Source organism: Triticum aestivum, chromosome 4B (genome assembly GCF_018294505.1).
Source record: "Triticum aestivum cultivar Chinese Spring chromosome 4B, IWGSC CS RefSeq v2.1, whole genome shotgun sequence".
Taxonomy (NCBI): Eukaryota; Viridiplantae; Streptophyta; class Magnoliopsida; order Poales; family Poaceae; genus Triticum; species Triticum aestivum.
Window position 1 is genome coordinate 99838197 of NC_057804.1, and position 72089 is coordinate 99910285.

Here is a 72089-nt window from a genome sequence, read left to right on the forward strand (position 1 = left end):
TCTTGGCCCAATAAGGCCCATATATCTGCTGGGGTTGCCCGGAACCCCTTTCCGGTGACCCGATATGTCCCTGGTACCCCCGGAACACTTCCGGTGTTTGAATACTATCGTCCTATATATCAATATTTACCTCTCGACCATTTCAAGACTCCTCATCATGTATGTGATATCATCCGGGACTCCGAACAACATTCGGTCACCAAATCACATAACTCATATAATACAAATCGTCACGTGCGGACCCTACGGGTTAGAGAACTATGTAGACATGACCGAGACACCTCTCCGGTCAATAACTAATACCGGAACCTATATGTTCATATTGTCTCCCACATATTCTACGAAGATATTTATCAGTCGAATGTTATGACAACATATGTTATTCCCTTTGTCATCGGTATGTTACTTGCCCGAGATTCGATCGTCGCCATCTTCATACCTAGTTCAATCTCGTTATCGGCAAGTCTCTTTACTCATTCCGTAATGCATCATCCTGCAACTAACTCATTAGTTACTTTTCTTGCAAGGCTTCTTATGATGTGCATTACCGAGAGGGCCCAGAGATACATCTCTGTGAAGGAAATATGCCCTAGAGGCAATAATAAAGTTATTATTTATTTCCTTATATCATGATAAATGTTTATTATTCATGCTAGAATTGTATTAACCGGAAACATAATACATGTGTGAATACATAGACAAACATAGTGTCACTAGTATGCCTCTACTTGACTAGCTCGTTTATCAAAGATAGTTATGTTTCCTAGCCATGGACAACAAGTTGTCATTTGATTAATGGGATCACATCATTAGTAGAATGATGTGATTGACTTGACCCATTTTGTTAGCTTAGCACTTGATCGTTTAGTATGTTGCTATTGCTTTCTTCATGACTTATACATGTTCCTATGACTATGAGATTATGCAACTCCCGTTTACCGGAGGAACACTTTGTGTGCTACCAAACGTCACAATGTAACTGGGTGATTATAAAGGACCTCTATAGGTGTCTCCGAAGGTACATGTTGGGTTGGCGTATTTCGAGATTAGGATTTGTCACTCCGATTGTCGGAGAGGTATCTCTAGGCCCTCTCGGTAATGCGCATCACTATAAGCCTTGCAAGCAATATGACTAATGAGTTAGTTGCGAGATGATGTATTACGTAACGAGTAAAGAGACTTGCCGGTAACGAGATTGAACTAGCTATTGGATACCGATGATCGAATCTCGGGCAAGTAACATGCCGATGACAAAGGGAACAACGTATGTTGTTATGCGGTTTGACCGATAAAGATCTTCGTAGAATATGTGGGAGCCAATATGAGCATCCAGGCTCCGCTATTGGTTATTGACCGAGAATAGTTCTAGGTCATGTCTACATAGTTCTCGAACCCGTAGGGTCCGCCTGCTTAACGTTACGATGATGGTTTTATTATGAGTTTATATGTTTGATGTACCGAAGGAGTTCGGAGTCCCGGATGAGATCGGGGACATGACGAGGAGTCTCGAAATGGTCGAGACATAAAGATCAATATATTGGACGACTATATTCGGACTTCGGAAAGGTTCCGAATGATTCGGGTATTTATCGGAGTACCGGAGAGTTACGGGAATTCGCCGGGGAGAAGTATTGGGCCTTATTGGGCCATACGGGAAAGAGAGAGGGGCTGCCTAGGGCAGGCCGCCCCCCCCCCCCAAGGCCTAGTCCGAATTGGACTAGGGGGAGGGGCCGCACCCCCTCCTTCCTTCCCTTCTCTCTTCCCCTTCCTTCTCTCCTACTCCTACTAGGAAAGGTGGAGTCCTACTCCCGGTGGGAGTAGGACTCCCCCCTTGGGCGTGCCTCCTCCTCCTTGGCCGGCCCTCCTCCCCTTGCTCCTTTATATACGGGGGCAGGGGGACACCCCATGACACACAAGTTGATCTACGTGATCGTTCCTTGGCCGTGTGCGGTGCCCCCCTCCACCATATTCCACCTCGGTCATATCATCGCGGAGTTTAGGTGAAGCCCTGCGCCGGTAGAACATCATCATCGTCACCACGCCGTCGTGCTGACGGAACTTATCCCCGACACTTTGCTGGATCGGAGTCCGGGGATCGTCATCGAGCTGAACATGTGCTGAACTCGAAGGTGCCGTACGTTCGGTACTTGGATCGGTCGGATCGTGAAAACGTACGACTACATCAACCGTGTTGTCATAATGCTTCCGCTTACGGTCTACGAGGGTACGTGGACATTACTCTCCCCTCTCATTGCTATGCGTCACCATGATCTTGCGTGTGCGTAGGAATTTTTTTGAAATTACTACGTACACCAATAGTGGCATCCGAGCCTGGTTTTATGCGTAGATGTCATATGCACGAGTAGAACACAAGTGAGTTGTGGGCGATACAAGTCATACTGCTTACCAGCATGTCATACTTTGGCTCAGCGGTATTGTGAGATGAAGCGGCCCGGAGCGACATTACGCGTACGCTTACGCGAGACTGGTTTCACCGTTACGAGCACTCGTGCTTAAAGGTGACTGGTGGCCGTCTGTCTCTCTCACTTTAGTTGAACCGAGTGTGGCTACGCCCGGTCCTTGCGAAGGTTAAAACAGCACCAACTTGACAAACTATCGTTGTGGTTTTGATGCGTAGGTAAGAACGGTTCTTGCTCAGCCCATAGCAGCCACGTAAAACTTGCAACAACAAAGTAGAGGACGTCTAACTTGTTTTTGCAGGGCATGTTGTGATGTGATATGGTCAAGACATGATGATAAATTTTATTGTATGAGATGATCATGTTTTGTAACAGAGTTATCGGCAACTGGCAGGAGCCATATGGTTGTCGCTTTATTGTATGCAATGCAATCGCCCTGTAATGCTTTACTTTATCACTAAGCGGTAGCGATAGTTGTAGAAGCATAAGATTGGCGAGACGACAATGATGCTACGATGAAGATCAAGGTGTCACGCCGATGACAATGGTGATCATGACGGTGCTTCGAAGATGGAGATCACAAGCACAAGATGACGATGGCCATATCATATCACTTATATTGATTGCACGTGATGTTTATCTTTTATGCATCTTATCTTGCTTTGATTGACGGTAGCATTATAAGATGATCCCTCACTAAAATTATCAAGAAGTGTTCTCCTTGAGTATGCACCGTTGCGAAAGTTCTTCGTGCTGAGACACCACGTGATGATCGGGTGTGATAGGCTCTATGTTCAAATACAACGGGTGCAAAACAGTTGCACACGCAGAATACTCAGGTTAAAATTGACGAGCCTAGCATATAACAAATATGGCCTGGAACACAGAGACCGAAAGGTCGAGCGTGAATCATATAGTAGATATGATCAACATATTGATGTTCACTGTTGAAACTACTCCATCTCACGTGACGATCGGACATGGTGTAGTTGATATGGATCACGTAATCACTTAGAGGATTAGAGGGATGTCTATCTAAGTGGGAGTTCTTAAGTAATATGATTAATTGAACTTTAATTTATCATGAACTTAGTCCTGGTAGTATTTTGCAAATTATGCTGTAGATCAATAGCTTGCGTTGTTGCTTTCATATGTTTATTTTGATATGTTCCTAGAGAAAATTGTGTTGAAAGATGTTAGTAGCAATGATGCGGATTGGATCCGTGATCTGAGGTTTATCCTCATTGCTGCATAGAAGAATTATGTCCTTAATGCACTGCTAGGTGACAGACCTATTGCAGGAGCAGATGCAGACGTTATGAACGTTTGGCTAGCTCAATATGATGACTACTTGATAGTTTTGTGCACCATGCTTTATGGCTTAGAACCGGGACTACAAAAACGTTTTTGAAACGTCATGGAACATATAAGATGTTTCAAGAGATGAAATTGGTATTTCAGACTCATGCCCGTGTCAAGAGGTGTGAGACCTCTGACAAATACTTTGCTTAAAAGATGGAGGAGAATTGCTCAACTAGTGAGCATGTGCTCAGATTGTCTGGGTACTACAATCGCTTGAATCAAGTGGGAGTTAATCTTCCAGATAAGATAGTGACTGATAGAGTTCTCTAGTCACCATCACCAAGTTAGTAGAACTTTGTGATGAACTACAGTATGCAACGGATGACGAAAACGATTCCCGAGCTCTTCGTGATGTTGAAATCAATGAAGGTAGAAATCAAGAAAGAGCATCAAGTGTTGATGGTTGACAAGATCACTAGTTTCAAGAAAAGGGCAAAGGGAAAGAAAGGAAACTTCAAGCAAAATGGCAAGCAAGTTGTCACTACCGCAAAGAAGCCCAAAGCTGGACCAAAGCCTGAAACTGAGTGCTTACACTGCAAAGAAAATGGTCACTGGAAGCGGAAATGCCCTGAATTTTTGGTGGATAAGAAGGATGCAAAGTGAACAAGGGTATATTTGATATACATGTTATTGATATGTACTTTACTAGTGTTTATAGTAGCCCCTGAGTATTTGATACTTGTTCGGTTGCTAAATATTAGTAACTCGAAACAGGAGTTACGGAATAAACAGAGACTAGTTGAGGGTGAAGTGACGATGTGTGTTGGAAGTAGTTCCAAGATTGATATGATCATCATCACACTCTCCCTACACTTTTGAGATTTGTGTAGAACCTAAATAAATGTTATTTGGCATTTGCGTTGAGCATGAATATGATTTGATCATGTTTATTGCAATACGGTTATTCATTTAAAGCCAGAGAATAATTGTTGTTCTATTTACATGAATAAAACCTTCTATGGTCATACACCCAATGAAAATAGTTTATTGGATCTCGATCGTAGTGATACACATATTCATAATATTGATGCCAAAAGATGCAAAGTTAATAATGATAGTGCAAGTTATTTGTGGCACTGCCGTTTGGGTCATATCGGTGTAAAGCGCATGAAGAAACTCCATAAAGATAGATTTTTTGAATCACTTGGTTATGAATCATTTGATGCTTGCGAACCGTGCCTTATGGGAAAGATGACTAAAACTCCGTTCTCTGGAACAATGGAACGAGCTACTGACTTATTGGAAATAATACATACCGATGTATGCGATCCGATGAGTGTTAAGGCTCGTGGCAAGTATCGTTATTTTCTAACCTTCACAGATGATTTGAGCAGATATGGGTATATCTACTTAATGAAACATAAAGTCTGAAATAGTTGAAAAATTCAAAGAATTTCAGAGTGAAGTGGAAAAATCATCGTAACAAGAAAAATAAAGTTTCTACGATCTGATCGTGGAGACGAATATTTGAGTTATGAGTTTGGTCTTCATTTGAAACAATGTGAAATAGTTTCGCAACTCACGCCATCTGGAACACCACAATGTAATGGTGTGTCCGAACGTCGTAATCGTACTTTACTAGATATGGTGCGATCTATGATGTCTCTTATCGGTTTACCACTATCGTTTTGGGGTTATGCATTAGAGACAACTGCATTCACGTTTAATAGGGCAACATCTAAATCCGTTGAGACGACACCGTATGAACTATGGTTTAGCAGTAAACCTAAGCTGTCGTTTCTTAAAACTTGGAGTTGCGATGCTTATATGAAAAAGGTTTTCAACCTGATGAGCTCGAACCCAAATCGGAGAAATGCGTCTTCATAGAATACCCAAAGGTAACTATTGGGTACACCTTCTATCACAGATCCGAAGGCAAGTTATTCGTTGCTAAGATGGATTCTTTCTAGAGAAGAAGTTTCTCTCGAAAGAAGTGAGTGGGAGGAAAGTAGAACTTGATGAGGTAATTGTACATTATCCCTTATTGGAAAGTAGTTCATCACAGAAATCAGTTCCAGTGATTCCTACACCAATTAGTGAGGAAGTTAATGATGATGATCATGAAACTTCAGATCAAGTTGCTACCAAACCTCGTAGGTCTTCCAGAGTAAGATCCGCACCAGAGTGGTACGGTAATCATGTTCTAGAAGTCATGTTACTAGACCATGATGAACCTACGAACTATGAGGAAGCGATGATGAGCCCAGATTCCGCGAAATGGTTTGAGGCCATGAAATCTGAGATGGGATCCATATATGAGAACAAAGTGTGGACTTTGGTTGTCTTGCCCGATGATCGGCAAGCCATAGAAAATAAATGGATCCTCAAGAGGAAGACGGACACTGATAGTAGTGTTACTATCTACTAAGCTCGACTTGTTGCGAAAGGTTTTCAACAAGTTCAAGGTATTGAATACGATGAGATTTTCTCACTCGTATCGAAGCTTAAGTCTGTCTGAATCATGTTAGCAATTGCCACATTTTATGAAATCTGGCAAATGGATGTTAAAACTGCATCCCTTAATGGATTTATTAAAGAAGAGTTGTATATGATGCAACCAGAAAGTTTTTGTCAATCCTAAAGATGCTAACAAAGTGTGCAAGCTCCAGCAATCCATCAATGGACTGGTGCAAGCATCTCGGAGTTGGAATATACACTTTGATGAGTTGATCAAAGCATATAGTTTATACGGACTTTTGGAAAGACCTGTATTTACAAAAAAGTGAGTGGGAGCACTACAACATTTCTGATAAGTATATGTGAATGACATATTATTAATTGGAAATGGTGTAGAATTTTCTGGAAAGCATAAAGGAGTGTTTGAAAGAAGTTTTTCAAAGAAAGACCTCGGTGAAGCTGCTTACACATTGAGCATCAAGATCTATATAGATAGATCAAGACGCTTGATAAGTTTTTCAATGAGTACATACCTTGATAATTTTTTTGAAGTAGTTCAAAATGGAACAGTCAAAGAAAGAGTTCTTGCCTGTGTTGTAAGGTGTGAAGTTGAGTAAGACTCAAAACCCGACTATGGCAGAAAATAGAAAGAGAATGAAAAGTCATTCCCTATGCCTCAGTCATAGGTTCTATAAAGTATGCTATGCTGTGAACCAGACCTATTGTATACCTTGCTCTGTGTTTGGCAAAGGAATACAATTTTGATCTAATAGTAGATCACTGGAGAGCGGTCAAGAATATCCTTAGTGAGGACCAAGGAAATACTTCTCGATTATGGAGGTGATAAAAGAGCCCGTCGTAAAAAGTTACATCGGTGCAAGCTTTTACACCGATCCAGATGACTCTAAGTCTCAATCTGGATACATATTGAAAGTGGGAGCAATTAGCTAGAGTAGCTCTGTGCAAAGCATTGTAGACATAGAGTATTTGCAAAATACATACGACTCTGTAATATGACAGACCCGTTGACTAAACTTCTCTCACAAGCAAAACATGATCATACCTTAGTATTGGGTGTTAATCACATAGCAATGTGAACTAGATTATTGACTCTAGTAAACCCTTTGGGTGTTGATCACATGACGATGTGAACTATGGGTATTAATCACATACATATGTGAATATTGGTGTTGAATCACATGCTGATGTGAACTAGATTATTGACTCTAGTGCAAGTGGGAGACTGAAGGAAATATGCCCTAGAGGCAATAATAAAGTTATTATTTATTTCCTTATATCATGATAAATGTTTATTATTCATGCTAGAATTGTATTAACCGGAAACATAATACATGTGTGAATACATAGACAAACATACTGTCACTAGTATGCCTCTACTTGACTAGCTCGTTTATCAAAGATAGTTATGTTTCCTAGCCATGGACAAAAGAGTTGTCATTTGATTAACGGGATCACATCATTAGGAGAATGATGTGATTGACTTGACCCATTCCGTTAGCTTAGCACTTGATCGTTTAGTATGTTGCTATTGCTTTCTTCATGACTTATACATGTTCCTATGACTATGAGATTATGCAACTCCCGTTTATCGGAGGAACGCTTTGTGTGCTACCAAACGTCACAACATAACTGGGTGATTATAAAGGAGCTCTACAGGTGTCTCCGAAGGTACATGTTGGGTTAGCGTATTTCGAGATTAGGATTTGTCACTCCGATTGTCGGAGAGGTATCTCTAGGCCCTCTCGGTAATGCACATCACTATAAGCCTTGCAAGCAATGTGACTAATGAGTTAGTTGCGAGATGATGTATTACGTAACGAGTAAAGAGACTTGCCGGTAATGAGATTGAACTAGCTATTGGATATCGACGATCGAATCTCGGGCAAGTAACATGCTGATGACAAAGGGAACACCGTATGTTGTTATGCGGCTTGACCGATAAAGATCTTCGTAGAATATGTGGGAGCCAATATGAGCATCCAGGTTCCGCTATTGGTTATTGACCGAGAATAGTTCTAGGTCATGTCTACATAGTTCTCGAACCCGTAGGGTCCGCACGCTTAACGTTACGATGACAGTTTTATTATGAGTTTATATGTTTGATGTACCGAAGGAGTTCGGAGTCCCGGATGAGATCGGGGACATGACGAGGAGTCTCGAAATGGTCGAGACGTAAAGATTGATATATTGGACGACTATATTCGGACTTCGGAAAGGTTCTGAGTGATTCGGGTATTTATCGGAGTACCGGAGAGTTACGGGAATTCGCCGGGGAGAAGTATTGGGCCTTATTGGGCCATACGGGAAAGAGAGAGGGGCTGCCTAGGGCAGGCCGCGTGCCCCCCCCCCAAGGCCTAGTCCGAATTGGACTAGGGGAAGGGGCCGCACCCCCTCCTTCCTTCCCTTCTCTCTTCCCCTTCCTTCTCTCCTACTCCTACTAGGAAAGGTGGAGTCCTACTCCCGGTGGGAGTAGGACTCCCCCCTTGGGCGCGCCTCCTCCTCCTTGGCCGGCCCTCCTCCCCTTGCTCCTTTATATACGGGGGCAGGGGGGCACCCCATGACACACAAGTTGATCTACATGATCGTTCCTTAGCCGTGTGCGGTGCCCCCCTCCACCATATTCCACCTCAGTCATATCGTCACGGAGTTTAGGCGAAGCCCTGCGCCGGTAGAACATCATCATCATCACCACGTCCTCGTGCTGACGGAACTTATCCCCGACACTTTGCTGGATCGGAGTCCGGGGATCGTCATCGAGCTGAATGTGTGCTGAACTCGGAGGTGCCGTACGTTCGGTACTTGGATCGGTCGGATCGTGAAGACGTACGACTACATCAACCGCGTTGTCATAACGCTTCCGCTTACAGTCTACGAGGGTACGTGGACATTACTCTCCCCTCTCGTTGCTATGCATCACCATGATCTTGCGTGTGCGTAGGAATTTTTTTGAAATTACTACGTTCCCCAACACTCTGATCGGAGTGACAAATCCTAATCTCGATCTATGCCAACCCAACAAACGCCTTCGGAGATACCTGTAGAGCATCTTTATAATCACCCAATTATGTTGTGATGTTTGATAGCACACAAGGTATTCCTCCGGTATCCGGGAGTTGCATAATCTCATAGTCGGAGGTATATGTATTTGCCATGAAGAAAGCAGTAGCAATAGAACTGAATGATCATAATGCTAAGCTAACGAATGGGTCTTATCTATCACATCATTCTCCTAATGATGTGATCTCGTTCATCAAATGACAACACATGTCTATGGCTAGGAAACTTAACCATCTTTGATTAACGAGCTAGTCAAGTAGAGGCATACTAGGGACACGGTGTTTTGTCCATGTATCCACACATGTATCAAGTTTCCGGTTAATACAATTCTAGCATGAATAATAAAAATTTATCATGAATAAGGAAATATAAAATAACAACTTTATTATTGCCTCTAGGGCACATTTCCTTCATTGTCGTCGGGCGGGTGAGTAGTGAACTTGCACCAAGCAAGGGTGGGGTGCCAGATTGTCCTAGAGAAGACACATCCAACTAGGAGAAGGTGGGTGTCTTCGGGGTCCTGATCATAGAGGACACAACACGATGGGTGGGCCAACCCTCTCTTCGCGAGTCTTTCGACTGTCCGGCATCTTCTTGCTTTGCAAGCCAAAGGGAGATTTTGATCTTCAAGGGTGCCCACCCCTCCCACTTAAGCCACCAATCGGAGTCGGGGGATGGACCCATGGAACAACGTACAGTAGCATGAGGCGGCAGAGTATGCTACGTTGTCCGTCCAGCGCTAAGGGATGGTGTCTGGGGCGGAGGAGAGGGTGACCAGACAAAGGCATCTCCAAAGGTCGACGTATTCAACCGTGGCGAGGACACCAAGAGCTCCTCGGATGTCGCGGATCCAATCCCGGTTGAGGATGCTGTCATGAACCAGAAGCTTGTTCTGAATGCGTCGGGGGACGAGCTTGTAGAGGGTGGGGGCGATCTCGCCGATCGATTTGCCATCTAGCCAATGAACTGACCAGAAGTGGCATGTCTTCCCATTGCCCAACATGCAAACGGTGGAAGCGCGGAAGATGTCCCGAGTAGCAACGTCCTCCAGCAAAGGCAAATGGTGCCATGGTCGGGAAGGATCGGTACCCGAAGCCATAGCCAGCGAACCCTGAGAGATATGCTAGTGCAGTGGATGTCGCCGATGCCGAGCCCTCTGAGATCAAGTGGGTAACAGACCTTGGGACAATTGACCGGCCAGTTACCTAAACGTGCCTTCTTACGACCATGCCAGATGAAGTCCCGGATTAAGCGGGTGACGAGCTTTAGGATGTAGGTGCAATCGCCATGGCCAAGAGCAAGTGGAACAGTATGGCAGATAGAACGTGTCACATGAGGGAAAGACGCTCGCTGTCGGTGTCAAAACCGGCGGATCTCGGGTAGGGGGTCCCGAACCGTGCGTCTAGGCGGATGGTAACAAGAGACAAGGGACACGGTGTTTTTACCCAGGTTCGGGCCCTCTCGATGGAGGTAAAACCCTACTCCTGCTTGATTAATATTGATGATATGGGTAGTACAAGAGTGGATCTACCACGAGATCAGAGAGGCTAAACCCTAGAGGATAGCCTATGGTATGATTGTTGTTCGTCCTACGGACGAAAACTCTCTGGTTTATATAGACACCGGAGAGGTCTAGGGTTACACAGAGTCGGTTACAATGGGAGGAGATCTTCATATCGAATCGCCAAGCTTGCCTTCCACGCCAAGGAAAGTCCTATCCGGACACAGGACGAAGTCTTCAATCTTGTATCTTCATAGTCCGGGAGTCCGGCCAAAGGTCATAGTCCGGCCATCCGGACACCCCCTAATCCAGGACTCCCTCAATAGCCCCTGAACCAGGCTTCAATGACGACGAGTCCGGCACGCAAATTGTCTTCGGCATTGCAAGGCGGGTTCCTCCTCCAAATATTCCATAGAAGATGTTGAACACAAGGATAGTGTCCGGCTCTGCAAAATAAGTTCCACATGCCACCGTAGAGAGAATAATATTTGCGCAAATCTAATCTGCTGACGTACTCCGCAGCGTGACATCACGCCACGGCCAGGCCTTTATTTGTTTCACTGTTCCACCTCCGCGCGTTTAGCGAGGCGGTTTCCTTGGCACGTCTTGTCAAAGCAGAGATCGTGTCCCCTTATTCCGGGATTCTCATCAATACGGGCGTGGGTAACCCAACCACGCCATTAACCGCGACGCTTGGGAGATAAGCGAGTTTTATTAGACTGGTGGGGGCTCATAGTCTCGGCCGCCCATATAAGGGGATAAGGATCCACCCTTTCCATTCACGCCTTCTTCCTCCCTTGCTTGTCCATCCGCGCACTCGAGCTCCAGTGCCCAGGTCCGCACTTCCCACCTCGACCTTTCTCCAATCATGTCCGGAGCGGGAGGTAGATGGATGGCCTCCTCCGTCACGGAGGGGCAAATCAAAAAGTTGAGGAAGGTCGGATACTTGTCCGACGACATCGCACACCGGCTTCCCGAGGAGGGGCAACTCGTCCCCACCCCTAGGCCCCATGAGAGGGTCGTGTTTCTTCCCCATTTCCTCCACGGACTGGGCTTTCCCCTTCACCCGTTCGTCCGGGGGTTCATGTTCTACTATGGCCAGGACTTACACGATCTGGCCCCGAACTTCATCCTCAACATTTCGGCGTTCATCGTCGTATGCGAGGCCTTCCTCTGCATCCAACCTCACTTTGGCCTATGGCTGAAGATCTTCAGCGTCAAGCCGAAGGTCGTGGGCGGACGTCAAGCGGAGTGCGGAGGCGCCATGGTGGGCAAAATAGCCAACGTCACATGGCTCGAGGGCGCCTTCGTAGAGACCATCAAAGGATGGCAATCGGGGTGGTTCTACATCACCGAGCCACGTGACCCTGAATGGGCAGCGGTCCCCGAATTTCGATCCGGCATCCCCACCCGGCTCACATCTTGGAAGGAGACGGGCCCATCATGGGGTAGTCCGGGAGAGGTGACCGGACTCCAAACCTGCGTCCGAGACCTGGTGAACAAGAAGGTTAAGCTTGTCAACGTAGTCCAGGTCATGCTCTTCCGCCGGATTCTTCCGTGTGAACGACGGGCCTTCACCTTGTGGGAGTTCGACCCGACCCAGCACCAGACCATGTCCCGACTTTTCAACACAAAGCACGAGGACGCCTGGAAGGTGCTATTCAAGAGCTCCGAGGCCTCCCCACCCATCACCGAGGATCACAGATTCTGCGCCAAGTGCCAAGCCACCGAAGTAAGCTCGTCCTTAGTCTTTCTCGGGACACTTGATTTTCATGGTTTGATTTCATGCGGGATCTAAACTCCTGCTCCTTTGACAGGACTGGAAGAGGACATCCGGGCAGTTTGACTGTCCGGCCCCTTTGCCCGAAGGCCCAGCAGACGCGCGCTTGACGAAGCTGCTGGTTCCGGCACCTCACGTGGTGCCGGAGAAGAAGGCCAAGAAGAAGGCCACGGGGACCCGAAAGAGTTCCCGGTGCATGGTGGTGTCGGATTCATCGCCCGACAACCCCGAAGCACCCTCCGCCTCTGAGGACGAGGAGGAGGAAGAAGAAGAAGAAGCCTCTCCCCCTCCAGCGAGGGGAGGAAAGAAAAGGGAGGCCGCCCCAACTGGGGGGCGGAGGGTCCAAGAAGGGGAGGACCCTTCTGCCGGACTACGCCTCCGATGCCGAAGACGGCGGGGAGGAATGGCCATCCAGGGTCAAGCCCCTAGCAAAATCGTAAGTATCCGGATACCAGAATAACTTATGGCGCTCCTCTGATGTATGGCACCTTCTGACGCTGAATTCAATTATGTAGTCCGCCCCGGGCTCAGCTCGGCTATTCGTCGAGCGGCTCCCTGGACTCGTCGGATGTGAACAACGCTTCACTTCCGACGGCCTCCTTCCCTCTCCCTATAAACGACACTGAGGTGGAGTCCCAAAAGGGGCTAAACCAGGAGGAGGTGGTTCTGGAGGCGCCACAAGGAGACCTCCTGGACTCCAGGCCCAAAGGGGGCAAAACCCCAGAGGGATCTAAGTCCGGCCCTGGGCCGGACACCGCTCCAGAACCAACATCGATTCCAGAGACTGGCAGGCGGCGCCTTCGCAAGAAAGGCGTGTCTTCGACGCCGGCGGTCTCCGTCCAACCGGAGACGCCGGACAACTTGCTGGAGGCGCTTAACGGCGCCTCCATCGACGAGGAGCACCACACTGTTATGAGTGCGGTGATTCAGAAGGTTCAGTCCGCCAAGAGCGGAATGACAGAAGCTTGTACCAGCCTGCTAACAGGCTTCGAGGTATGTAAAACATATAAAAATGTTACCGCATAGACAGTAGCCCCTGATGCTCAGTTCGGCGTTGGAAAAGAAAAGCCGAGCTGAGGATCTAAAAAGATATACGCAGGAGTCTAACATAAATGTGTCAATATGGGAATGCAGGCTGCGCTGCTGACCTCTGCCGCACTGACTACGGAGGTCGATACATTGAAGAAAAGTTTCGAGCGGTTCGAGAACGAGCTCGGCCGTGCCAAGAAGCGGCTCGAGGACAAGGAGGGTACGTAATACCTTATGTAAATGTATATAGAAATACCTGGTTGCAAATAATGACAGGACCAACATGAATGTTGCAGGGACCACAATAGAGGTGGCGACCCTGAAGGAGGCGGTGTCCAAGGCCGAAAACAGTGCGGCCTTGGAGCGCACTGAGCGAGAGAAACAGGAGGCGCGGGTGGCGGAGGTACGGCTAGAGCTCCAGGCCCTTGTGGAGAAACACGAGAGTTTGGAGTGTGACTCGAAGACTCGAGAGTCCGAGCTTGCCTTGGCTCTTGAGAGTGCCAAAACTGCTAAGGCCGAAGCCCAGAAGGCCCTCCAGGAGATCGAGGCGATAAAGAAGATAGCGGCGAGTAAGGCATTCTTTATGTAAAGCAAGCATATAAAAGTGAATTATCTGTTACTTACCCGAATCCGGAGCTCTCCAGGAGCGTTCGCCGATCTGCCTCGTAGTGTGTCTGATGCTGCCGCGTTCTACCGCGCCGAGGAGGGGAGCTCGACGGAAAAGGTGTTCTAGTCTCAATATGCTGAGGCCGGACATCCGGTACCCCTGAGCGACTAGCTGAAGCAGCTGGTCGAGCTCCACAAGGTGGCCGAACAGGCCATGAAGGGCCTCATAGTTCGGCTGTGGCCAGGAGAAGCCATGCCTGGGAGCTACTTCGGTCTGGTGCGGCGGCTGGTGGACGCTTGTCCCTGGATTGAAGTCATCAAGCGCTCCGTCTGTATTGAAGGTGCCCGTCGGGCCCTTGCCCGTGCTAAAGTGCACTGGGGGAAGATGGACGCTGAGAAGCTTGTGACGGACCCGCCACCGCTGGGCAAGGAGTATCGCATGCCCGAGATGTATTATGAGGGCGTCCTGAAGGGTGCCCGCATTATAGCGGGTGAATGCTCCAAAGATGTAATTTTGAGTAGACTCGCATCTGTGATCCTATGCGCTGAAAACTTTGTTCATATGCGCTAAGCAACGCTTGTTAATTTAAAATATTACCTTATGTGCGACCGCTTATTAAATCTGAGAGATGTAATTCGTCGGCTTCTGCCCCCATGCCACGAGTGCTGGGGTGTTCGGGATAAATCTGAGCGCTCTTGTTCCCATTCTTGGGTCCATCTAGGGAGGCGCTCAGCACAATGAACAAGGCCATCGGGCTTATAGTGCTTTATCACTCTCACTTAGCCATAGAATTCTATAATTTTAAATTTCGGCGAAGCCCCTAGTATTCGGAAGACCGAGTTCGGGGCGCTATCCACGCCTGGGCCGGATAAATCCGGCTCCTCGCTCAAAGCGGCATAAGTCTTTAAGGACTCGAAAAACCTCGCGAACAGCGACCGGTCTCTCGCATTATCATGATAGTCAGTTTTAGCTTTCTCTACTGAGGTGTTAACCCAGCTCAACTGGGGCACAATCGCAGTAGTTCTCCCAGCGCTACCTTGGCCAACATTGCGGAACATAAGGTACCAAAACATGGGAGCCGGGCAAACCCAACTATTGACCCAAGACATGATTCGGAGCCGATGCATATAGTGCTATAAGTTCGGGGTGCCGCACTCATGAGAGTGTTCGGTCTTCTCACACCGTATTATGGGGTGCTAAAGCCCCTGGTGTATTGGCCGTACCAGAGTGTACGGTTGCAAAATGTCATGACTGAACATATTTGTATAAAAATAGATGAATACAATAATAGATAATAGCTATATATTGTTTATTAAAGGGGGTTGCTATGAAAGCAGAATGATACAAGTAGTGCGGTAAGCAAGGGGTGGGATTATTTGACATATCCCCCTCCAGGGGCAAGCTGTCAGACCTTTAAGTAAAACGAGTACTTAGCTCGTTATAGAGACCACCTGGACATTTGACGTGGCTTGTGCTCTCCCTGGCTGTTGCATCGTGTGTTCGGCGAGTATATTGCCGGACAGGCCTTCCGGATAGTTGGGTCCTGAAATAAATAAAAAAAGAAACAGCAGAATAGGGAGCCCATAGTGCGGTTAAGCCGTATTCTGGGAGTGCCGTAGTTGTGCCCCTCCCCTTATGCCCATGGTATTTCCAAAGCATAGTTATGTACGCGTGGTACCGCTATCGCCATCTGGCAAGGGCTGGGGTTGGGGCCGCACTGCTATGCTTGCTCGGAGCGTGCCAGCCGGCTTTGTTGTAGGTTACTTCGGGCGCGCTTGACGTTGTCCGGACGCTTAACACCCGGATTGGGGAATTGCCTTGAAAGGCTACTTTGAACTTCCGCCGCCAGGGCCGCTGTGTGCTCCTCCGTTCGGAGGGAGCGTTCGGTGTTTCCATTTACCATAATGACTCCGCGAGGGCCTGGCATCTTGAGCTTGAGATATGCGTAGTGCGGCACCGCATTGAATTTTGCGAATGCGGTTCGTCCGAGCAGGGCATGATAGCCACTGCGGAATGAGACTATGTCGAAGATTAACTCTTCGCTTCAAAAATTATCCAGGGATCCGAAGACCACTTCGAGTGTAATCGAGCCTATACAGCTGGCTTCTACACCTGGTATGAATCCTTTAAAGGTTGTCTTTGTGGGTTTAATCCTTGAGGGATCTATGCCCATTTTCCGCACTGTATCCTGATACAGCAGGTTCAGGCTGCTGCCGCCGTCCATGAGGACTCTAGTGAGGTGAAATCCGTCAATGATTGGGTCTAGGACCAATGCGGCGAATCCGCCGTGATGGATGCTAGTGGGGTGGTCCCTTCGATCAAAAGTGATCGGGCAGGAGGACCATGGGTTGAACTTCGGAGCGACCGGCTCCAACGCATAGACGTCCTTGAGAGCACGCTTCCGCTCCCTTTTGGGGATATGGGTTGCGTATATCATGTTCACCGTCCGCACTTGCGGGGGGAAACCCTTCTGTCCTCTGTTGTTCGGCGGCCGGGGCCCCTCCTCGTCATCGCTATGCAGCCCCTTGTCTCTGATTTCGGCACTTAACTTGCCTGTCTGCTTGAACACCCAACAATCCCTGTTGGTGTGGTTGGCTGGTTGTTCGGGGGTGCCGTGTATCTGGCATGAGCGATCGAGTATCCGGTCTAAACTGGATGGGCCCGGAGGGTTTCTTTTGAATGGCTTCTTCCGCTGACCGGGTTTAGAGCCTCTGAATCCGGCATTAACTGCCGTATCCTCAGTGTTGTCGCTGTTAATGCGGCGCTTGTGTTTGTTGCGACGTGACCTGCCGTTGTTGTCCTTGGTATCCGAATTGCCAGGGCTCTTGGTTATGTTATTGCTACGAGCTAGCCAGCTGTCTTCTCCTGCGCAAAAGCGGGTCATGAGTGTCGTTAGGGCTGCCATAGATTTCGGCTTTTCCTGTCCTAGATGCCGGGCGAGCCATTCGTCTCGGATGTTGTGCCTGAAGGCTGCAAGGGCCTCGGCGTCCGGACAGTCGACTATTTGATTCTTCTTGGTTAGGAACCATGTCCAGAATTGTCTGGCCGATTCCTCTGGCTGCTGGATTATGTGGCTGAGGTCATTGGCGTCTGGTGGTCGCACATAAATACCCTGGAAGTTGTCCAGGAACGCGGATTCCAGGTCCTCCCAACAACTAATTGACTCTGCTGGTAGGCTGTTAAGCCAATGCCGAGCTGGTCCTTTGATGGCGGGAGGTATTTGATGGCGTGTAGATCATCACCACGAGCCATGTGAATATGAAGGAGATAATCCTCGATCCATACCGCGGGATCTGTTGTGTCATCATATGATTCAATGTTTATGGGTTTAAAACCCTCGGGGATTTGATGATCCATTACTTCGTCTGTGAATCATAGTGGGGGTGCGGCGCCCCTATACTGGGCTATATCGCGACGCAGCTCGGATGAGCTTTGTCTTCTGTGTTCGGCCTGGCCGTATTTATCATATCCGGCGTGAAGGTGATCGTCACGTGAAGTAGGGCGCCCACGCGATCCGTAGATAGATCTTGTTTGCCTTGCCTTATTCTCTAATATGTCTCGCAGGTCTGTTGCGTCTCCCCGCACTCTGGTATTTTTTGAGCGGTGCCGGGGTGCGGCTTGGGTCAAGGGCCTGAAGGCCTCTCTGTCGCGGCCACGGGGTGGCCGATCGGGCGCATCGTACGCTGGTGATGTAGGTTTAGTTGCTTCCTCCTCAAGTTGGGGTAGCAGCCTGCGCTTTGGGTAGCTCTTGGAGGGGCGTTCAAGTTTATACTCTTCGGCCGCCAGGACTTCGGTCCATCTGTCGGCTAGCAAGTCTTGGTCAGCTCTAAGCTGCTGCTGTTTTTTCTTGAGGCTGCTTGCCGTGGCCATAAGCCTGCGTTTGAAACGCTCTTGTTCGACGGGATCCTCTGGCACGACGAATTCGTCGTCGTCGAGGCTTGCCTCATCTTCGGAGGGAGGCATATAATTGTCGTCCTCGACCTCCCTGTCCGCAGCTCTCTCCTGAGGGCTGGCTCCTTCATTTTCCTGCGTTGAATCCTGCTGGAGGGGGTTGTCTTCAGCACTGTCCGGCATGTTGTTATCTCCGGTGCCGGACTCGCCATTTTTGCTTTGGCGGGATTTAGAGCGGCGCCGCTGACGTCGGCGCTTGGGTTGCTTCTTGGAGGGGTCGTCCTCCGTTTTTTCATCGCCATCCCCTGCTTTGGGGGTGTCCATCATGTATATGTTATATGACGAGGTGGCTTTCTAGTTCCCTATAGGTGCTGGTTCTTAGTCGTATCCTTCATCGGCGTCCATACCATCGATGTCTTCGGAGTCGAAGTCGAGCATGTCGGTTAAATCGTCGACAGTGGCTACAAAGTGGGTGGTGGGTGGGCTTCGAATTTCTTCGTCGTCCGCATCCCAACCATGCTGACCATAGTCCGGCCAGGGCTCTCCTGACAAAGAGAGAGACTTTAGTGAATTCAGAATATCACCGAAGGGCGAGTGCTGAAAGACGTCCGTGGCGGTGAACTCCATGATCGAAGCCCAATCGGGTTCGATCGGAAGAGGTGCGGGAGGTTCGGAATTCGGAACGGAGTCCGGCATCCTGGAGTCATAGGCCTCGCAAAGGACTAGGCTGGTGTTCGGCTCTATCGCCGTAGAGATTGCGGCTCCTAGGGTGGCGTCCAGCCGTCCGGCCCCAACTGGCGCAGTCGGCTCCGAGCTAATGGTCGGAGCGGGCACCTGAGCGACGCTCTGGGCGTTGTCCAGCGGCAGAACTAAATCATGCCCCTCGTGACAGTGCGGCGTGCCCGGCCGTGGCTCGAATCCGTCGAAGATCAAGTCCCCGCGTATGTCGGCCGTGTAGTTCAAACTTCCAAACCTGGCCTGGTGGCCAGGGGCGTAGCTTTCGATCTGCTCCAGATGGCCAAGTGAGTTGGCCCGTAGTGCGAAGCCGCCGAATACGAAGATCTGTCCGGGGATAAAAGTCTCACCCTGGACCGCGTCGTGGTTGATGATCGAAGAAGTCATCGGGCCTAAAGGTGACGACACAGAGGAACTCTCAATGAAAGCACCAATGTCGGTGTCAAAACCGGCGGATCTCGGGTAGGGGGTCCCGAACTGTGCGTCTAGGCGGATGGTAACAGGAGACAAGGGACACGATGTTTTTACCCAGGTTCGGGCCCTCTCGATGGAGGTAAAACCCTACTCCTGCTTGATTAATATTGATGATATGGGTAGTACAAGAGTGGATCTACCATGAGATCAGAGAGGCTAAACCCTAGAAGCTAGCCTATGGTATGATTGTTGTTCGTCCTACGGACTAAAACTCTTCGGTTTATATAGACACCGGAGAGGGCTAGGGTTACACAGAGTCGGTTACAATGGAAGGAGATCTTCATATCGAATCGCCAAGCTTGCCTTTCACGCCAAGGAAAGTCCTATCCGGACACGGGACGAAGTCTTCAATCTTGTATCTTCATAGTCCGGGAGTCCAACCAAAGGTCATAGTCCGGCATCCGGACACCCCCTAATCCAGGACTCCCTCACTCGCCACGGGTGATGAGGGATGCTTGCCAGGTGCCCAGCCGCTCTGCAATCTTGTCGACTAGGGGCATGAGCACCGAGGAGGGGACTTTGCACACCGATAGTGGAAGCCCAATATAGGTTATGGGGAAGGCAGCAACAAGGCAGGTTAGGGACTCGCCAACACGCAGGGACACATCCAGAGGGCAACATATGGGGGTAACCAGGCACTTGGCGAAGTTGGTGTTCAGGCTAGATGCCTTGCCAAACAGGTGAAAAATGGCGCACACTACTTGAAGATCGCGATCGTCGAGATGACAAAATATGACGACATCATCCGTGAAAAGGGAGATGGTACATACTGTGCGTCTAGTGGTGAGGCGTTGCAGCACCCCGTGCAAAACGACCCGCTGCACCATGGTGTTGAGTACGTCAATGACGACGACGAACAACATAGGCGAGATGGGGCCACCTTGCCGTAAGCCGCAGGCGTGATCAAATATATATTTTTAATTTTAGTTCTCATATTTTTAATCCATAATTCATGTCCATGAATCAAATTGGCAGGCAATTGCCGCAGCAAGTGGGGGTTGTCCTAGCTCCTATAGTTGCAATTGGATCCATAGTCCTTGCACCGAAAAGAGTTATTCAGAGGAGTGAACAAAGCAGAAGAAAAAGGTGAGTCATTCCGTTCCTCCTCCTACCACCAGCACCAGGTCTCTGTTTCTCCAGTCTCCCCACCGTCCTCCCTCATCCCAAATCGAACCGCCTCCCCGTCGCATCGATCCCAATCTGACCACCCCCAAAACCCTAACCCTCACTCGCCTCCTAGCACGGCGGCGAGTCACGGCGGCGGAGGCTTGAGATGGCTGCGCGGGCGTAAGCATTTCGGAGGCGATCGCGGAGGTGGGGGCTTCCTGTGACCCGCCAGCGGTCTAGCTGGTGCCGGCCCGTGCCCGTGGGTATGGCGACGTCGTCGTCGGCTAGCGGGGGCGGTGCCGCCGGGGGCGCGCCTGGACTCAAGACTTACTTCAAGACCCCCGAGGGCCGGCATAAGCTGCAGTACGAGAAGACCCACTCCCCCTCCGTGCTGCACTACAACCACAGCTCTGGTGGCAAGACTGTCTCCGAGGTATGAAGGGCGGCGACTCCGCGGTACCGGCGATCGCGTCCCGGGGTTTGCGGTTAGCGCGCGGGTTGGGACGGGGATTGGGATCTCGATGGGTCGCTCGGATGGGATGGGGAATTGAGCTGTGGCGTTGGGTGTTGACCTGATCAGGTGCCGGATTCAGGCGCGTCTATTTTCGCGTATCTGGTTGGGTTTTATTTGGTTTTAGTTAGGGTTTCGGGTAAGTTTTGGATCGTGGCATTTTTGGTCAGGTTACTGTGCTTCTGGTAAGACGGGCGTCCTCTGTTGCAGGTATTAACCGGTGACCATTTATGGAACCTCGCAGTGTGATGAATTTAGAGGGGTTTCTCGTTTGGGATTCTTACTGTATAAGGGATTGTTTTAGTTATTTGCTTGCTTCGTGATGATCGACTTCATTGCGATTTATATTCCTGTATATTATGAAAAGTTAAGTTTACATCAATATCTTTTGACGATAGCAGATGACAGTGGCATATTTGAAGGAGAAGCCCGTGGGGCAGGGCTCTACACCATCAACACCAAGTTCCAGCAGTGGCATGCGATCTGCAGCTGCGAGACTGCTTGGTACCGGGAATGGGAGCCGGACACTTAGCTTTGCAGGCAGCAACGGTGTCAGCAGGGCTGTTTCAGGGAGCAGCCGTGTGGGTGGCGGCGTTGGTATGTCAACGGGCGTCGGTGGATCTCAAGCTGTGGCGAATTACGATGGCAAGGGAACATACATCATCTTCAATACCGCAGATACACTGTTCATTAGTGATCTCAACTCACATGATAAAGTATTAGTTCCCTTGTCCAATGCATGCCAAAGTTTTACTTACAAATATGCAGCCTTGCGTTTCTCTGATCAAGTTGTTAATTGCACTAGGATCCAGTAAAGTCCATCCACTTCAGCAACTCAAACCCACTTTGTCATGCATTCGACTCGGAGGCCAAAGATGGGCATGACCTGATTGTTGGAGTATGGTCAGGAGATGGTCAGTGCTTTCGTTTTGGAATGCTTTATTCTTAGAATTGAACTCTGTTCTGAGACCGAGACGAGTTATATGTGTCCATTGTGCAGTCTATTCAATGTCATTGAGGCAACAGTTGCAAGATCCTGGAAAGAAGCCTGTTATGTCTCAGCATTTTATCAATAAAGACAAAGATGGAACTGCCAACAGGCATGTTTGCTTCCTTTAAAATAATAATGAAAGTGATAAATTTGTATGAGAATTACCTTACAAGTAACAAACTTTTTCTTCATATTTTTGTTTTATGCCACATTCTGAACACACTATTGTTTTAGGATAACTATGAAAGATGGTCTGATTCGGTGTTTCCTTTTTGTGCATTATTAGATTATTAGAAGTTGTAACTTATAGGAAACTGCTCCTATTATTAATGGATAAGGACTAGGGCCGAAAACTTCATTTGAGCACCTCATTTTGATGGAGCTCAGTCGATAGTGGCAAACATTGTTTTGCTTTATGCCTGGCAACATGCTTTGTATTGCATGTCTTTTAATACTGCCTGATTCAAATTGGCATGTGAGAGATGTCGACATTCCCCTGTTTTGAATATCCCTTAATGCCACCCAACCATGGTGGGTTCGATAGTTGTCCTGTTCCTCTCTTCTTTATGGAGTCTGCGAGGAGGGTTTAGTGTAAGCATCTTCTGTGTGTGTGTGGCGGGGATGGGGGGCTGGTACAAATTGCTGAGGTGATATACAACCCTTAGCTAGTCAGCATCTAAAGCGAATATTTACAAATTGCTGAGGTGATATACATCCCTTGGCTAGTCAGCATCTAAAGCGAATGTTTACAAATTGCTGAGGTGATATACATCCCTTGGCTAGTCAGCATCTAAAGCGAATATTTACACATAGGTTGTGGGACTATCTATATACATGTAAATACTGGTTGAAAAGACATGAATATTTGCAACCAGTTCAACTTTGACTTTACTAGATGCTGTTATTGCAGCCGCTGCACTTGTGTTGCATGGGTTCCAGAGCGTGAAGGCATTTTTGTTGTCAGCAATGCTGATGGGAATCTGTATGTGTATGACAAAGTGAGTGCCTACTGTCATCAAATTTTGTTACAACGTAATCATACTCCATTATGCCAAATCTGAACCAATTATTTTCTATGTTCAGTCCAAGGATGGAAATGCTGACTGGGCATTTCCAACTGTAAGGGATCAAAATCAGCTGATGATTTCACATGCAAAGTCCACTAAGGTATCTTAGGGCACTTGATTTCTGTTTAAATGGTTATGTCATTTGAATTTTTTTTTCTTCACTTCAAAGACGTACAGGCATGGTTATTTATGCTGTCATGTTTAAAGATTTGGTAATAGAGAGGTACTTGTTCTGGAAACTTTTTGAAGGAAATAATTACCACCTGTGCATCTGTGAAAACCGATGGCTAACATGCAGTAGCTGGACTACTAACACAATAATTTGTTTCGCTTGATATCCATGATGTATATATGCTTGTAATATCAGTTTTATAATCATTTTTTAGTTCACTATTGGATTTTATGATCTGTGGTTGTTTATCACTTTGTAACATCCCTCAAAAGGTAGAATGATCCATCCGTCATTTTAAATGTATTGTAGCATTTTAAAAAACTAATGGCAACATTTTCAGCATCAGCATGTTGTAAGTCTGTGTCAAGGATGCTGAACACAAATAAAGTGTGCATACGTCCTTGCAAATATTTGTCAAATCTTGTTTTATTGCACATGAAAGCATTTTGTGGAATATCGTATCCAATATCTTTAAAACACACATAAGTTTGAAAATTCCAACGTCTTCTGATGCTTTATTGAAACACTGCAAAATAGTATGTATGCAAAAACCTTAAGTCAGCTATCGTGCCATTCGAGATAACATTTGCAACAACACAAACTAAATATTGAAATAGCCTTTGCTTGCAAAAGTAGACATAATTGCTACATTATCTTGTGTAACATCTGCAACAATGTAAACTAGATGTTATAACATGCCGGAAAAGAATGTCTGCAACAAAGTATGAGAGTCATGAGGCTTGCCCCACCCATGCGACACAATAACCCTCGAATTACTCTGGTGTAATTCATGTCGGTGAAGTGTATGACAATTTAACATGTATCGGAAACAAGGATGGTACTGTTTAACCTTTTTACATGATTTCTTCGACGACAAGAAAAGTTCCTCTAGGGAAGGGGAACACCACATTTACTTTTGTATAATTAAAGAAGTTCCTCTAGGGAAGAGAACACCACATTTACTTTCCTATAATTAGAGAAGTTCCTCTAGGGAAGCGGAACACCACATTTACATTCCTACAATTAAGTTGATCGTGTGTTTATTTTCTTTGCTATCTCATGGTTGAAATTATGCGACACAAACTTGGTAGATATGTGAGACCACACATAGCCCAGTAGTCTCCATTTCTATATAAACTGTGAAGATAGACCAGTATCCTGGTATTACGGATCATATATGCCCCAGTTGTTGAAGATGGCAGAAAATTAATTTTCCACAAGCTCATTCTCGTGTTCTTACTTTGTAGTTGACGCGTTCAACACAAGCTTCATGTGGTCGAACTGTCCTCACACTTGCTAGTTGACATAGAGCACAGACTGCTTATGCTGGGTCAACCTGCATTGTATTTAGTGCAGTGGTGTTTATCTGTCACATGGTTTTTATTTCGATCATATTAGGAAATGCCAAGTTCTCAAGTAGCAGCACTTTACCAGCAGACCATACTGGAACCAGTACTAAGAACCTGGAAGTTACTATTTTTTGCTATGTTCTTTTAATGCTGCAAAACATTAATTCAAGGAAACTCAAGAAATTCCTGAACATGATGAATTCTAAATTTGTAGCTGCTATCATTGATTATGGGATGTAAATAATGCTGCAGAGCAATCCTACTGCAAGATGGCACATCTGTCAAGGTGCAATCAATGCCATTTCATTTTCGCCGGATGGAGCTTACATGGCAACTGTTGGGCGAGATGGTAAGTTTGTCTAGCCAAGAATGAGAATTGACATGTAATAAAGGTTCCCTGTTGGTGATACATTGTACTTAAGTTGTTCGATTGTATGCAGGTTATTTAAGAGTATTTGACTTCGCGAAAGAACAACTAATATTTGGTGGGAAAAGTTACTATGGTGCTCTTTTGTGTTGCTCATGGAGGTAAACTGCCGATTGCATTTACTGTTACTCTGGTATATGGTGCCAATTTTGTTGCATGCCTGCACCTACCTTTTACTTCCTCCGTCCCAAAATATAATATCATTTTTGACACTACGATACTGTCAAAAATGATCTTATATTTTGGGGCGGAGGGAGTACTAACTAGTAGTTCAGATATGATGTTCACGAAAACATAAACTCATATTTCCTATCTGTTTTGCACAGTTGCATCTCTGCTATTGACCGATTATTCTAGGATTGTGTATGAGTTTACCTCTTGTAATCTTGTTTGATCTGTGAATCACATAACACCATTTGTAAATTACCTTTTTAGATCTTCATAAGAAGCGGCCAATTTTACATATGAAACGGTGCAAGAGAAGTAGCTAAGTGTTGCTGTGATGGATATTCTATAGAAAACTAGTAGAAACATAGTCGGTGACTTGGTGCAGCATGCTTGTCATTTTTTGGATTATATATTAAGTTAATCTTAAACTTCAATCGTTCATCATATAGAATGCAATGTGTCTGCATCTAGAGATGATGTTTGTTAGTTGCTCGATAAGAACTTACAATTGCAGGCTACCAAGTAAGGTTTTTAATTAACGATAAGAAACTGAAGGGACACGGATTGATAGTGGCACATTTTGTACAATTAGCCATGATTTCTGCTGGCGATAAATAGGGGCAAGTTCTTGGAAACACAGCACATGGTTGAAAGTTGAAAGATCTTATACTGAAAGTTTGCCTGATTTGGTTGCTAGCAAATTACTGTCATTATTGATGGTATATACTGTATAATATGGAAGTTCGTTATTGTCCACCTGCTTATCGAAAGTTGTGTTGACTTGGCACTTCTGCTTATGCTTTTGTACATGGATTGACTACCTTGTTATGGCAAGCGTCTGGAATCCCAGCTTTTGAGATGTCATGGAATCAAACTTTAAAGATATCATCGTCTGATACAACATTGCATCAAAATTTCATATTGATACTCAAGGCTCTTTTGGCCTTCTCTGTCCTGACATTGTTGGATTATTTTCTTATTTGGTTTCACAGGAAGTTTGATGAATATCGTGTAACATTCTAAGTAGTGATGTATACTTGCATCCCTTATAACTTTGCATGTAGTCACAACATAGCTAGTCTTGCTTGTACAATTTTCCTGATGTAATTGGATTTATTTGTGCCATTTCACAACAGTTGTGATTTGTGAAGCTAACGTTTTTACCACATAATTGTATAATAGCGTGCCCTTGAAGATGTTAATAATTTGGTTTGTTTGTGCTCTCCTGTTACAGTGCGGATGGAAAATATATATTATCAGGTGGGGAAGATGATCTTGTGCAAGTATGGAGCATGGATGACAGAAAGATGGTTGCGTGGGGCGAGGGGCATACATCATGGGTGCTACTATCATTACAGTTGTTTTTGTTTAGCAGCATATTGATGCTTTTGTCGGAACTTTCTATTTTGATGCAGTTCTCCTTTTATGTTTTGCAGGTTAGCTCAGTTGCCTTTGATTCGTACTGGTCCCCCCCAAGTTCTGATGACGCAGGAGAAAATGTCATGTATCGCTTTGGTTCTGTTGGCCAGGTACCAGTAAATATGAATGAACGAATTTTTTAATCTGGGTCTAATTGTAATTTTTATGGTTTTTATTCTAACGGAAATCATAATGATACATCATAGAATAATCTGTTTGTTTCCTGATATACTTGTGATACCGACAAGGATTGAAATGCTAGTGATATCTGCATTTTGTATTGGTTACTTGTTGGGTTGCTTAGGTGACTTGCAGTTGTGAAAAATGAGCATGCTTGCTTCTTGTTCATTAGTATTCTTACCGACTTGATGAATCAAGTTCATGTGTCTCACTAGTTTTTTGGTTAAAAAGTTGTGCTACACTCTGTGCCACTTACCACTTGTTCATGAGGGACTGGGTATCACAAATAAGTTACATTGTATTTCATGTATCTTGAATTCGAAATAGGTTTATTATCTGTTTTGTATATTTATTGTTAAGCTCTGGCGTTGGATATATATATACTCTTGACCAAGTATTACAACTTGAGGTTCCATGATTTTGTCTTGGGCATAAGATGTGCTACTGCCATGTGGTCTATGCTTCAGCTACCATTTAGCATTGCTTTTCCTACTGGGTTAGTACTGGAAATAATGTATTTTCACCTTTGCATGCCCTCAGGACACCCAACTTCTTCTCTGGGATTTGGCAATGGATGAGATTGCTGTGCCACTTCGACATCCTTCCAGCGGCTCCCCGACATTTAGCAGTGGAAGCCCTTCTGCACACTGGGACAGTGCATGTCCTCCTCCTACTGGTGTTCTTCAACCGTCTCCACGGATGCGAGACGTACCTAAGCTCTCACCCCTCGTTGCACACAGAGTACATGCTGATCCCCTTTCTGGCCTAGAATTCACCAGTGAATCGATCGTCACCATATGCCGCGAGGGGCTAATCAAAATCTGGGCCAGGCCACAACACAGTGAAAACAGCCAGCGGCCGAATTCTTCTGAGCTGGCAGCTGGCAATGCCATCTCAAAGGATAAGATGATAACATCACCAAACAAAGCAGGCGCTTCCAGCTCTAGCTTCAAGCAACCATCATCTGTTATTTTCTCATGACCAAAGGCTTCTGCTTGCATTTTTATCATGCTTGCTCAGCCATGGCTACTCATATCTTGTCACTAACGTGGTGATTAGTGATGCAGGGCTTCGCTGGGAAGTCTGCCAGCGACAGAGGCGTGCTTCATAGATGTCTATGTGACAAAAGAATAACGGAACTTGTTCCTGTACAGATACAGATATTGCCCCCAGATGAATAGTACAAGTTTACTGGTTGTTGTTCCATATCATTTGTCTGGTCTTCCATAACATCTCAATGATTAGAGTATGTATCCATTCTTTGCATATTAATGGCATCTTCACTTATTAGGCGCTCTGGAGGGTACAGATCAGATTCCATTTGCCCCCCATAACATTGCTTTCCTGCTTGTGTTATCCATGGAACTGTAAATTACTGTTGTTTATACAATGTTTCTGAATCTCCTTGGGTATTGTATTCCATTTCTTCTTCTTTTGAGTGTTGATTTGTCACTGAATGTAGTCTTATGAGAAACAAAGTGCTCGAGTTGTCCCACACAGGTTTGAGGCAAGTTGACGTTGAGAACATAAGGGAATGCACGACCAAACTGAATTAACATGATTATGTTCTGCTACCTATGTCTATTCTTTCTACTATATAGTATTTCAACTGTGAAATGTGCACCGCTCTCATCCATGAGAGACGAGTTTAAGGTTTTGGTCGTATCAGTGAAATTTGGTTGAGTTGTCGTTGTTGATTCTTTGTTTGGTCTACTGTGATTTTGTGATTTTGGCTGATGGGAACTGTTGGCATTTACTCCCTCCATTCCCAAATACTCCCTCTGTTCGGAATTATAGAACTAATTCCGAACGGAGGGAGTATTTGTCTTTCTAGAGATTTCAACAAGTGACTATATACGGAGCAAAATGAGTGAATCTACTCTCTAAAATATGTCTATATGTATCCGTATGTGGTAGTTCATTTGAAATCTCTAGAAAGACAAATATTTAGGAACGGAGAGAGTATAATGCAAAGCAGGGTAGTTTAGAGTAAGCTAAATACACATTGTGTAGACTCCAAAAACTGACCAGTCTTAAAAATAAACGTGCAAACATATGGACAACTTTGGACACAATTATTAAGTGTCATCCTTATATGTTGGGCGCTATAGGAAAGGCGTCCGTGGTTGCTGGTTGCTCGACGATGTCTTTCTTTCCACTTATTTTGTGGGGGCCGTTTTGTGAGGATGAGTCGCATGTGCCTGACAGGTTATAGGGGTAGTGTGTTGGGTCTTGTGTCCTCATGATATGGGAGTAGTCTGCTTGCATCATGGGATTGTGGCTTGGTTGTCTTTCCTGACCAAGTTCGTAACGGTGTTCCGTGAATTAATCGGGTAAATTTCTTCTTCTTAATTAATGGATGAGGCAAAAATTTTGTCTTCGTTTCGAAAAAGAATGTCCAAGTGCATAACTGAATGTTCACTAAAGCATTGTCTTCATTTTTGTGTGGGTTTGACTCCACGCCATGGTTGATCATGTTCCAGATACATGTCCCTCTTACTAGGTCCTCGTATTCATGAAACTTGAGCAGTGTAATTGTAGGGGTAGTGGAGCTAATTGTAGTAGCAGTAGGGATGTCCTCATCAGTATAATTTTTTATCTATTTTAAATGCTTAATCTTGATACCTGAAAACCATATATGCAGACTTATCTCAGAGTATCTTTTGTAACGTCACAATTCCATTGTGTTCGATAAATATTATGTTTGAGTACAAATTTGTAATCAGATTACATTCTGCATGCCTCATTGATTTTCACAGTGATAAGCAGTGATAAGCTTTAAAAAGAATCGCAGAGGTTTACCAAGTAGAGCATACTTACTTCATACTAAAATACACAATGTTTTAGACATGAAAACAATATATCTTCAAATTCAACTTTGACCAATTTCTATATGAATATTGTTACTAAAAGCCTAAATAATTATCAAATGAAAAATCATGTTGAATATAACATAATTTTCATTTGACCATGCTGAATAATTCTCTTATATACCAATAATTAAAGCCACCACTCTTTAGATTGTCATCTCTTTTTGAACAAAATCAATATGTACTTCCTATTTTTTCACCCACCATGCATAAGGAAAAGAACTAAATATACAAGTAAGTTAAAGAAAAATGAATAACCATATCCATCTTGAATTGTTATGATAAATAAACTTAAGCTACCTAACCTTTTTGGAAGCCTTTAAGTTTACGTGAAGACCAAAACATAATGGCTTCACCCTCCTTTTTGAGTGCACAAAATGTTTTGAAATGTATCTTCTAAGAGCACCACAAATTCGGAAGGTATACAACTTGAAAGTGCGTTACGTCGACTAGAGGGGGGGTGAATAGGCGATTTTTAAGAATTCTTCACTGAGGAATTTCAGGGTGAGGAAATTTCTAAACGAAGAACTACTTGCAGCAGAATAAGTACTCAGGTATAAGCATAACAGAGCAACAACATAGTCATCATGATGAAATGAAAGACAAACACAGAGTACAGAAAGCGTAAGCACAGGATAAGCAGGAAGAAGACAAACAGACTGAAGAGATAGGATTGAGGAATTAGAGAAAGTCTTCAGTCAAAGTCTTCAAACAGTAATGATCAGGTACATCAACACATGACTGAGGAAATGAGAGGGTTGAGGAAATAGAACCAATAGGCTTGGTGAAGACAATGATTTGGTAGACCAGTTCCAACTGTTGTGACAGTTGTACGTCTGGTTGGAGCAGCTGAGTATTTAAACTCGAGGACACACAGTCCCGGACACACAGTCCTCGTTGTATTCTCCTTGAGCTAAGATCACACAGACCTCGCCCAACAGTAGTGGTAAGTCTTCATAGGTGACTTACAAACCTTCACAGACTTGGTCACTCGGCAATCCACAATTCCTCTTGGATGCTCAGACCATGACGCCTAACCGTCTGGAGGATACACAGTCCTCAAAGGTAACAAGCGTCGGTTCCACACAGGAACAATCTCTTCAGTAATGCTCAATCACTTTGGGGTTTGTAGGTTTGAGTTTGGGATTTGGGTTTTCCTCACTTGATGATTTTCGCTCAAAGTCCTCGGAGGATGGGATGCTCTCAAATGACAAGTGTCAGTTTCTCTCGGAGCAGCCAACCAGCTAGTGGTTGTAGGGGACGACTATTTATAGCCTAGGAGCCGCCCGACATGATAAGACATAAATGCCCTTGTCTGATATGACCGTTAGGTGGTAGGATATTTTGGGACAGCTGGCGCGCGGCACAACAACGGTCGGATTTGAGGTTCGAATTCCTCAGGGCTATCATGTTCCTCACTGTGTAGGCAATCCGCACTGGCGAATTCCCAACTCCTCAGTCAGAACAAATTCCTCAGAGACCAGAAGATCTTCGTCTCTGTCGCTGAAGAACTTGACTGAACTGATATGAGATTTCCAATGGCTTCACTCGAAGGATTGGGTAGGTGTAGGATTTTGAGATGAGCATCACTTGGAAATATATTTCCTTAGTATTACCTCGACCCCCTTTAACAATACGGTGTTTCCTATGACTCTAGAAGAAGAAAAATGAAACTACGAAAACAAAAGTCTTCACGCTTCAGATTCCTCGCATGAATATCGAAGTCTTCAAGGTCACACCAATTTCTTCACTTTCCAAGTCTTCAGGAAAACCAAAGTCTTCAGCCGAAGACATTCATTTTTAGGGGTCAACTTTCACTGTAAATATCAAACTCCTCATTGACTTATAGAGCCTGTGTATACTCACAAACATATTAGTCCCTTAACCTATAAGTCTTCAATACACCAAAATCACTAAGGGGCACTAGATGCACTTACAATCTCCCCCTTTTTGGTGATTGATGACAATATAGGTTAAGTTTTCAAAGGGGATAAACATATGAATTGAAAGTACTAAATATTAAGGAATTTGATTGCAAGATATAGAAGAACTCCCCCTGAAGATGTGCATAGTGAGGAATTTGCTTTTGAAGCAATGCACGTTTGAAGAGTAGAATCATGGAGAACTCCCCCTATATCTTATAATTCATACACGCATTTAACATATAGTTATGAAGAATTTGAAATGCATGATGAAATATGGTGACAGATGTGATTCAGCATGCGTGCATAATATTAATGAGGAAATAGCATGCAGGAAAACAGAGCAAAAGTATCAGGTCACCATCGGACTTAAGTTTACAACTCAATCAACAAAAGCTTCAGAAGAGCGAGAGTTGCAACTTAATAAAAAACACCCATATATATAGACCCGTTTGAAGACTAACTAAAATTTCTCCCCCTTTGTCATAAAATGACCAAAAGGGACGAAAAGTGAGAACTAATGCCCCTGAAGAATTTCTTCATGAAGTCGATGGAGGAGCGTCAGCGTTGTTGGGGTCGTTTGTTGGAGAAGGGCCTGTCACAGTGTCGTCCAGATCTTCATTTTCATCAGTATCACGGGATGAGGAATATGAACTAGGTACCAGAGAAGGAACTGCAACTTTCTTGAATTTCTTCGGGGGAGGCTTAGCCCAGCCGAAGTCCTGCTTGAAGCCCATCTGCTTGAGATCCTCGTCACCGTAAAGGTGAGACAATATAGCCTAGGTGCGATCAAACACTTCATTAAGGTAGTAATGGTTCTTCTACACTGAATTATATGTGGCAGTCATGTTATGAAGAATTGAACCAAACTGATGTTTTACCATTTGTGATTGCGATCCATCTTTTGATGAAGACTGAGGAGAAGCTCACGATCAGTCATCACCCTTGGAGTTGTTGCCTGAGGACTTTGCTTGGATGCATTAGCGGCAGAATCATGAGTAGCAGAGTCATCATTGGTGGAGTATGAAGCAGCTTTGCGAAACTATCCATCCAATGGTCGAATGCCCTCATCAATAACAACAGTGGCCTTACCCTTTTCATCAGTTGAGGAAAATGTCCGTTTGAGGACTTCAATTGGCGGCAAGTAGCTGCCATGGTTGAGTGTATCAGCTTTGTAGTTGAGTGAAGACCTTGATCCGAGGAATTTCATAATCCAGGGAGCGTAAGGCTTCAACTCAAATGGGGACATTGCAATGTTTGCCAAAGTCCTCATGAAGAAATCATGATAGTTCACGGGAATACCGTGCATGATGTTGAAAAGCAGATTCTTCATGATGCCAACGACTTCTTCATCATTCGAGTCATGGCCTTTGATTGGACTCAATGTCTTCGTCAGAATGCGATAGACTGTTCTTGGCACATATTGCAATTCCTTCACAAGGAATTTGGTCCTTGAGGCTTGTCCAGGCTTCAATGGCTTCATCAGAACTTGCATGAAATGATCTGACAGCTCAGTTTCAGAATAGATGAGACGTGCACCTTCCAGGGAAGGACTGACAGGCATGGCACGAAGCAATTCAGTGGCCGGTGCCTTATAGTGTGTGTTCTCTGTCATCCAGTCCAACACCCATGAGTTCACATCTTCAGCATTGCATGTGATGTGCAGCGTCGCATAGAATTAAAGAATGAGTTCTTCATTCCAATCGCATATGTCAGTGCAGAAATTGAGCAAGCCAGCATCATGAATGGCAGCGAGGACTGGCGCGAAGCAAGGCAGTGATTCCATATCCACGTGAGGAATATGCTCATGGTCGAAGACTTTTTCCTTGTTGAACAACACTGAAGAATAGAAATTTGCTTGACTAGCTGTCCAGAAGCGCTTCCTCCTCAAGCGAGCAGAATCATAGGGATTGTAGTCCGTGAAGAATACATGCTCATTGAAGAATGCATCAGCCTTGAACTTCGGAGTTTTGGAGAATGGATTCTTCGGCTGAGGCTGAGGAGTGTCAGTGATCTGAAGAATAACTTCTGGAATGTCAATTTCTGGAGCCGCAGGCTGAGGAATATCTTCTGCTTCAGTAGCAGCCCGGGCTTCCATTTCTTCAGCAGCATTTTCATCAGCATTAGTGGCTGGAATCTCTTCATGAATGGAAGGGGTGACATGAATTTCATTAGAGCCCATCTGAACTTCTGTTGGTGCTGGGGACTGAGGAATTTGTTGTACTGGTATGAACAGAGGAGAGTTGGGGTGTTGACTATCCCAAAAATCATCGTTCATTACTGGAGTGGTGCAGCCAATGTCCACATCCTCATCCACTTCCATTTCTTCAACACCGGCCTCTTCAGCTGTGAACTGAGGTGTTGGCGATGATACCTGAGGAGTTGAAGTAAAAGTCTCAACTTCAATTTTTTCATCCATCTGCTTTGTGGAAGCAGCAGAGGGATCTTCTTCAGCAGATTCTTCAGGAATCTGATATTCTTCACCATGAGGAACAAGTTCCTTTGATGGCATGCTTGCAAGAGGGACAACATCAATGGGATTGTCCATTGAACTTGTCAAAATCTTCGCCTTCTTGGGGGCCGAAGATTCTGAGGCAGCTGATGCCTTCCTCTTCTTCAGAGCAGCTCACTCCGCAACTTTGGTTTTCTTCACTTCCAGAGCAGAAGGAAGAACTGGGCTTGGTGTTGGTGCAGACGGAGCAGTGGGAGTTGGATCAATTTTATCAGGCCCAACTGATGCAGTTGGCCTGTCATAAGCAATTTCTTCAGGCGCAACAACAGAGTCTTCAGCTGACCTGGCAGGTTCTTTAGGCGCAATACTAGTGGTTGCCCTGGCAGTTTCTTCAGAGGCTGGAATTTCTTCAGCAGCCCTGGTGCTTGCAGTTTCATCAGCAGCCTGATTTTAATCAGCTATGCTAGCAATTCCTTCAGTGGCTTGAGCAGATGCTTCAGCCTGAGCGATTTCAATGTGCACAGGAGTAGCACCACTTGAAGTGAATTTCTTTGTCAGCTTGACGAATCTGACTTTGGCACTCTGCCATTTAGCCTTGTAGGCGTCAAATTCATTGCTGAGCTTTTTGATGTCAGCTTGCAGTGCAATGAGCTACTCAGGCGAAGGACTAAGGACATTGTCCTTTAGATAGCGCTGCTTGATAACCCACAAGTGTAGGGGATCGCAACAGCTTTCGAGGGTGAAGTACAACCCAAATTTATTTATTCGACACAAGGGGAGCCAAAGAATATTCTTGAGTATTAGCAGTTGAGTTGTCAATTCAACCACACCTGGATAACTTAGTATCTGCAGCAAAGTATTTAGTAGCAAGAGTGGTATGATAATAATGGTAACAGTAGCAACAAAAAAGGTAAATGTTTTTGGGTTTTTGTAGTAGTTGTAATAGTAGCAACGGAAAAGTAAATAATCGAAGAACAATATATGAAAAGCTCGTAGGCAATGGATCAGTGATGGATAATTATGCCGGATGTGATTCCTCATGCAATAGTTATAACATAGGGTGATATAGAACTAGCTCCAATTCATCAATGTAATGTAGGCACGTATTCTGTAAATAGTCACACGTGCTTATGGAAAAGAACTTGCATGACATCTTTTGTCCTACCCTCCCGTGGCAGCGGAGTCCTAGTGGAAACTAAGGGATATTAAGGCCTCCTTTTAATAGAGAACTAGACCAAAGCATTAACACATAGTGAATACATGAACTCCTCAAACTACGGTCATCACCGAGAAGTATCCCGATTATTGTCACTTCGGGGTTGTCGGATCATAACACATAATAGGTGACTATAGACTTGCAAGATAGGATCAAGAACACACATATATTCATGAAAACATAATAGGTTTAGATCTGAAATCATGGCACTCGGGCCCTAGTGACAAGCATTAAGCATAGCAAAGTCATAACAACATCAATCTCAGAACATAGTGGATACTAGGGATCAAACCCTAACAAATCTAACTTGATTACATGGTAAATCTCATCCAACCCATCACCGTCTAGCAAGCCTATGATGGAATTACTCACGCACGGCGGCGAGCATCATGAAATTGGTGATGGAGGATGGTTGATGATGACGACGGCGACGAATCCCCCTCTCCAGAGCCCCGAACGGACTCCAGATCAGCCCTCTCGAGAGAGATTAGGGCTTGGCGGCGGCTCCGTGTCGTGAAACGCGATGAAACTTTCTCTCTGATTTTTTTCTTCCCGAGACGGTATATATGGAGTTGGAGTTGAGGTCGGAGGAGGTCCGAGGGGCCCATGAGATAGGAGGGCGTGCCCCTAGGGGGGGCGCCCCCCTGTCTCGTGGACAGCCCGTGGGCCCCCTGGCCTTGATTCTTTCGCCAAAAATTCTTATTTATTCTGAAAAGTGCCTCCGTGGATTTCCAGGACATTTCGAGAACTTTTCTTTTCTACACATAAAACAACATCATGGTAGTTCTGTTGAAAACAGCGTGAGTCCGGGTTAGTTTCATTGAAATCATGCAAGTTAGAGTCCAAAACAAGGGCAAAAGTGTTTGGAAAAGTAGATACGTTGGAGACGTATCAACTCCTCCAATCTTAAATTTTTGCTTGTCCTCAAGCAATTCAGTTGACAAACTGAAAGTGATAAAGAAAAACTTTTACAAACTCTGTTTGCTCTTGTTGTTGTAAACATGAAAAGCCAGCATTGAAGTTTCAGCAAATATTATGAACTAACCATACTCACAATAACACATAGGTCCCACAATTACTCATATCAATAGCATAATCAGCTAGTGGGTCATAATAATAAAACTCGGATGACAACACTTCCTCAAAATAATCATAACATGATATAACAAAATGGTATCTCGCTAGCCCTTTCTGAGACCGCAAAACATAAATGCAAAGCACCTTTAAAGATCAAGGACCGACTAAACATTGTAATTCATGGTAAAAGAGATCCAGTCAAGTCATACCTAATATAAACCAGTAATAATGAATGCAAATGACAGTGTGCTCTCCAGCGAGTGCTTTTTAATAATAAGGATAATGACTCAACATAAAAGTAAATAGATAGGCCTTTCGCAGAGGGAAGCAGGGATTTGTAGAGGTGCCAGAGCTCGATTTTAAAATAAAGATTGAATAACATTTTGAGCGGCATACTTTCGCTGTCAACGCAACAACTATGAGATGGTTGTATCTTCCATACTACATGCATATAGGCAGTTCCCAAACATAATGGTAAAGGTTTATACCCCCCAACCACCAACAAGCATCAATCCATGGCTTGCTCGAAACAACGAGTGCCTCCAACATACAACAGCCCTGGGGGAGTTTTGTTTAATTATTTTGATTTGCTTTAATCTTTTTGGATCATGGGACTGGGCATCCCGGTTACCGGCCCTTTATCGTGAATGAGGAGCGGAGTCCACTCCTCTGAGAATAACCCACCTAGCATGGAAGATATAGGCAGCCCTAGTTGAAACATGAGCTACTCGAGCATACAAAACAGAATTTCATTTGAAGGTTTGGAGTTTGGCACATACAAATTTACTTGGAACGGCAAGTAGATACCGCATATAGGAAGGTATAGTGGACTTATATGGAACAACTTTGGGGTTTAAGGAGTTTGGATGCACAAGCAGTATTCCCGCTTAGTACAGGTGAAGGCTAGCAAAAGACTGGGAAGCGACCAACTGAGAGAGCGACAACAGTCGTAAGCATGCATTAAAATTAATTCACACCGGATACAAGCATGAGTAGGATATAATCCACCATGAACATAAATATCATGAAGGCTATGTTGATTTGATTCAACTACATGCGTGAACATGTGCCAAGTCGAGTCACTCAATTCATTCAAAGGAGGATACCATCCCATCATATCACATCATAATCATTCTAATAGCATGTTGGCATGCAAGGTAAACCATTATAACTCATAGCTAATCAAGCATGGCCCAAGCGACTATAATCTCTAAGTGTCATTGCAAATATTTTTATTTCATAATAGCTGACTCAGGAACGATGAATCATCATATTTACAAAAACAAGAGAGGTCGAGTTCATACTAGCTTTTCTCATCCCAATAAGTCCGTCATATATCGTCATTATTGCCTTTCACTCGCACGACCGAACGAAGTGTATAATAATAGGAGTGCACGTGCATTAGACTAAGCTAGAATCTGCAAGCATTCAACTCAAGAGGGAAGACAAGTAATATGGGCTCTAAATATAAATAATCAACCATGCATATGAGAGCCACAAAACATTTTCAATATGGTCTTCTCGACCCCCAGAAGAAAGAAAATAAAATAAAACTATTTACACGGGAAAGCTCCCAACAAGTAAAAGAAGAACGAGAAATCTTTTTGGGTTTTCATTTTAATTTCTACTACAAGCAAGGAAATTAAACTAACTAATTTTTTTTGTTTTTTCTTAAGGTTTGTCAAACACACAAGAAGAAAACTAGAAAAATAGATTTAAACTAACATGGATAATACAATGAAAGAGTATGAGCACCGACGACTAGTGTGTGAACATGAATGTAAAGTCGGTGAGAAATATGTACTCCCCCAAGCTTAGGCTTTTGGCCTAAGTTGGTTTAATACCAAGGACTGCCTGGCTGATATCCATAAGTGAAACTGGGATTGTAATGAGATGCAGAGGCAACGGCCTCCTGGGCAGCAGCATGTTGGCGAGCTGCCTCCATTCCCCTCTCATATTCAGTGGCTTCTTCCCTGGTGATAACATATCCTCCTCTTGCCTGATAATCAAAAAGGTAGGGAGCAGGAAGAGTGACAGGGACGACGTTGCGTCTATCATTGATTAGTCGATAATGGAGGAATTGTTCATTCCTCTCAAGAAATTTATGATCAAACATAGCTTCTTTATCTAAATAAACAGGAGGTACAATCATATCCCCCTCTCGTGGAGCTATATTAAGAAAATTTGCCACACGGGTTGCATAAATTCCTCCAAAGAAATTTTCCTTTTTACTATTATTATGCAACCTACGTGCAACAATTGCCCCCAAGTTATAACCTCTGTAACCAGACACAACACTCTTGTGGACACAAAGGTCAGGAGCACACAAGTGACTTACTTCGTCCTTACCGTTAATGCATTTAACAATAAAGAGAGCAAAGTAATGTATAGCAGGAAAATGAATGCTCCCTATGGTAGCTTGTGCTACGTCCCTAGATTCTCCCACAGTAATACTAGCAAGAAAATCTCTAAATTCAGATTTGCGAGGATCATTGATATTACCCCACTGAGGGAGTTTGCAAGTGATACGTCTCCGTCGTATCTACTTTTCCAAACACTTTTGCCCTTGTTTTGGACTCTAACTTGTATGATTTGAATGGAACTAACCCGGACTGACGCTGTTTTCAGTAGAACTGCCATGGTGTTGTTTTTGTGCAGGAAATAAAGATTCTCGGAACGACCTGAAACTCCACGGAATATCTTAGAATAAATAATTAAAAATCCTCGCAAAAGATGAAGACCAGGGGGCCCACACCCTGTCCACGAGGGTGGGGGGCGCGCCCCCCCTGGGCGCGCCCCCCTACCTCGTGGGCCCCCTGGTGGCCCTCCGACGCCAACTCCAACTCTATATACTGGCTTTCGGGGAGAAAAAAATCAAGGAGAAGAAATCATCGCGTTTTACGATACGGAGCCGCCGCCAAAGCCCTAATCTCTCTCGGGAGGGCTGATCTGGAGTCCGTTCGGGGCTCCGGAGAGGGGAATTCGTCGCCGTCGTCATCCTCAACCATCCTCCATCACCAATTTCAGGATGCTCACTGCCGTGCGTGAGTAATTCCATCGTAGGCTTGTTGGACGGTGATGGGTTGGATGAGATTTATCATGTAATCGAGTTAGTTTTGTTAGGGTTTGATCCCTAGTATCCACTATGTTCTGAGATTGATGTTGCTATGACTTTGCTATGCTTAATGCTTGTCACTAGGGCCCGAGTGCCATGATTTCAGATCTGAACCTATTATGTTTTCATGAATATATGTGAGTTCTTGATCCTATCTTGCAAGTCTATAGTCACCTACTATGTGTTATGATCCGGCAACCCCGAAGTGACAATAATCGGAACCACTCCCGGTGATGACCATAGTTTGAGGAGTTCATGTATTCACTATGTGCTAATGCTTTGTTCCGGTTCTCTATTAAAAGGAGGCCTTAATATCCCTTAGTTTCCAATAGGACCCCGCTGCCACGGGAGGGTAGGACAAAAGATGTCATGGAAGTTCTTTTCCATAAGCACATATGACTATATTCGGAATACATGCCTACATTACATTGATGAACTGGAGCTAGTTCTGTATCACCCTATGTTATGACTGTTACATGATGAACCACATCCGGCATAATTATCCATCATTGATCCGGTGCCTACGAGTTTTCCATATACTGGTTTACGCTCATTTACTTTTCCGTTGCTACTGTTACAATCACTAAAAAATACCAAAAACATTACTTTTGTTGTCTTTACTTTTTTACCATTACCACCACTACCATATTACTTTGCTACTAAAAACCTTTCTGCAGATACTAAGTTTCCAGGTGTGGTTGAATTGACAACTCAGCTGCTAATACTTGAGAATATTCTTTGGCTCCCCTTGTGTCGAATCAACAAATTTGGGTTGAATACTCTACCCTCGAAAACTGTTGCGATCCCCTATACTTGTGGGTTATCAAGACCTTTTTCTGGCGCCGTTGCCGGGGAGCATAGCTCTATTCTTTGAGTCACTTGGGATTTATATCTGCTGGACACTATGAAGAACTTGAAAGACGCTAAGACCACGATTTTACCCTCAACTACGAGGGGAGGTAAGGAACTGCCATCTAGCTCTGCACTAGATTCTCCTTCTGTTATAAGTAAGCTTGCGACACCTAAACCTGCTACTGCTATGAATTCTGATATGTCGCATGTTATTGATGATGCCACTTCTGCTATGCATGATACTTATGATGAAACTACTTCCATGCTTGATACTACTGTGCCACTTGGTGAATATCTTGATGAGCAAATTGCTAGGTCTAGAGAAAGAGAAATTATTGAACCTGAACACGATGATGTTAGTGACGATGAACCTATTCCTGCTATTCCTGAGGGTTGTCTTTTTTATGCTGAATCTTCTGCCACTATTTTTGCTTGCCAGGATAGATATGAACTTAAGAGGTTGCTAATTAAATGGAGTAAAGAATCTCTTAGAGATAGAATGAGACCCAACCCTGCTTTTGCTACTTCACCTATTTGTGTTCCCGATAAGGATTATTATGATTTTTCTGTTGATCCAAATATAATTACTTTGGTTGAATCCGATCCTTTCTATGGTCATGAATCTGAAACTGTTGTGGCACATCTTACTAATAATGAGAGATCGCGCTACCTTTATTTACTTAAGATATTTCCGTTCTCATTAAAGGGTGATGCTAAGATATGGTTTAATTCTCTTGATCCTGGTTGTGTGCAAAGTCCCCAGGATATGATTTATTACTTCTCTGCTAAATATTTCCCTACTCATAAGAAACAAGCTGCTTTGAGGGAAATATACAATTTTGTGCAAGTTGAAGAAGAGAGTCTCCCACAAGCTTGGGGGAGGCTTCTCAAGTTACTTAATGCTTTGCCTGATCATCCTCTTAAGAAACCTAAAATATTTGATATCTTTTATAATGGACTAACTGATGCTTCCAGAGATTACCTGGATAGTTGCGTTGGTTCTCTTTTCAGGGAAAGAACACCGGATGACGTTGAAATTCTATTGAATAATATGTTGGCTAATGAAAATAATTGGGCACCTCCCGAGTCAGCTCCTGAGCCAACTCCTGAGCCAATTATTGAGCCTATTCCTAAATCAACCCCGAAGAAGAGAGGTGTTTTATTTCTCAGTCCTGAAGATATGCAAGAGGCAAAGAAATCTATGAAAGAAAAAGGTATTAAAACTGAAGATGTTAAGAATTTACCTTCTATTGAAGAAATACATGGTCTTAATTTACCGCCTGTTGAAGAAGTATATGATCTCAATTACTTATTTAATGAAGAACCTCCCGACATCCCGACACAGGTAGTAAAGGTAAATTCTCTCTATCGATATGATAAAGCTAAAGTCCCTCCTACTAAAATTGCTAGTCAGTGCTTGGATGAGTTTGATAACTTTATGTTTAAGCAAGATGACTTTAATGCTTATTTTGGTAGACAATTAAAACAAGATGCTTATATGATTAAACGCTTGGGTGATTATATGGCTGATATTAGAGGTGAACTTAAACTTGTTAGCAAACATGCTTCTATGGTTACCACTCAAGTAGAACAAGTACTTAAAGCTCAAAAAGAGGCGCTTGATGAAATGAATAGTAAGAAAAATGATTATGCTGTTAGAGTGGCTACTAGAACCGGTAGAATGACTCAGGGACCTTTGTATCCTGAAGGCCACCCTAAGAGAATCGAGTAAGATTCTCAGAGAAATGATATTGATGTACCTAGTTCTTCAAGAAAGAAGAAAAAGAAAAATGATAGGACTTTGCAAACTTCTAGCGAACCTAATGCTGAGCCACCTGAAAATCCAAATGATATTTCTATTTCTGATGCTGAAACACAATCAGGTGACGAACATGAACCTAGTGATAATGTTAATGATAATGTTCATGATGATGCTCAACCTAGTAATGATAATGATGTAGAAGCTGAACCTGCTGTTGATCTTGATAACCCATAATCAAGGAGTCAACGCTATGATAAAAGAGACTTCGTTGCTAGGAAACATGGTAAAGAAAGGGAACCATGGGTTCAGAAACCCATGCCTTTTCCTCTGAAACCATCCAAGGAAAAGGATGATGAGGACTTTGAGCGCTTTGCTGAAATGATTAGACCCATCTTTTTGCGTATGCGATTAATTGATGTGCTCAAAACAAATCCTTATTCTAAGTATATGAAGGATATTATTACTAATAAAAGAAAGATACCTGAAGCTGAAATTTCCACCATGCTTGCTAATTATACTTTTAAGGGTGGAGTACCAAAGAAACTTGGAGATCTCGGAGTACCTACTATACCATGCTCCATTAAGAGAAATTATGTTAAAACTGCTTTATGTGATCTTGGAGCCGGTGTTAGTGTCATGCCTCTCTCTTTATATCGTAGACTTGACTTGAATAAGTTGACACCTACTGAAATATCTTTGCAAATGGATGATAAATCAACTGCTATACCTGTCGATATTTGTGAGGATGTGCCTGTTGTGGTTGCAAACGTTACTATTTTAACGGACTTTGTTATTCTTGATATTCCTGTGGATGATAGTATGTCTATTATTCTTGGAAGACCTTTCCTTAATACTGTAGGGGCTGTTATTGATTGCAACAAAGGCAATGTCACTTTTCATGTTAATGGCAATGAGCACACGGTACATTTTCCGAGGAAACAACCTCAAGTTTATGGTATCAACTCTATTGAAAAAGTTCCATCGATTATGTTTGGAGGTTTTGAATTTCCTCTCCCTACTGTCAAGAAAAAGTATGATATACTCATTGTTGGGGATTTTCATATCCCCGTTGAGGTAACTTAGTGCTATTATTTCTTCGGTTCCATGTTAATCGGAATGAGCTCGTTAATAAGACTTGATCAACCTTGTTAGTGGATTCATTTTGATGATCACGAGAAGGATGAAACTAGAAGCACAACCTTCTGTACCCTCTTTATATTTTCTGTTATTTAGTAGAAATAAAGTAAAATAGTATGTTTATGTCTGTCTCCTGACTTATCCGCTCAATATAAAAATATCCCGAAAATAAAAGTCCTCGGAATGCCATGACAATTTAATATGATTTTTTCAGGAATATTTAAGAATTTACTGCGCAAAAATCACTGCGGAGGGAGCTTCCACCTGGCCACGAGGGTGGAGGGCGCGCCCTACCCCCCTGGGCGCGCCCCCTGCCTCGTGGGCCCATGGTGGCCCTCCTCCACTTATTCCTGCACCCATCTTCTTCCTCTGTCTCACACAAACACGAAAAACCAACTCAAGCACGAGTTCCAGCCCCCGTTGTTGTGATTTTCGATCTCCTTGCTCAAAGCACCTCTCGCAAAACTGCTTGGGGAGATTGTTCCTTGGTATGTGACTCCTCCATTGGTCCAATTAGTTTTTGTTCTAGTGTTTTATTCATTGCAAATTTGTGCTGCATAGGTGACCATGTTCTTGAGCTTGCATGTCAAATTTATATGGTTCCAAGTAGTTCCAATGCTTTATATAGGCTCTAGGCACTTGTAGGAGTTGTTGCTATCAATTTTATTGAAGTTGGTTCACTTTTATTTGAAGTTACTAAAAATTTCAGATTGTTTCAGAAATAATGAAGATACTTTTGAGGGGCTCGCCGAGCCGAAACTCTAAGGAAAAACAAAAGGAAGAAGAGGAGAAAGCCCAAATTTAATTTACCTCGCACCGCGGAGGTCCGGCCTTGTGAATGGCCTTCCGATTACTTCTTGAGGAGAGCTGGGATTTATGAAGATTTCTATTTATTGATTGAGAATGCTGGCCTCACCAACTTCCTCCACGACCAACGTCATCAGTATCTCTTACTCACAAATACTTTTGTGCAAAACTTCTACTTTTTCCCTAAGAAATCACCTCCAACAGTAGAGTTTCATTTATATGACGTTGTTAAAAAGATGACATTAGCAGAATTCTGCGAGGTTTGCAGAATACCCTTTGAGGGCACCTTAGATGAACCCCACCGTAACGAAGTAGAAGCTTTTGTTAACACTATCACGGTGGGAGAAACCAGGAAGGTTTCTGATGCAAGGATCACTAGCATACATTATCCTGTTTTACGCTACTTCCTTATTTGCTAGTCGTTCCTTGATTGGACGCGAGAACTGTGGGAACCTTAGTATTCCTGATATTATTATTTTGCTCCATGGTTTATACTGCAATAACTCTGTCAGTATGGGTGGAATTGTTGCTAGACGATTAAGCCTGAACCGTACCAAGGGCCCCATCTTTGGAGGCATTTATGCTTCACGCCTAGCTAAACATTTTGAAATACCTATTAGGCATGAGGAGAAAGAGGAAACATCGCTGCCTCGTGCTTATTTAGATTATAGGAGTATGATAGCGCATGATTTTCTTGTTAAGAGTCGCGATGGGGAGCTCAAATATAAATTATACTTTGATAAACATCACCCTGAGACTATTACCTTGCCTGCTCCTTCTTTATTTAACTTGTTTGCAGAACCTCACATCATTTTGTGGTCGGCTGTTCAGGCCTATCGGAACCCTGCACCATCCCCGGAACCGGAGCCACAAGATGAACCTCCACAACTATCTGTTTATTCTTGGGATCCAGAGGAGGTTGCCAGCCAGTGGCAGCCGGAGTCTTCTGCATCACAGTATGACCCCAGTTTCACCTACGGGTATCCGCCAGGCCATCCCTAGCAATAGACCAACTTAGGTCAAAAGCCTAAGCTTGTGGGAGTACATATTTCCCACCGACATTACATTCATGTTCACACACACTCATTGCTAGATGTCGGTGTTCATATTCTTTCACTGTAATATCCATACTAGATTATTTTCTTTTTCCTGCTTTCTTTTTGTGTGTTTAATAAACCTTAAGAAAAACAAAAAAAAATAGTAGTAGTTTATTCCTTTGTTGTAGTAGTTAAAAAGTAAAACCCAAAAATATTTCCCGTTCTTCTTTTGCTTGTTGGGAGCTTTCCCGTGTAAATAGTTTTTATTTCTTTTCTTTTCTTTGGGGGTTAGTAGGAGAAGACCATGATTAAATTGTTGAAGTGGCTCTTATGTGCATGATTGTTTATTTTAACTTAGAGCCCATATTACTTGTCTTCTCTCTTGAGTTGAATGCTTGCAGATTCCAGCTTAGTCCAATGCACGTGCACTCTTATTATTATTCACATCGTTCGATCGTGCAAGTGAAAGGCAATAATGATGATATATGATGGACTTATTGAGGGGAGAAAAGCTGGTATGAACTCGACCTCTCTTGTTTTTGTAAATATGATGATTCATCGTTCTTGATTCAGCTATTATGAAGTAAACATATTTGCAATGACATTTAGAGATTATAGTTGCTTGTTCCATGCTTGATTAGCTATGAGTTATAATGGTTTACCTTGTGTGCCAACATGCTATTAGAATGATTATGATGTGGTATGATGGGGTGGTATCCTCCTTTAAATGAATTGAGTGACTAGACTTGGCACATGTTCACGCATGTAGTTGAATCAAATCAACATAGCCTTCATGATATTCATGTTCATGGTGGATTATATCCTACTCATGCTTGTATTCGGTGTAAATTAATTTTGATGCATGTTTACGACTATTGTCGCTCTCCCAGTTGGTCGCTTCGCAGTCTCTTGCTAGCCTTCACCTGTACTAAGCGGGAATAGTGCTTGTGCATCCAAACTCCTTAAACCCCAAAGCTGTTCCATATGAGTCCACTATACCTTCCTATATGCGGTATTTACCTGCCGTTCCAAGTAAATTTGTATGTGCCAAACTCCAAACCTTCAAATAAAATTCTGTTTTGTATACTCGAGCAGCTCATGTTTCAACTAGGGCTGCCCTTATGTTCCATGTTAGGCGGTTATTCTCAAGAGGAGTGGACTCCGCTCCTCATTCACGAGAAAAATGGCTAGTCACCGGGATGCCCAGTCCCATGCTTTATGCAAACTAAATCAAAATAATTGCAAACAAAACTCCCCTTGGGACCCATTGAATGTTGGAGGCACTCGTTGTTTCGAGCAAGCCATGGATTGATGCTTGTGGAGGAAGGGGAGTATAAACTTTACCATTCTGTTTGGGAACCGCCTATAATTTGTTTAGCATGGAAGATATCGTCATCTCATAGTTGTTGCGTTGACAACAAAAGTATGCCGCTCAAAATGTTGTTCGAACTCTATTTTAAAACTGAGCTCTGGCACCTCTACAAATCCCTGCTTCCCTCTGCGAAGGGCCTATCTATTTACTTTTATGTTAGTCACCACCCTTCTTATTAAAAAGCACCCGCTGGAGAGCACACTGTCATTTGCATTCATTATTATTGGTTTATATTGGGTATGACTTGACTAGATCTCTTTTACCATGAATTACAATCTTTAGTCAGACCTTGATCTTTAAAGGTGCTCTGCATTTATGTTTTGCGGTCTCAGAAAGGGCTAGCGAGATACCATTCCGTTATATCATGTTATGATTATTTTGAGAAAGTGTTGTCATCCGAGTTTGTTATTATAGCTCGCTAGATGATTATGCTATTGATATGAGTAATTGTGAGACCTTTATGTTATTGTGAGAATGGTTAGTTCATAATATTTGCTGAAAATTGAATGCTGGCTTTTCATGTTTACAACAACAAGAGCAAACAGAGTTTGTAAAAGTTTTTCTTTTTCTCTTTCAGTTTGTCAACTGAATTGCTTGAGGACAAGCAAGGGTTTAAGCTTGGGGGAGTTGATACGTCTCCGTCGTATCTACTTTTCCAAACACTTTTGCCCTTGTTTTGGACTCTAACTTGTATGATTTGAATGGAACTAACCCGGAATAATGCTGTTTTCAGCAGAACTGCCATGGTGTTGTTTTTGTGCAGAAAATAAGGATTCTCGGAACGACCTGAAACTCCACGGAATATCTTAGAATAAATAATAAAAAATCCTCGCAAAAAAGATGAAGACCAGGGGGGCCACACCCTGTCCACGAGGGTGGGGGGCGCCCCCCCGGGCACGCCCCCCTACCTCGTGGGCCCCCTGGTGGCCCTCCGACGCCAACTCCAACTCTATATATTGGCTTTCGGGGAGAAAAAAATCAAGGAGAAGAAATCATCGCGTTTTACGATACGGAGCCGCCGCCAAGCCCTAATCTCTCTTGGGAGGGCTGATCTGGAGTCCGTTCAGGGCTCCGGAGAGGGGAATTCGTCGCCGTCGTCATCCTCAACCATCCTCCATCACCAATTTCATGATGCTCACCGCTGTGCGCGAGTAATTCCATCGTAGGCTTGCTGGGCGGTGATGGGTTGGATGAGATTTATCATGTAATCGAATTAGTTTTGTTAGGGTTTGATCCCCAGTATCCACTATGTTCTGAGATTGATGTTGCTATGACTTTGCTATGCTTAATGCTTGTCACTAGGGCCCGAGTGCCATGATTTCAGATCTGAACCTATTATGTTTTCATGAATATATGTGAGTTCTTGATCCTATCTTGCAAGTCTATAGTCACCTACTATGTGTTATGATCCGGCAACCCCGAAGTGACAATAATCGGAACCACTCCCGGTGATGACCATAGTTTGAGGAGTTCATGTATTCACTATGTGCTAATGCTTTGTTCCGGTTCTCTATTAAAAGGAGGCCTTAATATCCCTTAGTTTCCAATAGGACCCCGCTGCCATGGGAGGGTAGGACAAAAGATGTCATGCAAGTTCTTTTCCATAAGCACGTATGACTATATTCAGAATACATGCCTACATTACATTGATGAACTGGAGCTAGTTCTGTGTCACCCTATGTTATGACTGTTACATGATGAACCACATCCAGCATAATTATCCATCATTGATCCGGTGCCTACGAGTTTTCCATATACTGGTTTACGCTCATTTACTTTTCCGTTGCTACTGTTACAATCACTACAAAATACCAAAAACATTACTTTTGCCGTCTTTACTTTTGTTACCATTACCACCACTACCATATTACTTTGCTACTAAAAACCTTGCTGCAGATTCTAAGTTTCCAGGTGTGGTTGAATTGACAACTCAGCTGCTAATACTTGAGAATATTCTTTGGCTCCCCTTGTGTCGAATCAACAAATTTGGGTTGAATACTCTACCCTCGAAAACGGTTGCGATCCCCTATACTTGTGGGTTATCAGCAAGCAGTTGTGAAATCCTCTAAATCCATGGTATAAGATGTATCATAAATATCAAACATAACACTAGGAGAATTACGTGAAGAAATATATTCAAACCTCCGCTCAAAGGAATCAGTCAAATGATAATATTGAGGACACTTATCTTGTAGGAAGTCCTCCAGCTCGGCATTACGCACATACGCGTCAAATTCCTCCTTGAAGCCTGCTTCAACCATAAAATCATCGGATGCCCACTCACAAGCCCGTACATATGCATCCCTCGGCAATTTAACGTCTTGCTCTCGTATAGCAATCCTTGGCCCTTTCTTTGCCGAGGAACCACCTTGGTACATTCTTCTAAGCATATTTCTTTTTCTAAAAATTTCTGAAATTTTAGTAACTTCAAAATAAAAGTTCATAAAATTAAACAAGATTGATAGCAACTACTCCTACAAGTGTCTAGAGCCTATATCATGCATTGGAATTGCTTGGGACCTCAAAAATTTAACATGCAAGCTCAAGAACAGGGTCACCAAGGCAGCAAGGATTTGCAATGAATAAAGCACTAGACAAAAACTAATTGGACCAATGGAGGAGTCACATACCAAGCAACAATCTCCCAAAGCAGTTTTGCGAATGGAGCTTTGAGCTAAGAGATTGAAAATAGCAGCAAAATGAGCTAGAACTCGAGCTTGAGCTAGATGGGGATTTTTTTGGCTAGAAGATGAAGTGTGTGGGTGCTGGCATAAGTGGAGGGGAGTCACCAGGGGCCCACGAGACGGGGGGGGGGGCGCCCTCCTCTCTCGTGGCCTGGTGCTTGGCCCTCATGCAGTGTTTTCAGTGCCTAAAATCCCCAACTATTCTAGAAAAAATCATACTAAATTTGCAGGGCATTTGGAGCACTTTTATTTTCGGACTATTTTTTATTGCACGGATAAATCAGAAAACAGACAGATAATACTATTTTTTTCTTTATTTATTCTAAATAACAGAAAGTAAAAAGAGGGTACAGAAGGTTGTGCCTTCTAGTTTCATCCATCTCGTGATCATCAAAATGAATCCACTAACAAGGTTGATCAAGTCTTGTTAACAAACTCATTCCAAATAACACAGAACCGGAGAAATTTTGAATAACACTAAGTTACCTCAACGGGGATATGAAAATCCCCAACAATAAGAATATCATACTTTTTCTTGACAGTAGGGAGAGGAAATTCAAAACCTCCAAAAATGATAGTTGGAACTTTTTCAATAGAATTGATGCTATGAACTTGAGATTGTTTCCTCGGAAAGTGTACCGTATGCTCATTACCATTAACATGAAAAGTGACATTGCCTTTGTTGCAATCAATAACAGCCCCTGCAGTATTAAGAAAAGGTCTACCAAGGATAATAGACATACTATCGTCCTCGGGAATATCAAGAATAACAAAGTCCGTTAAAATAGTGACATTTGCAACCACAACAGGCACATCCTCACAAATACTGACAGGTATAGCAGTTGATTTATCAGCCATTTGCAAAGATATTTTAGTAGGTGTGAACTTATTCAATTCAAGTCTACAATATAAAGAGAGAGGCATAACACTAACACCGGCTCCAAGATCACATAAAGCAGTTCTAACATAATTTCTTTTAATAGAGCATGGTATAGTTGGTACACCCGGATCTCCAAGTTTCTTTGGTATTCCACCCTTAAAAGTGTAATTAGCAAGCATGGTGGAAATTTCAGCTTCCGGTATCTTTCTTTTATTTGTGATGATATCCTTCATATATTTAGCATAAGGATTTGCTTTAAGCATATCAGTTAAGCGCATACGTAATAAAATAGGTCTAATCATTTCAGCAAAACGCTCAAAATCCTCATCATCCTTTGACTTGGATGGTTTAGGAGGAAAGGGCATGGGTTTCTGAACCCATGGTTCTCTTTCTTTACCGTGCTTCCTAGCAACAAAATCTCTCTTATCATAATGTTGATTCTTTGATTGTGGGTTATCAAGATCAATAGCAGGTTCAATCTCTACATCATTGTCTTTGCTAGGTTGAGCATCAACATGAACATTATCATTAACATTATCACTAGGTTCATGTTCATCACCTGATTGCGTTTCAGCATCAGAAATAGAAATATCATTGGGATTCTCAGGTGTGTCTGCAACAGGTTCACTAGAAGTTTGCAAAGTCCTATCATTCTTCTTTTTCTTCTTCTTCTTAGAAGAACTAGGAACATCTAGATTATTTCTCTGAGAAGTTTGCAAAGTCCTATTTCGAAAGCATTATTCTTTAACTCTCTACCAACATAAGCATTAAAACTTTCTTGTCTAGCCATAAAGTCATCAAATTCATCTAAGCATGGGCTATGAAATTTAGTAGAGGGTATTTCAACTTTATCGTATCTATAGAGAGAATTTACCTTCACTACCTGTGTCGGGTTATCAAGACAATGTAGTTCTTCAGGCAGTATATTCAGACCATGTATTTCTTCAATAGGAGGTAAATTCTTAACATCTTCAGCTTTAATACCTTTTTCTTTCATTGATTTCTTTGCCTCTTGCATATCTTCAGGACTGAGAAATAAAACACCTCTCTTCTTCGGAGTGGGTTTAGGAATAGGCTCAGGAGTTGGCTCAATTGGTTCAGGAATTACTTCAGGAACTGGCTCGGGAAGAGTCCAATTATTTTCATTAGTCAACATATTATTCAATAGTATTTCAGCTTTGTCGACTGTTCTTTCCCTGAAAACACAACCAACACAACTATCCAAGTGGTCCTTGGAAGCATCGGTTAGTCAATTATTAAAGATATCAAGTATTTCATTTTTCTTAAGTTGATGATCAGGCAAAGCATAAAGCAATCGGAGAAGCCTCCCCCAAGCTTGTGGGAGACTCTCTTCTTTGATTTGCACAAAATTATATATTTCCCACAAGGCAGCTTGTTTCTTATGAGCAGGGAAATATTTAGCAAAGAAGTAATAAATCATATCCTGGGGACTACGCACACAACCAGGAGCAAGAGAATTATACCAAGTCTTAGCATCACCCTTTAATGAGAACGGAAATATCTTAAGGATATATAAATAGCGAGACTTCTCATCATGAGTAAATAGAGTGGCTATATCATTCAACTTGGTAAGATGTGCCACAACAGTTTCAGATTCAAGGCCATAAAAAGGATCAGATTCAACTAAAGTAATAATATCAGGATCAACAGAGAATTCATAATCCTTATCAGTAACACAGATAGGTGAAGTAGCAAAAGTAGGATCGGGTTTCATTCTAGCATTAAGAGACTGCTGCTTCCATTTAGCTAATAATTTCTTAAGATTAGATCTATCATTGCAAGCAAGAATAGCTTCAGCAGCTTCTTTGTTCATAACATAACCCTTAGGAACAACAGGTAAAACATAATCATTGGGGGGACGTTCATCATCACTATCATCAATAGCATCTTCAATATTTTCATTCCCCCTAACTCTAGCAAGTTGTTCATCTAAAAATTCACCTAATGGCAGAGTAGTATCACGCACAGAAGTAGTTTCATCATAAGTATCATGCAAAGCAGAAGTGGCATCATCGATAACATGCGACATATCAGAATTCATAGCAGTAGCAGGTTTAGGTGTCGCAAGCTTACTAATAACGGAAGGAGAATCTAGTGCAGAGCTAGATGGCAGTTCCTTACCTCCCCTCGTAGTTGAGGGCAAAATCTTGGTCTTAGCGTCTTTCAAGTTCTTCATAGTTATCAACAGATATAAATCCCAAGTGACTCAGAGAATAGAGCTATGCTCCCCGGCAACGGCGCCAGAAATTAGTCTTGATAACCCACAAGTGTAGGGGATCGCAACAGCTTTCGAGGGTGAAGTACAACCCAAATTTATTGATTTGACACAAGGGGAGCCAAAGAATATTCTTGAGTATTAGCAGTTGAGTTGTCAATTCAGCCACACCTGGATAACTTAGTATCTGCAGCAAAGTATTTAGTAGCAAGAGTGGTATGATAATAATGATAACAGTAGCAACAGAAAAGGTAAATGTTTTTGGGTTTTTGTAGTAGTTGTAACAGTAGCAACGGAAAAGTAAATAAGCGACGAACAATATATGAAAAGCTCGTAGGCAATGGATCAATGATGGATAATTATGCCGGATGCGATTCCTCATGCAATAATTATAACATAGGGTGATATAGAACTAGCTCCAATTCATCAATGTAGTGTAGGCATGTATTCCGTAAATAGTCACACGTGCTTATGGAAAAGAACTTGCATGACATCTTTTGTCCTACCCTCCCGTGGCAGTGGGGTCCTAGTGGAAACTAAGGGATATTAAGGCCTCCTTTTAATAGATAACCGGACCAAAGCATTAACACATAGTGAATACATGAAGTCCTCAAACTACGGTCATCACCGAGAAGTATCCCGATTATTGTCACTTCGGGGTTGTCGGATCATAACACATAATAGGTGACTATAGACTTGCAAGATAGGATCAAGAACACACATATATTCATGAAAACATAATAGGTTCAGATATGAAATCATGGCACTGGGGCCCTAGTGACAAGCATTAAGCATAGCAAAGTCATAGCAACATCAATCTCAGAACATAGTGGATACTAGGGATCAAACCCTAACAAATCTAACTTGATTACATGGTAAATATCATCCAACCCATCACCGTCCAGCACGCCTACGATGGAATTACTCACGCACGGCGGTGAGCATCATGAAATTGGTGATGGAGGATGGTTGATGATGACGACGGCGACGAATCCCCCTCTCCGGAGCCCCGAACGGACTCCAGATCAGCCCTCCCGAGAGAGATTAGGGCTTGGTGGAGGCTCCGTGTCGTGAAACGCGATGAAACTTTCTCTTTGATTTTTTTTCTCCCCGAGATGGTATATATGGAGTTGGAGTTGAGGTCGGAGGAGGTCCGGGGGGCCCACGAGATAGGAGGGCGCGCCCCCTGTCTCGTGGATAGCCCGTGGGCCCCCTGGCCTTGATTCTTTCGCCAAAAATTCTTATTTATTCTGAAAAGTGCCTCCGTGGATTTCCAGGACATTCCAAGAACTTTTCTTTTCTACACATAAAACAACATCATGGTAGTTTTGCTGAAAACAGCGTCAGTCCGGGTTAGTTTCATTCAAATCATGCAAGTTAGAGTCCAAAACAAGGGCAAAAGTGTTTGGAAAAGTAGATACGTTGGAGACGTATCACTGCTTCTTCTACTGTGCTTTCTTAGCCACTCTGGCTTGGTCATACTTCCACTTTTCTTCAGCAATGAACACCGTCACCACGTGACTTTGTCTAGGAGTGAGGCCCAACTCTGGTATTGGAGCATTGGGATCTTTGTGCCAAAGATCGATGAAATCGAGGATCTTCTTCGGATCTAGTAGAAGGGGCACATCACTCCCTTTGGCTCTAGCGGCCCGCTGGTGTCTGTCCATGATGATATTAGCTAATTCATCATCACCAGCTTCATCATCAGACGGAGTTTGAAAGACCACCTACTTCTTGTGAGGACTTGGTCTAGTGCCTCATCCAGCAGTGGCCTTGGTCTTCAGCAGAGTGGGATCGGTTGATGAAGGATGAGCTGAAGAAGTTTTTGAAGCTCTGCTACGTCTTGAGCTACCGTTGGTTTTCCCCGAAGAGGAGAGGGTGATGCGGCAAAGTGTAGCGTAAGTATTTCCCTCAGTTTTGAGAACCAAGGTATCAATCCAGTAGGAGGCTCCTCAAAAGTCCCACGCACCTACACAAACAAACTGAGAACTCGCAACCAACGCAATAAAGGGGTTGTCATTCCCTTCACGGTCACTTACGAAAGTGAGATCTAATAGAGATAGTATGATAAGATAAATATTTTTTTGATATTTTATAATATAAATGCAAGAAATTAAAGATGCAAATAAAAGTAGATTGAAATCAAATATGATAAGAGATAGACCCAAGGGCCATAGGTTTCACTAGAGGCTTCTCTCGAGAGCATAGAATTACGGTGGGTGAACAAATTACTGTCGAGCAATTGATAGAAAAGCGAATAATTATGACATTATCTAGGCATGATCATGTATATAGGCATCACGTCCATAACAAGTAGACCGACTCCTGCCTGCATCTACTACTATTACTCCACACATCGACCGACTCATGCCTGCATCTAGAGTATTAAGTTCATAAGAATAGAGTAACGCCTTAAGCAAGATGACATGATGTAGAGGGATAAACACATGCAATATGATATAAACCCCATCTTGTTATCCTCGATGGCAACAATACAATATGTGTCTTGCAGCCCTTTCTGTCACTGGGTAAGATCACCGCAAGATTGAACCCAAAGCTAAACACTTCTCCCATGGCAAGAAAGATCAATCTAGTAGGCCAAACCAAACTGATAATTCGAAGATACTTGCAAAGATAACTCAATCATACATAAAAGAATTCAGAGAAGATTCCAATATTATTCATAGATAAACTTGATCATAAACCCACAATTCATCGGATCTCGACAAACACACCGCAAAAAGAGATTACATCGAATAGATCTCCACAAGAGAGGGGAAGAACATTGTATTGAGATCCAAAAAGAGAGAAGAATCCATCTAGCTAATAACTATAGACCCGTAGGTCTGTGGTAAACTACTCACAATTCATCGGAGAGGCTATGGTGTTGATGTAGAAGCCCTTCGTGATCGATTCCCCCTCCAGCAGAGTGCCGACGAAGGATCCAAGATGGGATCTCGCATATACAGAAGGTTACGGCGGTGGAAATTGTGTTTGGTGGTGCTCCTGGATGTTTTCGGGGTCCGTGGATATATATAGGAGGAAGAAGTACATCGGTGGACGCCCGAGGGGCCCACGAGACAGGGGGCACGCCCTACAGGGGGCGCCCTCCTATCTCATGGGGCCCTTGGAGCTTTCTTGACTTGCACTCCAGGCTCTCCGTATCATATTTGTTCCAAAAATAGCGCTCCCGAAGGTTTCATTCCGTTTGGACTCCATTTGATATTCCTTTTCTTTGAAATACTACAATAGGCAAAAAAATAGCAATATGGGCTGGGCCTCCAGTTAGTAGGTTAGTCCCAAAAATGATATAAATGTGTAGAATAAAGCCCATAAACATCCAAAAGGGGTAATATAATAGCATGGAACAATCAAAAATTATAGATATGTTGGAGACGTATCAAGCATCCCCAAGCTTAATTCCTGCTCGTCCTCGAGTAGGTAAATGATAAAAAGAGAATTTTTGATGTGGAATGCTACCTAGCATAATTCATAATGTAATTTTCTTTCATTGTGGCATGAATGTTCAGATCCAAATAATACAAAAATAAAAGTTCATAAAGACATAAGAAATAGTAAAACTTCAAGCATACTAATCAAGGTAATCATGTCTTCTCAAAATAACATTGCTAAAGAAAGTTATCCCTACAAAATCATATAGTCTGGCTGTTGCTCTATCTTCATCACACAAAGTATTCAATCATGCACAACCCCGATGACAAGCCAAGCAATTGTTTCATACTTTAATAATCTCAAACTCTTTCAACTTTCACGCAATACATAAGCGTGAGCCATGGACATAGCACTATATGTGGAATAGAATGGTGGTTGTGGAGAAGACAAAAAGGAGAAGATAGTATCACATCAACTAGGCGTATCAACGGACTATGGAGATGCCCATTAATAGATATCAATGTGAATGAGTAGGGATTGCCATGCAACAGATGCACTAGAGCTATAAATATATGAAAGCTCAACAAAAGAAACTAGGTGTGCATCCAACTCGCTTGCTCACGAAGACCTAGGGCACTTTTGAGGTAGCCCATCATTGGAATATACAAGCCAAGTTCTATAATGAAAAAATCCCACTAGTATATGAAAGTGACAACATATGAGACTCTCTATTATGAAGATCATGGTGCTATTTTGAAGCACAAGTGTGGAAAAAGAGATAGTAGCATTGTCCCTTCTCTCTTTTTCTCTCATTTTATTTTTTTTATTTTTATTTTTCTCTTTTTTTTCTTTCTTTGGCCTTTTTCTTTTTTTTCTTTGGCCTTTTTTTTGGCCTTTCTCTTTTTTTGTTCTCTTTTCTTTTGTAAATTCCGAAGTCTCATCCCGACTTGTGGGGGAATCATAGCCTTCATCATCCTTTCCGCACGAGGACAATGCTCTAATATGAAGATCATCACACTTTTATGGATTTACAACTCAAAGCTAGAACAAAATATAACTCTATATGAATGCCTCCGGCGGTGTATCGAGATATGCAATGAAACAAGAGCGACATGTAAGAAAATTATGAAGGTGGCCTTGCCACAAATACGATGTCAACTACATGATCATGCAATGAGCAATATTACAAAAGTAATGTGTGTCATATGAACGGAACGGTGGAAAGTTGCATGGAAATATATCTCGGAATGGCTACGGAAATGCCATAATAGGTAGGTATGGTGGCTGTTTTGAGGAAGGAGTATGGTGGGTGTATGGTACCGGCGAAAATTGCGCGGCACAAGAGAGGCTAGCAATGGTGGAAGGGTGAAAGGGTGCGTATAATCCATGGACTCAACATTAATCAAAAGAACTCATATACTTGTTGCAAAAATTTAGAAGTCATCAAAAATCAAAGCACTACGCGCATGCTCCTAGGAGGATAGATTTGTAGGAAAAGACCATCGCTCGTCCCCGACCGCCACTCATAAGGAAGACAATCAATAAATAAAATTGTGCTCCAACTTCATCACAAAGCGGTTCACCATACGTGCATGCTACGGGAATCACAAACTTCAACACAAGCATTCTTTAAATTCATAATCACCCAACTAGCATAACTTTAATATCACTACCTCCATATCTCAAAACAATTATCAAGTATCAAGTTGATCATAGCATCCAATTCACTTCCTATGATAGTTTTTATTATACCCAACTTGGATGCTCATCATTCTAGGACCAACTTTATGATAATAGCAAATACCATGCTGTTCTAAAAGACTCTCAAAATGATATAAGTGAAGCATGAGAGACTAGCAATTTCTTCAAAATTGAGACACCACCGTCGTGCTCTAAAAGATATAAGTGAAGCACTAGAGCAAAAACTATCAAGCTCAAAAGATATAAGTGAAGCACATAGAGTATTCTAGCAAATTCTAATCAAATAGGCTTCTCCCAAAAGGTGTGTTACAGCAAGGATGATTGTGGTAAACTAACAAGCAAAGACTAATATAATACACGATGCTCCAAGCAAAACACATATCATGTGGCAAATAAAAATATAGCTCCAAGTAAAGTTACCAATGAACGAAGACGAAAGAGGGGATGCCTTCCCGGGGCATCCCCAAGCTTAGGATTTTGGATATCCTTGAATATATTGGGGTGCCATGGTCATCCCCAAGCTTAGGCTCTTGCCACCCTTTATTCCATAGTCCATAAAGGCTTTACCCAAAACTTGAAAACTTCACAACACAAAACTTAACAGGAAATCTTATAAGCTCCGTTAGTGAAAGAAAACAAAATCACCACATAAGGTACTGCAATGAACTCATTATTTATTTATTTTGATGTTAAACCTACTATATTCCAACTTCCTTTTGGTTCATAAACTAATTTACTAGCCATAGATGCATTGAAATAAGCAAACAACACACGAAAAACAGAATCTGTCAAAAACAGAACAGTCTGTATCAATCTGTAACTAACGCAAATTTATGGAACTCTAAAAATCCTACCAAAACAGGACGTGCTGGAAAATTTGTCTATTGATCAGAAGAAAAAAGAATCAATGCAAAAGTACGTTTCTGTGATTTATTGAAATTTTTCTCGTGAGTGCAAAGTTTCTGTTTTTCAGCAGAATCAAATCAACTATCATCATAGTTTATCCTATAGGTTCTACTTGGCACAAACACTAATTAAAAGATAAAAACACATCTAAAAAGAGAGTAGATGCAAGATTTATTCCTAAACAGGATCAAAAACAAAAAACATAAAGAAAAATTGGGTTGCCTCCCAACTAGCGCTATCGTTTAACGCCCCTAGCTAGGCATAAAAGCAATGATAGATCTAACTAGTGCCATCTTTGGCACTTGATTCATAAGTAGCACGCATGATAGATTCATAAGGTAATTTGACTTTCTTTCTTGGAAAGTGCTCCATGCCTTTCTTTAAAGGAAATTGGAATCGAATGTTCCCTTCCTTCATATCAATAATCGCACCAATCGTTCTAAGGAAAGGTCTACCAAGAATAATAGGGCAAGAAAGATTGCAATCTATATCAAGAACGATAAAATCTACGGGCACCAAATTTCTATTAGCAACAATAATAACATCATTGATACTTCCCATAGGCTTTTTAATGGTGGAATCCGCAAGGTGCAAATTTAAAGAGCAATCATCAAGATCATGGAAACCTAGAATATCACATAAAGTTTTTGGAATCGTGGAAACACTAGCACCCAAATCACACAAAGCAAAACACTCAAAATCTTTAATTCTAATCTTTATAGTAGGTTCCCACTCATCATTAAGTTTTCTAGGTATAGAAACTTCCAAATTCAGTTTTTCATCATAAGATTGCAACAAGGCATCAACGATATGTTTGGTAAAAGCTTTATTTTGACTGTAAGCATGAGGAGAATTAACAACGGATTGCAACAAGGAAAAACAACCTTTTAAACAACAATTATCATAATCAAATTCCTTGAAATCCGAGATAGTAGGTTCAATATTAGAAGTTGAAGATTCTCCAATCTCTCTTTTACCAAATTTAACATCACGATCTAAAGATTCCGAATTTTTGGGACGCCTTCTAGGCAAAGTTGATTCATCATCACTCCCATAATCATCAAAATTCATCTTGCAAAACATAGATCTAATAGGAGACGCATTAATAACTTTAAGATCCTCATCATTATTTTCATGTAGTTTTCCTGGTTTAGCGGCCATCTTATTGACTAAGGTGGCTTGCTTGTCAGAAATTTTGGCTATAACATTTTCAAGCCGGGTAATTTGAGCGTTAACACCATAGAATTCTTTATTCATATCATCAAGCTCTTTGTTCATAAACCCCAAAAAACTCTTTTGTTCCTTAAGCTCTTTTCTAAAGAAATTATTATGCTCAAATTGCAAATTCAAAAAGCTTCTGATATTTGATTCAATCTCATCCATCTTTCTGAGAAGGTGTTCAGGTCCCTTAGGCACAGCCATAAGGTCAAACAAGCAAACAAGCACACAAAAGGAGGCACGCGAAAAGAGAGGAGGAGATTGGGAAAGCGAGGGCGAATAAAGCGGCAAGGGTGAAGTGGGGGGGGAGAGGAAAACGAGAGGCAAATAATATAAATGCGAGGGAGATGGGTTTGTGATGGGTACTTGGTATGTCTTGACTTGAGCGAAGACCTCCCCGGTAACGGTGCCAGAAATCCTTCTTGCTACGTCTTGAGCTAGCATTGGTTTTCTCCGAAGAGGAGAGGGTGATGCAGCAAAGTGTAGCGTAAGTATTTCCCTCAGTTTTGAGAACCAAGGTATCAATCCAGTAGGAGGCTCCTCAAAAGTCCCACGCACCTACACAAATAAACTGAGAACTCGCAACCAACGCAATAAAGGGGTTGTCAATCCCTTCATGGTCACTTACGAAAGTGAGATATGATAGAGATAGTATGATAAGATAAATATATTTTTGGTATTTTATAATATAGATGCAAGAAAGTAAAGATGCAAATAAAAGTAGATTGAAAGCAAATATGATAAGAGATAGACCTGGGGGCCATAGGTTTCACTAGAGGCTTCTCTCGAGAGCATAAGTATTACGGTGGGTGAACAAATTACTGTCGAGCAATTGGTAGAAAAGCGAATAATTATGACGTTATCTAGGCATGATCATGTATATAGGCATCACGTCCATAACAAGTAGACCGACTCCTGCCTGCATCTACTACTATTACTCCACACATCGACCGACTCCTGCCTGCATCTAGAGTATTAAGTTCATAAGAACAGAGTAACGCCTTAAGCAAGATGACATGATGTAGAGGGATAAACACATGCAATATGATATAAACCCCATCTTGTTATCCTCGATGGCAACAATAAAATACGTGTCTTGCAACCCTTTCTGCACTGGGTAAGATCACCGCAAGATTGAACCCAAAGCTAAACACTTCTCCCATGGCAAGTGTAAGAACATGCGGTGCCCCCATGCTTGGTTTTGGTAATTGATGACAATCTCTATGGACTAATGGTTGTCTTGAGTTATATTTCAAGGATTTGTCCATAGGTTTTTCTTGAAGTCCATGTGTTGGTTTCAAGGAGTTTATGAGTTGACCAATGTGCTATTAAGGACTTATCCAAAGATTGGTCATCTGAGGGTTGAGCTTATTGCAAGCATGTCTTGAAGAAGAAGATTGTGTGATCATTCATGTTTACCTTCAAGACATCATCCAAATGAAGAGAGTTGGAAAGATTCAAGGTTGATCAAGACTAAGTCAAGAGTGAATCAAGTTGATCAACTCACAAAGCGTAGAAGATGTACCGAGAGGGATTAAGTGATCCCATGGTATCGTAAGCATTGTCCATTGCACTTTGTGTACTAACCCATGGTCTATGTGAGAGTTCTATGTGGGTTTAGGTACGTGTCCATGGGCTTGCGTCAAGAGGCAGATATCATACAACCCATGGAAAGGATGACATCAAGTGGTGATCGTCATCAAGATTGTCGTGTGCAAGTTCAAGTGGAGCATCACGAAGGGATCAAGTGCTTGAATCTTGCCATCCATTGTGGTGTCAATGGACTTGTGAAGATGTGCCTAAGAGTGGCTCACCCATAGTGAACTATGGGGAAGCAATCATCTAGTCTTCATCGAGCCAACGCAATCAAGAAAGGTGGTCCAACTTGAGGGAGTCAAGATCATCTTCATCTAGATCAAGTGGACCATGTGCAAAGCAAAGGTTTGCCCTTGATAGGTTATCTATTTTACCGGTCTCGTGGTGGTAGTTGGTAGACCGAGTTATAGGATCGTTTGTCGTACTATCAAGGGGGGCTCTCAAGTTGGTAGCTTGATCGTATCGTTAGTAGAGAGCTCAAACTATTGCATCCTTGCATCATGTTTCTTGGTTCTTGTTTGGTTATCTTTGTGAGTCTTAGAGCTTATGGTCATCTTGATGACAAGCTTGAGTTCATCGAAAATGGAGTTCGCATGCGTCTTCTATGATATTTTCGGTATTGGAGGTTTTATCGGTCTTATCCGAGGAAGGGTTCTCACCATTTTCTTATGGGACTTTTCCTCATTTGCTTATTCTTGATATTTCTATCAAGATTGTAGCCCATGTCGTTAGATTTCCAACGAACTTGGTCTCGTTGAATTCGGAGTCCGTATGCAAAAGTTGTGGCTGTTTTGGTAAAGGCTGCAGCGGTACCACCGCGACTAGAGCGGATGTAATTTTTTACTACTGCTCCAGAGCGGTACTACCGCGGCTCCTGAGTGGTAGTACCGCTCCAGAGCAGTACTACCACGGCTCCTAAGCAATAGTACCGCTTCAGACCAAAATCTCGTGTTTTACTCAGCGGAAGTAGGCACAGAAGTATTTTTTTAGTACCGCTCGCAAGCAGTAGTACCGCTACCATTTGCAGTAGTACCGTGAGGACGAGCGGTAGTACCGCTCCAGCGGTTCTACTGGCCTTTTGCCTCCTCGCTGTTGTTTTTCAAAGGGGCTCTACCGCCCTAGCGGTAGTACCGCTCCTTGGAGCGGTAGTACCGCTCTGTGCGGGCTGTGAGCATAACGGTTTGATTTTTTCCCACCTATAAGAGGGTGTCTTCTTCCCCATTGAACCTTATCCTTTGAGCTCGTGTTCTTCCCCCATTGTTGACCTTCTCCGAGCTTGCTATCTCTCAATCCCTCCATGGATTCTTGCTAGTTTTTGAGGAAAAAGAGAGAGGAGATCTAGATCCACGTTTCCACCAATCACTTTCTCCTCTATGTGAGGGGAACCCCTTGGATCTAGATCTTGGAGTTCTTGGTGTTCTCCTTCTTGTTCTTCCTCTCATTTTCCTCCCTAGAATTAGTTGCTTCAGTGGGATTTGGGAGAGAAGGACTTGGGCACTCCGTGTGCCCTTGCCATTGCATTTGGTGCATCGGTTTGAGTTCTCCACGGTGATACGTGGAAGTTTCAAGTTGAGAAGCTTATTACTCTTGGGTGCTTGGTGCCCTTGAGCTTGTTCCTCTTGGGTGCTTTGGCGCCCTAGACGGTTGGTGGTGCTTGGAGCTCAATCATTGTGGTGTAAAGCTCCGGGAAAGCGTCGGGGTCTCCAATTAGGTTGTGGAGATCGCCCCGAGCAGTTTGACGGGTACCGGTGACCGCCCCCAAGGGTTGCCAAAGTGTACGGGTTCGGTGATCGCCCCCAAGGGTCACCATTTGTACGGGTTCGGTGACCGCCCTCAAGGATCCCTTAGGGGAATCACAGCATCTTGCACTGTGCGAGGGCGTGAGGAGATTACGGTGGCCCTAGTGGCTTCTTGGGGAGCATTGTGCCTCCACACCGCTCCAAACGGAGATTAGCATCCGCAAGGGTGTGAACTTCGGGATACATCGTCGTCTCTGCGTGCCTCGGTTATCTCTTACCTGAGCCCTTTACTTATGCACTTTACTTTGTGATAGCCATATTGTTCTTTGTCATATATCTTGCTATCACATAGTTACTTATCTTTCTTAGCATAAGTTGTTGGTGCACATAGGTGAGCCTAGTTGTTTTAGGTTTTGTGCTTGACAAATTAACCGCTAGGTTTATTCCGCATTTGTTCAAGCCTAAACCGTAATTATTTTAAAGCGCCTATTCACCCCCCCCCCTCTAGGCAACATCCATGATCTTTTAGCAAGAAAGATCAATCTAGTAGGCCAAACCAAACTGATAATTCGAAGAGACTTGCAAAGATAACTCAATCATACATAAAAGAATTCAGAGAAGATTCCAATATTATTCATAGATAAACTTGATCATAAACCCACAATTCATCGGATCTCGACAAACAACCCGCAAAAAGAGATTACATCGAATAATCTCCACAAGAGAGGGGGAGAACATTGTATTGAGATCCAAACAGAGAGAAGAAGCCATCTAGCTAATAACTATGGACCCGTAGGTCTGTGGTAAACTACTCACAACTCATCGGAGAGGCTATGGTGTTGATGTAGAAGCCCTCCGTGATCGATTCCCCCTCCAGCAGAGTGCCGACGAAGGCTCCAAGATGGGATCTCGCGGATACAGAAGGTTACGACGGTGGAAATTGTGTTTCGTGGTGCTCCTAGATGTTTTCGGGGTCCATGGATATATATAGGAGGAAGAAGTACGTTGGTGGATGCCCGAGGGGCCCACGAGACAGGGGGGCGCACGGCGCACCCTACAAGGGGGGGAGGGCGCCCTCCTATCTCATGGGGCCCTCGGAGCTTTCTTGACTTGCACTCCAGGCTCTCTGGATCATATTTGTTCCAAAAATAACGCTCCCAAAGATTTCATTCTGTTTGGACTCCGTTTGATATTCCTTTTCTTCGAAATACTGTAATAGGCGAAAAAACAACAATATGGGCTGGGCCTCCGGTTAGTAGGTTAGTCCCAAAAATGATATAAATGTGTAGAATAAAGCCCATAAACATCCAAAAGGGGTAATATAATAGCATGGAACAATCAAAAATTATAGATACGTTGGAGACGTATCAAGCTCCTGAGGCAATTGATATTCTAGTGGTCCTTTGGCACGTGACGAGATGCACGGGGTGCTGAGGACTTTGCCGGAGAAGCTGAGGGTTTTGAAGCCCGAGGAATTTGAGCAGTTTGAGGAACCGGGACAACTTGAGGAAATTGCCTGGGTGGCACTGAGGAGATTGGCCATGAGGGCATTGAAGAAGAACTTGGCCGTGAGGGCATTGCTGAGGAAGGTGGTTTCTTGGCTCGCTTCTTTGGCATAGCCTTCTTGCTTGAAGAAGCCTCAGCAGCAGCGGCGGCAGCAGCAAAATCCTCATTAAATTTCTTCACTGCTTCTTTGGCCTGCTTGGCCAACTTAGCTTGCCGCCTGGCCCATTCATCGGCATAATCCTCACCACGTTTAAGGCTTGTTGGATCAGCGCTTTGTCCAGGTGCCAGAGGAGGTCTTGAGCATGGAGAGTTAAGAGCGAATTTCTTCATGTATTTAGGAGTGACATATCTGTACTCCCTCCACCCTCTTGACCATCTTCTTTCAATCCTCTGAATGCGCACTTTGCGCTCATTCTTCCTCTCCTTGCCATGAGTTGCCTCATCAGGCGTGTAGTATCCTACATAGATGTCCGCAGGGATCTCAAAAGCAGTATTAACTTCAAGCTTCTTTCCTCCTTTCTGAGGCCTTTTACCATCTGCCATTTTCTTCAGCTGAGGAATTTGCACAATTGAGTTCTCTGATGAAGTATGCAGCTTTTCTTCGAGGAACACTACAAATGAGTTAAGTTGATGAGAACCTAGTGATTCAGCAGCAGGCATGTGTATCTGTGAATAGAGTATAGGTGCGAAGAATTTGGAGAGGTCATATGCGCTCTAAGAAGGTTTTGTAAATTGAACAAGTTTGAGGAAATTGACCCGATGTGTCTTGAAGAATTTCACTAAGCGTTCTTTGTCTTAGGTTCCAGAGTTGTGCGGATCGTGAGATTCACACAATTGAGGAATCGTGAAGAAAAACGTCACTTAGAGAAACAGATCAAGAACTGAAGATTTGTGCTAGGTGTTTAGAGTGTGGAGGTTGAAGAATAAACAACTTCTGAAGATTTGATGAAAATCATTAGTAGAATAAATGCAGTAAAAGTAACTTTTAATTACCCTTAATGAAGAACACGACGAACAAGAGGTGTAGATTTAGAAGTTCGTCGGCTTAGATCTTCCGCGCCCTAACTTGGCGGAGGAAGACGTCTATAGCGGCGGCGGAGGGAAGATTTCCGCGACAGGTGCAAGTACGACGGCGACGAGGTCAAGGCAGTGAAGCTCTTCCTCACCGGCGACGATGGAGGTAGCGGCAGTGCTAGGGCTTGAGAAGCTCGAGCGAGGGAGTGAGGTCGAGGAAATGAGGAAGGGAAGGGGGTATTTATAGCTGAGGTGAAAAATTGTTCGCCCGAAGAATTTGGACGAACGTGCCCCTGACCCTTCTCATTCGCGCGACATGTGTCACCCACGTACTGAGAGGTGGAGATCATGTGAGATCATGGGTGAGTAGATAAGTATACCGTGGAATGCGTAACGGTTTGAGCGGCAAAAGCCGAAAATTTGGATAAGAATATTTGAAAGTTTAGTTCGCAATTTCTTCAGCTGACAAGGACACAATGAATAATTTGAACGAGTTTCAAATAGAACGTACATGAAGAATTTGTGAACAGACTGGGTTGAGTTTAGCATAGAGGGGGAAGGGTCCGATCATATTCACTTAGCAGAAAAATCAACTTGAAGAATTAGCAATAAGTGAATGTTGTAGAGGACATAAACTCATATATATATATATATATATATATATATATATATATATATATAGTCACATGAAGAACAACGACGAAAAGAGTGAATACAATGCAAAGTTGAAGAATTTGAAAAACCGAGGAATTTCAAAAATGAAGAAAAACTCAATTGAAGATTTTCAACTTTGGTTGGTGGCGTATCCCACCGTATAAGAAAGCTGATTTCAGACACCGCATACAACTCTCGTAGGGTTATGAGAATCAATTTCTTCATTAATTTCTTCACACTTAGAGGGTTAGTCTTCATTGATTGAAGAAAAAGTTACTTCATGTGTTGCACATCTAAGTCATCAAGTCAGCATAAGTGTTAGGATGTGTGTGTCATTTTCAAAGAACATTCAAAGATTCTAGGATATTTAGCTCACACCACAACTTGCTAAGTCTCTTCTCATCCAAGGTCTTTGTGAAGATATCGGCCAGCTGGTCTTCAGTACTTGCATGGTCGATGAAGATGTCTCCCTTCAACACATGGCCACGAAGAAAATGATGACGAATTTGAATGTGCTTTGTCTTCGAGTGCTGAACTGGGTTGTGTGCAATCTTGATAGCACTCTCATTGTCGCAGTAGAGTGGCACATTCTTCACGTTGATGCCATAGTCTTTGAGTGTTTGCTTCATCCATAGTAGTTGAGCACAGCAAGATCCAGCAGCAATGTACTCAACTTCTGCAGTGGAGAGTGATACGCAGTTCTGCTTCTTCGAGGACCAACATACCAAGGATCGTCTGAGGAAATGACATGTGCCTGACGTTGACTTGCGGTCCACCCGATCGCCAGCATAGTCAGAATCTGAATATCCAATGAGATCAAAGGAAGAGCCCTTGGGATACCATAATCCAAGTGTTGGTGTGTGAACTAGATATCGAAGAATATGCTTCACAGCCTTATGGTGTGATTCCTTCGGTGTAGCTTGAAATCGGGCACACATGCAAACACTAAGCATAATATCCGGTCTAGATGCACATAGGTACAATAAAGAGCCAATCATGGAGCGGTATACCTTTTGATCAAAGTCTTTACCATTTTCATCAGTGCATAGATGGCCATTTGTGGGCATAGGAATTTTGACGCCTTTGCAATCTTGCATGTCGAATTTCCTCAACACATCCTTGAGGTATTTCTCCTGAGATATGAATATGCCATTGTATTGTTGCCGAATCTGAAGACCTAAGAAGAATTTCAATTCTCCCATCATAGACATTTGATATTCTTCACTCATCATATAGGCAAATTCATCACTGTAACGTTGGTTAGTACAACCAAAGATAATATCATCAACATATATTTGGCACACGAATAATTCATCATCATATGATTTGGTGAAAAGAGTTGGGTCAAGTGAACCGGTTTTGAAGCCTTTCTTCATGAGGAATTCCTTCAGTGTGTCATACCACGCCCGAGGTGCTTGCTTGAGGCCATAGAGGGCCTTGTTGAGTCTGTAGACGTGATCTGGAAATTTTGGATCCTCAAAACCTGGTGGTTGAGCAACATATACTTCTTCCTCAAGCTTACCATTGAGGAATGCACTTTTCACATCCATTTGTTGTAAGATGATATTATGATGGTTAACATAAGCAAGCAATATGCGAATAGCCTCAATTCTAGCAACAGGTGCAAAAGTTTCATCGAAATCAATTCCTTCAACCTGTGTGTAGCCTTGAGCTACAAGAGGAGCCTGATTTCTCACCATGAGGCCATTTTTGTCTTGTTTGTTGCGGTAGATCCATTTGGTACCGATAATGTTGTGCTTGCGTGGGTCTGGTCGCTTGACAAGCTCCCACACATTGTTGAGCTCGAATTGATGCAATTCATCTTGCATGGCTTGAATCCATTCGGATTCCATGAATGCTTCATCTACTTTAGTGGGCTCTGTGATAGAGACAAATGCAACATGCCCACAAAAGTTAGATAAATGTGAAGCTTTTGAGCGCGTGAGGGGACCTGGTGCACGAATGTCGTCGATGATCTTCTCGACTTGCACTTCGTTTGCAATGCGAGGATGTGCGGGTTGACGACTTTGCTTAGGCCCAATAGTTTCTTCAGGACCAGTTTCTTCAACAGCACCAGCAGGATTTTCTTCACGATCAGGAATGACTTCTTCAGCAGATTCTTTGGTAGGGATGACATCCTCAGTAGCTTTGAACCTGTTGATGATGTGGCATGCAGTATCAATTGCTTCGGGCCAGAAGCGCTTATGTGTCTTGTATTCATCAAGCATAGTGCGGGCCATCTCAACAAGAGTCCTGTTCTTGCACTCCACGATGCCATTTTGCTGAGGAGTATAGGGAGCAGACAATTCATGAGTAATACCAAGCATATCGAGATATTCATCGAGGCTAGTGTTCTTGAACTCGGTTCCATTATCACTCCTGATATGCTTGATCTTCACACCGAAGTTAGTAGAAGCCCTTGAGGAAAATCGTCTGAAGACTCCCTGCACTTCATTTTTGTAAGTGACGATATGCGCCCCTGTGTAACGAGAATAGTAATCAACTATGACAAAGCCATATAATGATGCAGAACTAGTGAACGTGGCATAATGAGTAGGGCCAAATAGATCCATATGAAGTAATTCAAAGGGACGAGAGGTGGTGATGATAGTCTTCAAGGGATGCTTGGCTTTGGTGATCTTGCCAGCCTCACAAGCCCCACAAAGATGATCTTTGAGGAATTTGACACCCTCGATGCCAATGACGTGCTTCTTCTTCGTGAATGTATGCAAGTTCCTCATCCCAGCATGACCAAGTCGTCGATGCCATAACCGGCATTCTGAAGCTTTTTGCAAGTAGACATGTGGCAGGCTGTGGTCCTGCAGAGAAATCAACAATATACAAGTCTCCTTTCATAAAGCCTTCGAAGACTTTGGAGTTGTCAGACTCCATTAGCACAAGGCAACTAAATTTGCCAAAGACAACAACCATATCAAGATCACAAAGCATTGAGATAAACATAAGATTGAATCCTAAGGACTCAACAAGCATGACCTTGTCCATGTGTTTATCCTTTGAAATTGCAACCTTACCCAGACCAAATACCTTGCTTTTGCCTTTGTCAGCATAGATGATATGCTTCAGATGAGATGGTGACAAATTAGTGTCCATCAATAAGCTCCTGTCACCAGTCATGTGATTTGTACATCCACTATCGAGGACCCACTCAGTAGCTTTGGGTTGTTCATCCTGCAGATGAATTAGTGCAACTTACGAACCCATAAACTTCATCAGTGAAGAATATGATACCAATTTCATCAACAGTAACAAATATAGCAATATGAGGATGTGAGAAATGAATGATTCATTTCTTCATGATTAGCTTGCATCCTTTCAAGCGCATTCAGGTCTCCAACAAATTCTTCAGACGATCAAGTTCGTCTGGAGACCTGACCCTGCATAAGAGATTAGTTCTTTTTCTTCACCACCCACATCTGGAGGGGTGGCAAAGAGTTCATCATTCTACGAGCTCCAAAAGAAAATGATGGCATAGAAGCCAGTGCACTTCGTTTCACAGAAGAGTGGATAGGATAAGCATATGAATACGCATAGAAATTCTTCGAGGACTTATGAAGATAATGGTTTGAAGAATAATGCACATATTCATGGCCCTTAGGCTTTCCTTGCGAAACAGAAGTGTTAGCACGATGACATTCATATGAGGATTTTGATCCGCGTGAGGAATTTGACCTGGGGTTCCTATTCTTCATGGGTGGTGTCATGATGACATTCACCTAAAGATTTTCAAGGCACCTTTTAGGAACCCAGATTTTCTTCATAGGGGGACCGTTCCTGCAGTTAGTTCCAACATATCGAGCAAATACTTCATCGTTCTGATTCTTGAACAGTTTATAGTTAGAGTCAAATGACTCATCAGAGGAATATGAAGAATCAGAGGTAAAGCCAGATAAAGTGCATGGATCTACAGGAGGTCCTTTTGCAGCAACCCATGAGGTTTTGGGGTATTGCTCAGGTTTCCAGTAGGTCCCATCAGCATTGAGTTTCCTTTCAAAGTTAATACCCTCTTTCCTAGGGTTCCTGTTCAAGATCTGCTTTTTGAGCACATCACATAGAGTCTGATGCCCTTTGAGGCTTTTGTAAATGCCTGTCACATACAATTCCTTCAGCCCTGCATTATCGTCAGTGATACATGTGGTATCCTCAAATGAGGAATTTGTAACCACAAAGACAATTGAAGAATTTGCAGCAAGAGAAGCATTTGAACATTCAGGTGATGAATTAGCAGATTCACGCTCAATGCATTTCAGACATGGTGGAATAAATTCTTCCTGAGCGTAACTGATCTGTTGAGCAAGCAATGAATCGCTTTCCTTCTGAAGATCTTCATAACTCGCTTTTAACTTCTCAAGATCTTGCTTTCTCTGAAGAAATTCATAAAAAAGCTTCTCATGATCAGTTAAGAGAGTGTTATGATGATTTTGAAGGTTGTCAAACCGAGTTTGAAGTCTCTGAAGATTATTTGTCAGAGTCTTAGTTTGATTCAATTCCTCACCCAACAGGTCATCGCTTCTGTCTAGTTGATTTTGAATCTTTTCTAAAGCCTTCTATTGTTTAACAGCAATTTTAGCAAGTTTTGAATAGTTAGGCTTGAGATTGTCATCAGATTCATCCTCACTAGAGTCAGAGGGGGAATGTTTGAGTACCTTGGCACCTTTTGCCATGAAGCAATAGGTGGGAGCATAGTCATCGTTGCCCTTGTCAGCAGAGTCGGGGAAGTCATTTTCTTCAGTGTTGAAGATGGACTTGCTGACGTAAGCAGTAGCGAGGGCTAGGCTAGCCACACCAGAGTCAGATTCCTCAGATTCCTCCTCTTTCGCATTATCCTCAGATTCCGCTAAAGAGTCCATTTCCTTGCCAATGAATGGTCGAGCCTTCTTGGAACTGCTCTTCTTGTGAGTTGAAGACTTTGAGGATTTTGATGTTGAAGACTTTGAAGATTTCTTCTTCCTTTTTGAGTCATCAGAATCATCATCTTTGTACTTCTTCTTCTTTGATTCCTTTTCCCACAGAGGACAATCAGACATGTAGTGACCAGGTTTCTTGCATTTGTGGCAAGTTCTCTTTTTGTAGTCACGGGATGAGGAATCATCATTTTTTGAAGACTTACCAAAATGGCTACGGCGAGAGAACTTCTGGAATTTCCTCACGAGCATTGCTAGCTCTTGGTTCAATTCTTCAGGATCACCAATGCTGCTACCAGAATCCTCAGCTTCGGACTCAAATACTGCCTTGGCCTTCAGTGCACGTGATCTTTCATAGCTCGGTCCATAGAGATCTCTCTTCTCAGCGAGCTGGAACTCATGAGTGTTTAGCCTCTCAAGGATATCAGCGGGATCAAGTGACTTGTAATCAGCTCATTCTTGAATCATCAGTGCGAGGGTATCAAATGAGGTGTCAAGTGATCTCAGCAATTTCTTCACCACCTCATGGTCGGTGATATCAGTAGCACCAAGTGCTTGAAGCTCATTTGAGATGTCAGTGAGGCGATCGAAGGTTTGCTGAACATTTTCGTTGTCGAGTCTTTTGAAGCGATTGAAGAGATTGTGAAGAACATCAACTCGGGAGTCACATTGAGTTGAGACTCCTTCATTGACCTTGGACAGCCTGTCACAAATCAGCTTAGCAGTTTCGAGTGCACTCACTCTACCGTACTGACCTTTGCTCAGATGGTCACATATGATATTCTACGCTTGAGAATCGAGTTGCTTGAATCTCTTCACATCAGTGGCATTCAGAGACGGAGTGACCGAGGGAACGCCATTTTCCACAACGTACCAGAGATCATTATCAATTGCCTCAAGATGCATACACATCTTGTTCTTCCAGTAGGGGTAGTCCGTCCCATCAAAGGTAGGACACCCAACCGAGACCTTGATCATACCTGTAGTCGACATAACTAAAACTCCAAGCGGTTAAACCAAAATCACACAAAACAAGGGAGTACCTTGCTCTGATACCAATTGAAAGTGCGTTACGTCGACTAGAGGGGGGGTGAATAGGTGGTTTTTAATAATTCTTCACTGAGGAATTTCAGGGTGAGGAAATTCCTAAACGAAGAACTACTTGCAGCGGAATAAATACTCAGGTATAAGCATAACAGAGCAACAGCATAGTCATCATGATGAAATGAAAGACAAACACAGAGTACAGAAAGCGTAAGCATAGGATAAGCAAGAAGAAGACAAACAGACTGAAGAGATAGGATTGAGGAATTAGAGAAAGTCTTCAGTCAAAGTCTTCAAACAGTAATGATCAGG

The 72089-nt window shown here is 43.3% G+C and overlaps 1 protein-coding gene across 2 annotated transcripts; it reads left to right on the forward strand.

Moving 5' to 3' along the window:
• The first annotated feature begins 20333 nt into the window (after positions 1 to 20333).
• Positions 20334 to 28103, forward strand: LOC123091273 (WD repeat-containing protein 20). Of its 2 annotated transcripts, none has more exons than XM_044512733.1 (11): positions 20334 to 20814; positions 21291 to 21608; positions 21698 to 21806; positions 21893 to 21992; positions 22794 to 22881; positions 22967 to 23050; positions 24724 to 24820; positions 24912 to 24999; positions 26301 to 26406; positions 26503 to 26595; positions 27206 to 28103. In XM_044512733.1, the coding sequence occupies exons 1-11, from the start codon at positions 20647 to 20649 to the stop codon at positions 27644 to 27646; spliced, it is 1692 nt and encodes a 563-aa protein (XP_044368668.1). In that variant the 5' UTR covers positions 20334 to 20646; the 3' UTR covers positions 27647 to 28103. The 2 variants fall into 2 exon arrangements, with proteins under 2 accessions (XP_044368668.1, XP_044368669.1); XM_044512734.1 differs by having other exon boundaries at positions 20335 to 20814; positions 21294 to 21608.
• Positions 28104 to 72089: the final 43986 nt, after the last annotated feature.

Bases quoted from the DNA above. Each gene is read 5' to 3' on its own strand.
- LOC123091273 (XM_044512733.1), top strand. From the start codon at position 20,647: ATGGCGACGTCGTCGTCGGCTAGCGGGGGCGGTGCCGCCGGGGGCGCG. The intron at 20,815-21,290 runs GTATGAAGGGCG...TTTTGACGATAG, and splicing joins GTGGCAAGACTGTCTCCGAG to CAGATGACAGTGGCATATTT. The intron at 26,407-26,502 runs GTGCTACTATCA...TATGTTTTGCAG, and splicing joins GCGAGGGGCATACATCATGG to GTTAGCTCAGTTGCCTTTGA.